This window comes from Thalassophryne amazonica, chromosome 8 (genome assembly GCF_902500255.1).
Source record: "Thalassophryne amazonica chromosome 8, fThaAma1.1, whole genome shotgun sequence".
NCBI classification, from domain to species: domain Eukaryota; kingdom Metazoa; phylum Chordata; class Actinopteri; order Batrachoidiformes; family Batrachoididae; genus Thalassophryne; species Thalassophryne amazonica.
Genome location: NC_047110.1, coordinates 82576701 through 82648789, shown reverse-complemented (window position 1 = coordinate 82648789; position 72089 = coordinate 82576701).

Sequence of the window (72089 nt, the reverse complement as noted above, 5' to 3'; positions counted from 1 at the left end):
CTACACCTCAGACTTCAGGTTCTGGTCACAGTCCTGTCACCTGCACAAGTTTTCAGACAACTCTGCCATTGTGGGCTGCCTTGTCAGTGACCAGGAGGCTGAGTTCAGGAGTGTGGTGGACAGGTTTGTGGAGTGGTGTGGACTCAACCACCTGCAGCTCAATGTATTTAAGTCGAAGGAGCTCGTGGTAGATTTCAGAAGACAGAAGACCCTTCCAAACCCAGTTACCATCACTGGAACGGAGGTGGACATTGTGGGCTACTACATGTACCTGGGTGTCCACATAGACAGCAAAACTGGCCTTGGACTGTAAACACAGAATCTGTAAACAGAGACTCTGTCTACAAGAAGGCTCAGATCTTTCAATGTCTGCAGAAATATGTTGCAGATGTTTTATCATTCGGTGGTCTCCAGCATAGTTTTCAACGCTGTAGTGTGCTGGGGCAGCAGGGTGAAGGCAGCTGACACAAACAGACTCAACAAGCCATCAGGAAAGCTGGCTTTGTCCTGGGGGTTGAGCTGGAATCCATGGTGGAGGTGTCAGAGAGGAGGATGCTGAGGAAGCTGCTCAGCATCCTGGACAACACCTCCTACTCACTGCATGCCAGACTGACGTCCTGTCAGAGCACCTTCAGCCATAGACTGAGACGACCCAGGTACACCACAGGAGGTCTTTCCTGCCTGTGGCAATCAGACTGTATAATTCTTCCCCCTTCTGCAGGATGAATACACAATGAACAGAGTTATGTACAATATTGTCAAACATCTTGTCTTCCCCCGCGACCTGATCCCGGATAAGCAGTTGAAGATGAGTGAGAGTGATCTTGCCTTCCAGTCATTTCACATAAATTTGTTGTACTCAAAAAGAAGAAAAAAAACATTGTTCCCTGTTTACTGTTTCTGCACTCTGACAAGATAATTTCCTTCTGGATAAATTAAGTTTATGTTGTCTTATCTTATCTTTCTGGTGCTATGACCAGGTGATTTTCTTTCTGTAACATCAGTAAGTAGAATGGTATAAATGATGAGTGTGTTCTGATGTAATTAAATTAATCAACTATCCTTTTGCAATATCACATCCTCAGCTGCCACAGTAGTTTGACAAGTGACAAAGTTTTTTAATTCGGGCACACAAAATATTCAAATAGAAAAAATGAACAATTCCACAAACAAACACAGACAAACTAGTGAGTCCGAAAGGGTGTGGGCTGAAGCAAAGCTTATTAGCGCCCACCCCTGCTAGTAGAAGTCCAACAATTCTAATCAGTCATATTTACATAAATATAAATTCACTACTACATGTCGACACGCAGACATACACATCAATATACTGTTCACTTATAATTATATTTATATAGTACCAGATCATAAGAAAGTCAAACAAGGCACTTTACACCATAAGGACAACCTTACCAACCCCCAGAGCAAGCACTAGGCAACTGTGGTGAGGAAAAACTCCCTATAAGGAAGAAACCTCAAGCAGACCAGGCTCTTGGGGTGACCCTCTGCTTGGGCTGTGCCACATATACCTAATACATACGTATATACTTTACAAACAAATATATACATACAATACCCAGTCACTTATATACATATACACCTACCCATATCTATATATCTACATACGCATATACATACACCATATTCCAATATACAATAAGTCCCACTTATAAATTGAACTTCCATAAATCAAATTATATTTGCTTCTTTATGATACTTAGACATAATGTTCTTTTTGAGTAGTTTCTTAAATCTCACTAAGTACTACTCATTCTAACCTCTGTTGAACATTTGTTCCATTTCCTCACCCCAACCACAGACACACAAAAACCCTTTACATTTGTTCTTACTGGTGGTTTCATAAAAATTACACAACCTCTTAAACTATATCTGGATTCCCTCAATCGGAACAGACTCTGGACATGTCTCGGTAAGGCTTGGTTTTTCGCTCGAAATAAAGTTTGAATTGTAATGTAATCGACCAAATCAATGAATTTTAATAAATTTAAAGACACAAATAGAGAATGAGTTGGTTCACGATATTGTTTATTGCAGATGATTCGTATGGCTCGTTTTTGCAAAAGGAATATTGGATTGGTATTTGATTTGTAAGTGTTTCCCCATGACTCAACACAATATGTCATATATGGTACCATCAGAGAATGATATAAAGTAAGTAACCCTTCTTGCGGCAGTAGGTCTTTGGCTTTATACAAAATGGCTATAGTTTTTGACTATTTTGATTTCACATAATTTATATGTGGTTTCCAGCTAAGTTTATTATCAATTATAACACCTAAAAATTTATTCTCTGTTACTAACTAATTTCCTTATGTTTATAGTTACATTTTTTACATTTGGGTGCCTGTTTATTTCCAAATATAATACATTTAGTTTTCCCAAGGTTGAAGTGACAACTTATTAGCGTCAAACCAACCTTAAATTTTTCCAGGTTCTTTCTCCACTATGTCCAGAAGCTGTTCAAGATTTCACCGCTACAGAACACTGTTGTATCATCCGCAAAAAGGACACATCCAGTGAACTCGACACCCAACTTATGATCATTAGATAGATTATAAACAACAAAGGACCAGAACTGAGGCCCTGCGGCACCCCACAATGTGACATCCCTGAGTTCAGAATTTGTATATTGAATTGAACATACTGAAATCTGCCTTGTAAATAACTAGCTATCCATCATATGCAGACCTCTGATTCCATATTCTGCAGTTTACTTAATAGTATTCCATGGTTAATTGTGTCAAACGCTTTCTGTAAATAAAACAAAAACAACCTATTGTGTATTGTTTATTATCAATTGGCGTTGCAAATCTTTCCACAAAGTCCATCAAAGCATGTGATGTAGTTCGAGACCTTCTGAATCCATATTGTTCTTCACAAATGATGTTATGCTTCAGTAAATAATCATTTAATCTTTTAGCAAATATTTTTTCCAAAAGTTTGGAAAATTGTGGCAGGAGTGATATAGGTCTATAATTAGAAAATGTGTGTTTGTCACCAGTTTTAAACAGAGGAATTACTTTGGCTATTTTCATTTGAGAAGGAAATTTACCAGTACTTAGTGACATATTGCAAATATAATTGAACGGTTTTACTATACAATCAATAACTTTTTTTAATAAAGCCATATCCAAATTATTAAAATCAGTCGATTTCTTACTTTTTGAACCATGAACCAGATCAAGTATTTCCCTTTCATGAGTACCACCAATGAACATTGAAACAGATTTGTTAAACGTTGAATTATTTACCCAGAAGTTATTAGTTGATGAGTCAATCTTACTGGCAAGATTTTTACCCACATTAACGAAGTATTCATTAAAGTGTTCAGCAATAGACTCGTCGTTATCAATCGCGATGTAGTTGTTACTCTGAAAAAATGAAGGATAATCTCTAGTTACTCTATTCTTTTTTACTATTTCATTTAATATGTTCCATGTGTTTTTGATGTTATTTCTATTTTTGACAAGTAACTCATTATAATGTTTTTTTTACTGAGTCTCATGATATTGATTAACTTATTCTTATATGTTTTATACTTACTTTCAGCTTCCTTAGTTCGTAGTTTTATGAATTGTTTATATAGTACGTTTTTCTTTTTACATGTCCTCTGAAGTCCCTTAGTTATCCATGGTTTGTTGCTATATTGATTTCTATATATTTTGTCAACAAATGGACAGTGTTTATTATACAAACTGGAAAAAAATGGAAATGAAAGCATCATATGACCTGTCAACATCATCAACAAAAACATCTGACCAATTCTGACTTGATAAATCCTCCCTTAAATTATCAATTGTTTCAGGTGTTACTTTTCTACTCATGAATTTGATATTGCTTCGATACATACAACAACCCTCCAATGCAAAGACTGAGAAAACTGGCAAGTGATCACTGATATCACTGACCAGTAGTCCCCCACTAAGATTACCGGATATAACGTTAGTTAAAATATTGTCAATGAGAGTTGTTGAGTCCATAGTTATTCTGCTAGGATGAATGATGGTTGGAAACAGCCCTAAACAGTACAAGCTGTTTATAAATGAGGTAATTTGTGGATGATTGTGAGGGTTTAAAAAAAAATCTATATTGAAATCTCCACAGACAAATAAATGCTTATTTCTGTTGATTTTGTTGTACATTCTTAAGATAATGTCTTCAAAGGTGTCAATATTTGTCCCAGGAGCTCTGTAAATGCAACTAACAACTATGTTTTTGGAGTTTATAGATGTCATTTCTATGGTAACACATTCCATGATGTTGTCCACTGTAAATGACATGTTGTTAATGAGTTTACACTTATAATCTGACCTTACAAACAATGCAACGCCTCCGCCCCTTCTCGTCTGCCTATTAACCAGGAACAATTCATAACCATCAAGATATACCAGATCTTTATTATCCTCATTTAGCCATGTTTCTGAAATTGCAATAACTGAAAAACGTTTTTTGGATGTTTTCAAACAATCATTAATAGTGGACAGATTACGAGAAAGACTTCTGCTGTTGAAATGTATAATTGAAAAATTTTCATCATTGATTTTATAATTTTTGAATTGTTCTTCTGTAAAATATTTGCACTGTCTCACAATATTCTCACTGAAAAAGGTATCAGGATCATTTTCAGATTCGAAGGGGTGGTTAGCAGAGTTATTATAATTAAATGTATCTAGACAGAGCTCCTGGGCAGAAATAAACGGATCATTATCCTTAGTCATTATGTCTCTCTTGTCTCCGGGTGTAGATGATGTGGATGAGTGGGTTGCTCCAGTCTGCATCATGGTGCTGTGATGTGTTTGAGTCCTCATACCTATTGTTCATATTTGTCCAGCTCCTCGATGTTCCTTATTGCCATGACTTTTGCTTGTTCAGGTGATCCGTTCAGTTTGATGAATATTTTACAGTTTGAAGTCCATGTGTGCTGGATTTTTCCCTGTTTCTTTAAGAAGCGTGCTTTCCTGGCGATGTCGGCATTCCGTTTGGTGAGATGTTCATTGATGAATACGTTTGTCCCTTTCAGTTTTCTTCCTTGTTTTAACAGTGCTGTTTTGTGTTTTCTGTTGATGAATCTCATGATGACGGTTCGTTTATCACCGTCATTTCTCCGGGGCAGAGGGTGGCACGCTTCAATGTTATTTAAATCCATTTCTATACCTTTAGATAGGAGGAAATCAGCAACCTGTTTTTCCACAGAGCTGACCTCCTGTTCACTGGGCTCCCCTCCGCTCTCATCTGTTACCGCCCGTGCGTAGGACCGTGGTTTGATATGAAGACCTGTGATGATGACGTCGTTAATTCTGGTGTACTGCTCCAATTCAGCCACTCTATTTTCCAGCTGAACCAGATGCCGGTCTTTCTCGGCGTTCTGGAGCCGTAATGCCTTCACCTCCTCCACCAGATCCATGATTGATTTCTGTTGCTGCTTCACAACAGAAATCTCCTCTGATAGAAAGTCCAGAGATTTTTTAATATCGTCACCTTCCTCCCCTGTCATAACCTTCTTAGGCCCCATGGTCGGCTTATGAGCAGCTTGTCGATCGCCGATGTTAACAGCCTGCGTTGTTTGTCACCGGGATGGATCTGCACTGCGCTGGTGCCGCGCGGCCTCGGTGTTTCCGCGCTGATGGATCCGCGGTGGCTGCACGAGGCCTCGGGGAAGCGGCACTCGTGACGCGCGGCTTTAATGACGCAGCGCGCGGCCTCAGTGAATTCACCACGTTGGGCGGGCCTCGGACGTTGTTGCTGTCCAGTCGCGGGGCTAAGTTGCCGGTTGAGGTGGTATTCCCACTGTCCGGGTTGGCAAACACCACCTCTGAAAACTCAGGTACAAACTTTTTGCAGCTCGCTCTGACGACACGCAGCTCTGACTGACTGTGACTGACGCAGCTCCGACTGATTGACTGACACAGCTCTGATTGATTCACGTCAGTTACTGTTAATAAATTTAAAGACACAAATAGAAACATATAAAAGCTCAAGTATACATATAATATAATATTGTTAACGTTTAATCATAAATTCTTTTGCAGTATGAACAGTTTTAGAACATAATAAGTCAGGGAATTGTGGATCTTTATTGTATATCATAGACCTTAAATTAGAAATTACTGTTCTTTTGGAATTCAATGTTCAGAATAAAGTAACATTAACATGATTTTACTTTTATTCATTCCTGCTGTGTAGTAATAAGTTATGCCAATTGCAGTTTCTTTAATTTAGTACAAGTGGGATCTTTATGTGTAATGTGAAATGAAGTGTCAAGAATAAAATATCAAAATGTATAAATTTCCCTGTTGTAACTTTCTCTTTTAATTTCCAGCAGATGAGTCTTTTACATAACATTCTATCTCTATGAAAACAATATATGACCTTAGTGGTGGTGTAGAAAAGAAAAAATACAAATGTTGTGTCAGTATCCAAATATTAATGGATGTAAAACTATTTGAAATTTTATGTGGTCCCAAGTAGAAGCAAACATGAAGAAACCATACAAGGACTAAACAACAACTGCATCAGAATAATAATCACAATAATAAAAATAATAATAAACCCCTTATTCATTAAAATTAACATAAAAGTGAAGGATAAAACAGGTCCAAGTATTAGGCCAGTCAACCAAAATCCAACAATGACATAAAGAAAACAAGCATAGTGTGATCAAATTAAAACACTGCTATCATGATAACGTGAAGCGTTCCTTTTTATCAGCCCAACACCTAAAGCAGCAGAACTGAACCCAAACCAACTCAGGTCTCCTTTGGATATGATGTGCAGAACCAGAGGACTTCCATTGAGAATACAATACTATTCAGTGAACAGATGCCATAGCAATTTGTTCTTTTTCACAAAACACTGAAATAACAACAAAAAGATGACACATTTTACAGCAAATGCAGAGTTACTTTGAAGAGTTGCAACATTAATATGAAAAAGGTGAAGCATCATGTTGATTAAAACCAAACATAATCACTTTTCGGCATTATCTTGTGTTCCGATAGCCAGAAGTCGATCATTTAAAAAGCAATCAATTTTCAAGCCCCTTTTCTCTCTCATTTGGTTTTACCTCGGAGGCATCCACAATTTAATCATCTTCACCGTGATGGTAATTACCATTCACATCATCACATAATCCGAAAGACATTAAACAAGCTGCTCTTAATTCCTCATGACAAAGAGCTCGCCTGCATCCACTGACTGCACTCTGTTGCTTTAAATTGCTTTCTAAGCTCAACTGATTGCTGAAGTCCCAAATGAGGTTGGCACAGAAAACTGGCAGACCTTTTACTCTGGCCCTTACAGCTCACATGCAAAAAAATGTAGCATAATTTAATCAGTTGTCATTTTTGACATACAGAAATTTGAATAAAAATGTATTTTTAGAAAACCATAATATTAGAAGTTAGTCTAACGAGGCAAAAATGTCAAAGTCTTTGATAAATGCTGTATAATTTAAATGTGCAAATGTGATGTTTGCAGTAATATTATTTAATTTTTCCTGAAAGTGGTCTGCTGCTCCTGGAAAACGAAAGCTTCACTCAAGTTTATTGTGAAATGGTGGGAAGGGAATTAACTAATGGGTTGCTGAGTAGCAATGATGCAGAGTGTGTATAAGAGATTTTTTTCATTTAATTATTTTCAGAGTCCCTGTTAACTTATTGATCACTTATCTTTCAATGTTATAGTGCTTTGCACTCACAGGTGTCAAGCATTTAGTAGAAAAGGAAGATTAAAGTGGTTTAAGTGGCTTCAAACATACAGTATGATGGAGTCAAAATTATGATCAACGCTTCACTTGCACACTGTGACCCAAATTAAATGACCTGGCACTCAGGTTAGGGAATGTCAGACATTTTGACCATATGGCACATTTCTCTGGGCATAATCCACAAGCAAAACCTCCATAAATGCATAACATGCAAGGTGCATAAGGCCTCATGATGTGATGGGAGCTTCATTTTATGCACTTGTGTGGCACAATTATGAGCTCCATAATGTCATCAGCGAGGCCCCCAAGCCATCGGCTGTGATACCCACACCTGACTGACATAACGTCTGGAACACACTATCGATGGCACATGTGATTTCAGATGCTCAACTTCTCCACATCATTGGTGTTTGATAATGATTTTTATTCCACACTTATACCTTCATGTGACCGTTTTACAGTGCACATTCAATTTGGGCTGTTCTTGTGTGCATGTGTGTGTGTGCCTGCATGTGAACGCATGCACATTTATTTATTTATTTATTTATTTTTACTGACGCTACAGATGAGTCCTCCACCCAACGGCACCCTCTCTTGAATGTTTTATAGTATATAACCATCAACTTTGTCCTATTACGATTATGTTTTATCATCCAGATCTTGAGTCACAGTGCTCCATATGGGATGAGTTGGGAAATGGTTGAAAAGAGCAGTGTAACTGAACAGCGGTGATGTTTTTTTTTTTAAATGATTGAAATGGTGTAAAAAATGTATCCATATTTTTATGGCTGCCAGTTTTTTCTTAGTCATAGAAAGACCAGTAAAAGGTGTTAATTATTTAATGTTGCTCATATGAAGTCAAAATAACATCATATGGACATTTCTGTGTTATTTCTTTGTGTTCTGATCCATGTCCACATCAGAGCACCTGGAGGGTAAGTGGACTTGGAGCTCCTCTGGCTGTTTTATGTTGTGTTTCATTGAGCCTTTGAGTTCTGTATGTTTTCTCTGATAGTTTTTTTGTGTGTGTGTATGTGTGTGTTTGCTGATTGGCTTTGCCTCTCATTAGTTTTACATTAGTGCCGTTATCTCCTGTTAGTTTATGTGTGGGTTTTGTTGTCTTCTCTGTCTGTGTTCCTGGCTGTTCTTCTGTTGTGTCTTATGCACATGTGGGTTTTCATTTCCTCTGCGTTTCCCAGCAACGCTGTGCCCACCCATGCGTAATTCCCCGCTTCCCCATGTGGCTTGTTAGGGAGCTAATTGCTCACAGTTGTGGCACTTTTAAAACGGTGGACTGATGCAGAAGGTGGCAGCAGTATAACAAGAAGGACAATAAGGAAGAAGGAGAAGAAGTAGTACTACTACACAACTATTACTACTACTACTGGTGCACTAAATCAGTAACATGTTGCTGCGCCATTCAAAGGCTCCTGGTTCCAAGTTCTTTCGTGTATGTTATCTGTTTGTGTGTCAACTCCTGTTCCCACAGCCCTCAATGATTTCCTAAAGATAAGTACACTCAACAAAAATATAAATGCAACACTTTTGGTTTTGCTCCCATTTTGTATGAGATGAACTCAAAGATCTAAAACTTTTTCCACATACACAATATCACCATTTCCCTCAAATATTGTTCACATACCAGTCTAAATCTGTGATAGTGAGCACTTCTCCTTTGCTGAGATAATCCATCCCACCTCACAGGTGTGCCATATCAAGATGCTGATTAGACACCATGATTAGTGCACAGGTGTGCCTTAGACTGCCCACAATAAAAGGCCACTCTGAAAGGTGCAGTTTTATCACACAGCACAATGCCACAGATGTCGCAAGATTTGAGGGAGCGTGCAGTTGGCATGCTGACAGCAGGAATGTCAACCAGAGCTGTTGCTCATGTATTGAATGTTCATTTCTCTACCATAAGCCGTCTCCAAAGGCGTTTCAGAGAATTTGGCAGTACATCCAACCAGCCTCACAACCGCAGACCACGTGTAACCACACCAGCCCAGGACCTCCACATCCAGCATGTTCACCTCCAAGATCGTCTGAGACCAGCCACTTGGACAGCTGCTGACACAATCGGTTTGCATAACCAAAGAATTTCTGCACAAACTGTCAGAAACCGTCTCAGGGAAGCTCATCTGCATGCTCGTCGTCCTCATCGGGGTCTCGACCTGACTCCAGTTCTTCGTCATAACCGACTTGAGTGGGCAAATGCTCACATTTGCTGGTGTTTGGCACGTTGGAGAGGTGTTCTTTTCACGGATGAATCCCGGTTCACACTGTTCAGGGCAGATGGCAGACAGCGTGTGTGGCGTCGTGTGGGTGAGCGGTTTTCTGATGTCAATGTTGTGGATCGAGTGGCCCATGGTAGTGGTGGGGTTATGGTATGGGCAGGCGTCTGTTATGGATGAAGAACACAGGTGCATTTTATTGATGGCATTTTGAATGCACAGAGATACTGTGACGAGATCCTGAGGCCCATTGTTGTGCCATACATCCAAGAACATCACCTCATGTTGCAGCAGGATAATGCACGGCCCCATGTTGCAAGGATCTGTACACAATTCTTGGAAGCTGAAAATGTCCCAGTTCTTGCATGGCCGGCATACTCACCGGACATGTCACCCATTGAGCATGTTTGAGATGCTCTGGACCGGCGTATACTACAGCGTGTACCAGTTCCTGCCAATATCCAGCAACTTCGCACAGCCATTGAAGAGGAGTGGACCAACATTCCACAGGCCACAACTGACAACCTGATCAACTCTATGTGAAGGAGATGTGTTGCACTGCATGAGGCAAATGGTGGTCACACCAGATACTGACTGGTATCCCCCCCCAATAAAACAAAACTGCACCTTTCAGAGTGGCCTTTTATTGTGAGCAGTCTAAGGCACACCTGTGCACTAATCATGGTGTCTAATCAGCATCTTGATATGGCACACCTGTGAGGTGGGATGGATTATCTCAGCAAAGGAGAAGTGCTCACTATCACAGATTTAGACTGGTTTGTGAACAATATTTGAGGGATATGGTGATATTGTGTATGTGGAAAAAGTTTTAGATCTTTGAGTTCATCTCATACAAAATGGGAGCAAAACCAAAAGTGTTGCGTTTATATTTTTGTTGAGTGTATTTCCTTCCATGAGTTCCTGTGGATTTAACTGTGAAATATATAGTCAACACTGCCTGTGATTTCCTGATTTCCACTGAGCCTGTTGACTTTGGACTGCTGATTTTGTTTGCTGTTTAGATTTGCCTGGCAGCACCATGTTTATGTAGAATATTTTGGGTTTTGTTCTTGATATCACATTCTCTGTGGTTTCCTTCCCAATTTGTATTTTTGGAGGTCTGTTGTATTGAGTGTAGATTAATGCCCCCTGTGGATTAAACAAGTCTTTTTATGTTAATAAAACCCTATTTACCGATCTTAGTGACTCTGTGTGTGTGTGTGTGCGCGCGCGCGCTTATGTGAAGGGGTCTTGTGTTTTAGTGTCAGTAGCTACTCTGACCCATGACATTTTGTGAAGTGATAAACCTATTTTCTGACTCATTTATGTATTTCAGGTTTATTTACCTAAATTTTTTCCGTGTTTTGTCTATTAATAATAAAAATACAGCTTTATGTAGAATGGCATTTTGTCACACTGACATTTTTGTAGGGTTGTGCATATATAACAAAATTTTTCATAGGGCCTCTATTTCACCAGGGCCACTCATGATGAGCCAGTATACTTCAGTGTTCAAATTCCCAGTGAGTATAGAACAGCAAGGACACAACGCCATTACACCTGACTGCTGTAGTCAGGTAGTGACTACGTTTACATGCAGCCAATAACCCTTTCATAACCGGAATATTAGCAATAACTCTGTTGTGCACGGCCATGTAAACACCCGCAAAAACCCGAATATGCTCATATTCCGGTTTTTAAAAACCCAAATAAGACCCCTGGGTTACTCCTTTTCTAACCCGAATATCAGGTCATATAAACACACATCAGGATATCCCCATAGAAAGGAACATTATTTTGTGTTCTGCACTTGTCCTATCGGCAAGGAATCTTGGTCTTTTGAGTACGGCAACTACTTGTATGTGGCGCGCCACCGGACACCACAGAAGCAGAGATAAACAGTGCATTGTGTTCTGCGTCCTTATCAGGCGGGCCGGTTGCGGCACCGGTCTGCATCACTGCGATTGCTCTGCCTCCAATGCGCTTACTGAGTCTGCGGGCTCAGTAAACGCCACAACGGGCCACTCACACCGGCCCCTCTCTGCTGTGTGGTAGCTGTGCCAACTGTGGCAACAGTTTCAGAGACTACGCTCGCTGTTTTGATGCGGAGACAGCCCGCAAGGATAGGTTTCTTGCGGAAAAAATCCACAGCGCCGCAGGGTCTCGGTATACCGCAGCCGCAGAGCTCCGTGGCCATGACTTGGATTCTTTGCAGGTCCCGCATCTGTACCCCCGGAGGCAGTGAGCGAAGGGACAGCACATGCATTGTGTTCTGTGTGTGTCTATTTCTAATCTTTTCGCCCAGAAGAAAAAAGAAAGTGTTTACACAGGAGAGAAAAGTGAGAAAATGTTAATGCCTGTTTGAGAAAAGTGTATAAAGTGTGTAGTGAGGGGTTTTACACGAAGCAGGATTACATGAAGCAGGATTTGCACGAACGCCAGACCAAATCAAGCACTGGTGGAAGACATGCGTTGCTGTTTAGATGGGGATATTCCAAATGATACCAATGACCATGTATACAGGAATAACTCTGTCTGCTTAAGCATGTAAACGGGTTATTCCTAATGATTCAGAAACCGGAATATTGATCTTAACCCGAATATTAACGGCATGTAAACGTAGTCAGTGACTTCCAACAGGTGGGGATGGATTGAATGGTTGCAGTATGGTGGATGGAGCAAGTGCAGTACCTGACCTAACCCCTGGCACGTAGCCCAATCTGTCAGTGTCAAACCAGACCTACAAATCTGCTTCACTGAATGTTGGTCACAACTGCTACCTCCTTTAGAAAGGACACAGAACAGTGAAGACATGCTCACCTAATCTCTAACAATCCCACTGGACAAATGAAAGTAGAGTCCTCTCGGATTACATACCTCTGCCAACAGTTAACACATATCTCTGTAACTATTGGAGATAGTAAATGTGAGGAGAATTGCACAAAACTGCAAAACTGATTTATCAATTCAGAAATTCATGAAAATTTTAAACATACTCAGTACAGAAGGTGATAAAAAATTAATGGATCCACTCCCTTAACTGGACCCACTCCAAGAAAGAATGGATACCCTTCTTGGCCCATTCTCCACTCTTTCAGTAATTTCAAGAATATTGGTTTATTAGGTTTTAATGTAATCCTGGTAACAGATAAACAGCACCAAAAACATTATGTCCTTGGTGTAGCTTTGTGAAGGTTTCAAAATATCTTTTGCAGACACAGGCAATATCCCAACTCAATTATGTAACCACCAGTTGATGAATAATTAAATCAACAGTTTTTGAAAACTAACACTTGATTTTGAAAACGTAGCTCATGTAATAAATGTGAATACTTTATGAATATTTAAAATCCCTCACATGAATGCACCAGAATATGTAACCAATGTTACTCATAAAAATGATTGCACCTCAGTGGACAACAAAGTATACAGCAATAGGGAAGCTATTTGATATTACATATTAATAATTAGTATTATTAGTATTATTGTTAATATTATTAATGTTAAATGCACCTCATCGGGGTGCAACCATAAAATATGTAAGAAATTGGAATTGTAACCAGTTGTGTAGCTCTGTAGGGGTGCACAATAAATTTGTGATAACATATAAGTTCAGACGATAATTTCCAGAATGTTAATCAGTCTTTGACAGGAAATGATTCTGTGGGTTTGTCAGTTGGTTCCAAGTGACCCAAGGATGAAAGTTTAAGTGTTTGTTCTCAAAATTGCTCTGGTGCCTTCAAAAACATGTGGAAGACTGATGTAAAGACTTTGTATAAATTTAGAAAAAGCTCAAGGCTTGACAACGAGAGCTGCTTTAAAATGCAAATAACCTGGCTCAAGCCTGAAAAGTTATCAAGACAGGTACCTTACTAACAAAAGTTACAAAGTGATGAATCAAAGGGACAATGGCTCAAAAGGTGGAGGTTCTGAGAAAGGAAAGTTGCAGGTGGCTTGAAAGAAGCTGTCCGACAGCCAGTAAACAGGAAAAAAAAAATGTAAACGGGAAAATGGAGAAGAGAAAGAAGAGAGAAATTCCTTTGTTCTGGGCCTTTTAGAGGGAAGAACACCTTGTCATAAGCTCCACCCATTTGGTCATATAGTTTCTACCCACAGAGAAAGCAAAAAAACAAAACAAAAAAAATAAGGACATCCAATATAATGGGCACATTGTTTTTTTTTCTACAAAATATATTACTAACTTTTCTAAATACATCCTAAGCAAGAGATTGATGAAAGGAAAAACAAATTTCACCATGACAATGCATTAAAAATTCAGAAATAATCTTTGACATACATCAACAGTTATGAAAAAAAAACACCACCTGGGACACAAACGTGCGCCTTTCAAAAGTTCTGATTCCCAGTCAGACACTTGTAAATGTGACATGTATATATAAAAAGGGCTTAAAGGCACTACCCTCGAACTACAGACCAGTAAGATTAACAAGCACTGTCTGTAAGATATTAGAGTGTATTATTAGGGAGAGGATAATTAACCACCTTGACACCCACTCTTTAATAAGGGATTCCCAGCATGGCTTTATCAAGGGCAGATCCTGCCTTACCAACCTCCTTGTCTTCCTGGAAGAAATAACTGTACTCGATAGAGGCATGCCAGTGGACACTATTTATCTTGATTTTGCCAAAGCGTTTGATAAGGTCCCACATATTCGTCTCAAGGCAAAAGTTGAAGCACATGGGATAAGTGAACAAGTATCAAAATGATAGAAAAGTGGCTATTAAATAGGACCCAGAGCGTAGTACTACATGGGGAGAAATCAACTAATATAACGGTCCTAAGCGGAGTACCCCAAGGATCGGTCCTGGGACCAGCACTCTTCAAAATATATATCAATGATATCGACGAGAATGTATCATTTCACATAATCAAATTCATAATCAAAATGACACTAAAATTTACTTAGAAATCCCTAGCCCACATCATAGGCAGCAACTTCAAAATGATCTTGACATGTTAATAAAGTGGTCTGAATACTGGCAAATGGTCTTCAATATTGAAAAATGTAAGATAATGCATATGGGAAATAAAAACAACCACTACCAATATTCAATGGAAGGGGTAAATCTAAATTCTACTACTGCAGAGAAAGACCTGGGGATAATCATAACTAGTGACCTGAAACCAACTCAACAATGTATTGCAAGTGTGAATAAAGCCAACCAGATCCTAGGAATGCTCAGATGTAACATATCCAACAAGACGACATACATAATGGGCAAATTGTATAAACAATTTGTTAGGCCACATCTTGAATATGCCATACAAGCTTGGTCCCCTTGGTATAGAAAAGATATAAACCTGTTAGTGAGAGTACATAGAGCAGCAACAAAGATGATTCCTGAGTTGAAGAACCTTGAGTATGAAGCAAGACTAGAAAAACTAGAAAAAAACTGAGGCTGACTACACTAGAAGTACGTAGAACAAGAGGAGACTTAATCGAGACATTTAAAATCATGGGAGGTTTCGAATGTGTTGAATCGGGCAAGTTCTTCTGCAGAGTAGCTAATACCCACGGGACCGGAGGCCACACAATGAAACTGGAAAAGACTCTTGATTTCAGAAAAAATTACTTCAGCCAGCGAGTTATTAACCAATGGAATTCACGTAGTCACAGCAACTTCAGTTAATGGCTTCAAGAAGCAATTGGATAAAGCTCTGCGGAAGGCGAACGGGCGCTAAGAGCCGGAAGGCTTACTAGCCCGACTACTGTGAGGGTTTTCCTCACGGTACAGGTGAATACAGGTGAATACTTTATCACTGAGCTACGGAGCTGTTCTTTGAAAGCTGCGGGAAGCTGCCTCATATCAGGAAGGACATGGAAGTATTACCAAAAAAAAAAGAATTGAAATCCCACACCATAAAAAACACCGCATTTATCAAGCGAGCAATACAAATATGAGCCATCTGTTCCTCTGGTGATGATCCATGGTCACAGACATACAGTCATGAAATGACATGAATGAGAAGCAGTGCGGTCTGATGTCCACATCTACTGGTCAGGTGCATCCAGTTGGCCGCGCATGTGTTCTGCCCGACACGTGTCTTGCGGATGACATTGATGACAGTGATGTGGGTGACATTGCAGTCAGATCGCCCACTGTGTGTTCTGATTTGACAGTCCATTTCAATCTGGGGGGCTGTTGGTGTCCGCTCCATGTGCACGCTCGCTTGCTGCAGCTTGTCACCACCACGGCAATATATGTTTTTATTTATGTCCATATAAATACAGCAATCAGACACATGCGTCTCAGTGGACAGTTGTCAGTCAATGACTGTCCAAACACAGTAGGTGTTGTGTAGCTGGAATATCCAGAATGACAGATCATCACAGCTGCTTCTGTCAGAAGCCACGCCTCCCATGAGTGGCGCGCACACACCCACATGTCAGTGTGTGTGTGTTTGCAAAGTCACACTCTTGGGGAACTTGGACAGATTTCACAGCAGTACGACAGTGGTTACCTGCAGTCTGTTATCATGCCAAGTGTACGACTGGCTACACATTTTCTAAGTGCCATGCAAGGGATGTTAGATGCTCGTGTTAGATGCCTGGAATTTGGCCGGCACCTGCCGCGAGAGGGTGCGATAGGGTTGCACAGTACACAGTTTGTCTTTGTCTTTTGTGTGTGCAAATAGTTGTAGCAACAGGTGTATGAGGCGATGGAGACAGGGATGACATTATACAAGTATAATGTCATAATGTTGTACAGTTTGCACACAATTACTGTGTCATGTGCACTTTGTACAAACTTCGTCCTTACTGTTCTGGTAAGCCAGAAAAGCTGTTTTGATTTTATTTTCCACTCCGTGCGTCCGTCACCTTGCTTTCTGATTGGCTACACATCACATTCAGCAGGCTGTGTGCTTGTTTGGGGTCGGGGGATATCGGGCCAAGACAATCCAACATGTTTAATTATCCCCGATTTGCGAGCAGAGCGCTCCTGACGTCCTTCCGAGCAGATCAGAGCGCTCTTAACACACCACACACAGCAGGAAAAACTGATAAGATTATCTTTAGCGTCATCACGATTGTCGGGGTGTCCTTAAGATTGCCCGAAGGGGAAGATTGGATCCGATATCGGCCTAATTATCCTGCCGTGTGAACCAGGCATAAGTCTCAGGGCCTGTCAAGCTCATAAAAAGAAAACGTATATGGAAAATACGACGTATGCTTTCTAACTCATTTTGAACTTTATAAAATGAATATTCTTCAAAAAATTAGGGCACACAGCCCCGATCACTGCACATTCATTTGCTGTGATATTGAAATATTATGGCAGCACAGTCTCGTTTGAACCACTGCGTGGTATCGCAGGATTTGACCACTCCTGGGGACAGCTTGCCATTGCGCAATACAAACACAACATTACTTCACACGGAAAAATGGTGTACTGTTTTCGGCTGCAATCACTGAAGCAGTCACAAAAAGTGCAGGGTTTTCTTTGGTTCCCAGTGAAGAAGGGAAGCCAAGGCAAATGGGAGAAGTGGTGTCAGTAAGTTCTAGCATACACACCTAGCCAGAGTACCTGCATTCTCTCACCTGCACAACCGCCTCAACATTTTTGAGCGGGTGATAAACAAACCGCAACATATATGTCTGCTTTCCACTGCATTGTCACATTTTCTTTGCATTTTCAATTTTTTTGCCATGTAATTTGCCCAAAACTCAGAGAAAATGCCATGTTTATTGTGTCATATTTTAACCCTTTAGCACCTGTCCTCAAAGGAGACTAAGGTGCCCAATGTTTGTTTTCTGAGTTCATGTCCAAACTCACATCACTCCAGTCTTGTAACAGTAGAGGATCAGAGAAAACACCATGTTCATTGCACGCCTGTGTGGCAGTAATGGGGGAGTCTGTGAGGTGTCTTTGCATGGCCTGTGTCGTATGCATGCATCATCCATGCTTGACGAATCTTCTGTGGAAATGAGGTGCAGCTTCATACTTCATGGTTACGACTGTGATCATGACTGTTTGTGAGAAGATACCAAGCGGACCATGTAAATGTTCTGGTGGAAGCTGAGGGGCTCTTTGGCATCATGCCATGTTCGGCACAATTTCATGACCACACAAGGACCCCTGGACAGATCCTGTCCCTGTGTAAAGGGGACTTTACTCCTCAACTGATCATCTATCAATCACAGAAATACAGTTTCATATTTACGCTTATGGACAATGTACCAGTATATCTTGTAAGAGGAACCAACACAACTAAAAGAACACTCAAAATAATCACACAAAGATCCAATGTTGGGATTGAACCCACAAACCTCTTGATGTGAGTCAGGCAATATCGTACCAAAATTACTTACAGACTGCATAAAAGTTACACGTAGTTGTTTATCATTGTGCAAAAACATTAGATTTGAAGAATGACTGACTAAAGCTATAGAAGCTAGTGTTGAGAGCAATGACTAACAGGGTACCGACCATAGTGAGCAGAAACGTGAAAGGCTAAAGACAGGGATCACTAAACCTGCTCCTTTAGATCTACTGCCCTGCATATTTTCCATGTGTGACTGCTACAACCACAACTGATGAGTCAAGTCTCGTATCTGCTGGTTTATTGATGTAAGACACAATGGTTTGGTCCCTGGTGTAGGACCAAACAAACACACTATTAGGTGTGAAAAGTTATATTTTCCCTGTGTGTGTGTGTATTTGTCTTATTTCTGAGTGCTAGGTTTTTGCAGTATTACACATGTGTGGTATTTAGCTTTTAAATTGGAATTCATTTTCAGATTAAAACACGCAGATATATGAGCACTATCTGGCTACAGGGAATTTGTCACTCCTCAGAGAAATTACAGGACTGAATGTGAATTAATTCCAATTTTGGGGACACAAAATGACACTGTAATTGGATTTATGTTCTTTTTCTTTCTTATCTTATCATTACGTGTTTAAATTATATGTTCACCTTATTTTCAACCTCCTTATAAAAAAGGTCATATCAGGCACTACAGCAAAAGACAAATTACAGACAAGTTTTTTTTTTTTTTTTTAAACAGATATAATGAAAATGTTAAAGGTTTATATTATGCAAACTTAATCTTTAATCTACTGTTTACATTTAATTTTGGGAGGGTTTCATATTTGAGATCCTGTAAAGGTGTACTGTGGCATTTTTCAACCTGGGCTCTATGATTAGGTGGTTTTTGGTTAAAATTTTCACTCTGTACAGCAACAATGATAATCTGTCTAGTACTGAGATGTACAGCTGTGCTCATAAGTTTACATACCCTGGCAGAATTTTGTTTTTGTTTTTTTGGCCATTTTTCAGAGACTATGAATAGTAACACAAAAATGTTTTTTTCCACTCTTGGATGGTTAGTGGTTATGTGAAGCCATTTACTGACAAACAACTGTGTTTACTCCTTTTAAATTATAATGACAACAGAAACTACTCAAATGACCCTGATAAAAAGTTTACATAGCCCTATTCTTAAAACCGTGTATTGCCCCTTTTAACATCAATGACAGCTTGGAGTCTTTTGTGGTAGCTGTGGATGAGGGTCTTTATTTTCTCTGATGGTAAATCAGCTCATTCTTCTTAGCAAAAAGCCTCCAGTTCCTGTACATTCCTGAGCTGTCTTGTATGAACTGCACATTTGAGATTTCCAACAGTGGCTCAATGATATTGAGGTCAGGAGACTAAGATGACCACTCCAGAACCTTTACTTTATTCTGCTGTAGCCAATGACAGGTTGACTTGGCCTTGTGTTTTGGATCGTTGCCATGTTGGAATGTCCAAGTACGTCTCATGTGCAGCTTCTGGGCTGATGAGTGTAAATTTTCCTCCAACATTTTCTCATAAAATGCTGCATTCATCCTGCCATCAATTTTGACCAAGTTTCATGTGCCTTTGTCGCTCACACATTCCCAAAACATCAGCGATCCACCTCTGTGCAAATGGTGGACCCTTCATCATAGGCCTTGTTGACTCCTCTCCAAATATAACATTTATGGTTGTGACCAAAAAGTTCAATTTTGGTCTCATCACACTAAATGACTTTATTCTCTGTGCTATTTGGCATATTGTGAGCTGCATACTTTGTGGCATTTGCATAGTCATGGCTTTCTTCTTGTGACTCAACCATGCAGCCAATTTTTCTTCAAGTGTCTCTTTATTTTGCATCTTGAAAAAGCCACACCACTTTGTTTCAGAGAGTTCTGTATTTCAGCTGAAGTTATTTGTGTGTTTTTCTTTGCATCCCAAACAGTTTTCGTGGCAGTTGTTGCTGAAATTTCTGTTAGTCTACCTGACCGTGGTTTGGTTTTCCTTATTTTCCACTTGGATAGCTTTTTATATTCCTTTCCTGTTTTATGTAGTTTAGTTACCTTTTTCCACAGATCCTTTGACAATTTTGTTTGTTTTCCCCATGACTCAAACCAAAAACATCAGTGCAGCACTGGATGAAAGATGCAATGGTCTGTCAGGAGCCCAGAAACTCACTGACCTTTTATGCACACACACACACACACACACACACACACACACACACACACACACACACACACACACACACACACACACACACACACACACACACACACACACACACACACACACACACACACACACAGAGATTACAGGTGAGGATGTTTTCGACTTCCATGGTGCATGACACAGAAGTCCATATGTGGATGCTCTGGGAGACACACCCACACATTTTATGGAGAGTTAGCCTTCTTTTCTGCATCATATTGACCTTTAAAGTAATACGCCCAAAAATACCTAGTTTCTTGGAATTTTGGATAACTCACCACTGTATCTGTGTGGTATTCTATTGCTGGATTAATGCAAGGTTCAGACTAGCCTCAAATCAGAGACCTCAAATTATACAGGGCCCCACAACTTTATTATATTTTGCATTATGGAGAACAAACATAATACCTATAACCTTATCTGAGAACGTATAATACAGTCACTTGCAATGATAAGGGTGGAATGTTTGCTTGCCTCTACTGGTGGTTGGCTCTCACTGCGGTATTGTATCACTTCCTGTTCCGGAGCACAGCGGTGTTTTTCTGTATCTGTTAGCTGTTTAATCTGCGCAGTTAGATTGATCTAGTTATCTAGATTACGATTTGTTTCCCAGTGTAATCTTCACGTGCCTTAACTAAAGCACTCCTTCTGCTGAATCACCTCTAAATTATTTACACATTATTCACTTTGCGTGTTTTTAGGAATCCGCTAGCTTAGCGCAGCTACTAGCTCTTAGCCGATTTAGCATGGCGGCTTCTCCTGTCTCTCCCGCACTTTTCTGCTCTGGGTGTGAAATGTTTAGTTATTCCTCGGCCTCCTTTAGCAGTAACGGTACTTGTAATAAGTGTAGCTTATTCGTAGCTTTGGAGGCCAGGCTGGGCGAATTGGAGACTCGGCTCCGCACCGTGGAAAATTCTACAGCTAGCCAGGCCCCTGTAGTCGGTGCGGACCAAGGTAGCTTAGCCGCCGTTAGTTTCCCTCTGGCAGATCCCGAGCAGAAAAAAAACAATGTCGGACTCTGTAGTTTTCTCTGGGCCCCTCCCCAATCGGACCGGGAGTGACATGTTTAGCCGCATGTTCTCCTTGAATTGCTGGCTGTCTGAGTGGTGTCCAAAAAATGAGGTGGGCTTCATAGATAATTGGCAAAGCTTCTGGGGAAAACCTGGTCTTGTTAGGAGAGACGGCATCCATCCCACTTTGGATGGAGCAGCTCTCATTTCTAGAAATCTGGCCAATTTTCTTAAATCCTCCAAACCGTGACTATCCAGGGTTGGGACCAGGAAGCAGAGTTGTAGTCTTACACACCTCTCTGCAGCTTCTCTCCCCCTGCCATCCCCTCATTACCCCATCCCCGTAGAGACGGTGCCTGCTCCCAGACTACCAATAACCAGCAAAAACCTATTTAAGCATAAAAATTCAAAAAGAAAAAATAATATAGCACCTTCAACTGCACCACAGACTAAAACAGTTAAATGTGGTCTATTAAACATTAGGTCTCTCTCTTCTAAGTCCCTGTTGGTAAATGATATAATAATTGATCAACATATTGATTTATTCTGCCTTACAGAAACCTGGTTACAGCAGGATGAATATGTTAGTTTAAATGAGTCAACACCCCCAAGTCACACTAACTGTCAGAATGCTCGTAGCACGGGCCGGGGCGGAGGATTAGCAGCAATCTTCCATTCCAGCTTATTAATTAATCAAAAACCCAGACAGAGCTTTAATTCATTTGAAAGCTTGACTCTTAGTCTTGTCCATCCAAATTGGAAGTCCCAAAAACCAGTTTTATTTGTTATTATCTATCGTCCACCTGGTCGTTACTGTGAGTTTCTCTGTGAATTTTCAGACCTTTTGTCTGACTTAGTGCTTAGCTCAGATAAGATAATTATAGTGGGCGATTTTAACATCCACACAGATGCTGAGAATGACAGCCTCAACACTGCATTTAATCTATTATTAGACTCTATTGGCTTTGCTCAAAAAGTAAATGAGTCCACCCACCACTTTAATCATATCTTAGATCTTGTTCTGACTTATGGTATGGAAATAGAAGACTTAACAGTATTCCCTGAAAACTCCCTTCTGTCTGATCATTTCTTAATAACATTTACATTTACTCTGATGGACTACCCAGCAGTGGGGAATAAGTTTCATTACACTAGAAGTCTTTCAGAAAGCGCTGTAACTAGGTTTAAGGATATGATTCCTTCTTTATGTTCTCTAATGCCATATACCAACACAGTGCAGAGTAGCTACCTAAACTCTGTAAGTGAGATAGAGTATCTCGTCAATAGTTTTACATCCTCATTGAAGACAACTTTGGATGCTGTAGCTCCTCTAAAAAAGAGAGCTTTAAATCAGAAGTGCCTGACTCTGTGGTATAACTCACAAACTCGTAGCTTAAAGCAGATAACCCGTAAGTTGGAAAGGAAATGGTGTCTCACTAATTTAGAAGATCTTCACTTAGCCTGGAAAAAGAGTCTGTTGCTCTATAAAAAAAGCCCTCCGTAAAGCTAGGACATCTTTCTACTCATCACTAATTGAAGAAAATAAGAACAACCCCAGGTTTCTTTTCAGCACTGTAGCCAGGCTGACAAAGAGTCAGAGCTCTATTGAGCTGAGTATTCCATTAACTTTAACTAGTAATGACTTCATGACTTTCTTTGCTAACAAAATGTTAACTATTAGAGAAAAAATTACTCATAACCATCCCAAAGACGTATCGTTATCTTTGGCTGCTTTCAGTGATGCCGGTATTTGGTTAGACTCTTTCTCTCCGATTGTTCTGTCTGAGTTATTTTCATTAGTTACTTCATCCAAACCATCAACATGTTTATTAGACCCCATTCCTACCAGGCTGCTCAAGGAAGCCCTACCATTATTTAATGCTTCGATCTTAAATATGATCAATCTATCTTTGTTAGTTGGCTATGTACCACAGGCTTTTAAGGTGGCAGTAATTAAACCATTACTTAAAAAGCCATCACTTGACCCAGCTATCTTAGCTAATTATAGGCCAATCTCCAACCTTCCTTTTCTCTCAAAAATTCTTGAAAGGGTAGTTGTAAAACAGCTAACTGATCATCTGCAGAGGAATGGTCTATTTGAAGAGTTTCAGTCAGGTTTTAGAATTCATCATAGTACAGAAACAGCATTAGTGAAGGTTACAAATGATCTTCTTATGGCCTCGGACAGTGGACTCATCTCTGTGCTTGTTCTGTTAGACCTCAGTGCTGCTTTTGATACTGTTGACCATAAAATTTTATTACAGAGATTAGAGCATGCCATAGGTATTAAAGGCACTGCGCTGCGGTGGTTTGAATCATATTTGTCTAATAGATTACAATTTGTTCATGTAAATGGGGAATCTTCTTCACAGACTAAGGTTAATTATGGAGTTCCACAAGGTTCTGTGCTAGGACCAATTTTATTCACTTTATACATGCTTCCCTTAGGCAGTATTATTAGACGGCATTGCTAAATTTTCATTGTTACGCAGATGATACCCAGCTTTATCTATCCATGAAGCCAGAGGACACACACCAATTAGCTAAACTGCAGGATTGTCTTACAGACATAAAGACATGGGTGACCTCTAATTTCCTGCTTTTAAACTCAGATAAAACTGAAGTTATTGTACTTGGCCCCACAAATCTTAGAAACATGGTGTCTAACCAGATCCTTACTCTGGATGGCATTACCCTGACCTCTAGTAATACTGTGAGAAATGTTGGAGTCATTTTTGATCAGGATATGTCATTCAAAGCGCATATTAAACAAATATGTAGGACTGCTTTTTTGCATTTACGCAATATCTCTAAAATCAGAAAGGTCTCGTCTCAGAGTGATGCTGAAAAACTAATTCATGCATTTATTTCCTCTAGGCTGGACTATTGTAATTCATTATTATCAGGTTGTCCTAAAAGTTCCCTAAAAAGCCTTCAGTTAATTCAAAATGCTGCAGCTAGAGTACTGACGGGGACTAGAAGGAGAGAGCATATCTCACCCATATTGGCCTCTCTTCATTGGCTTCCTGTTAATTCTAGAATAGAATTTAAAATTATTCTTCTTACTTATAAGGTTTTGAATAATCAGGTCCCATCTTATCTTAGGGACCTCGTAGTACCATATCACCCCAATAGAACGCTTCGCTCTCAGACTGCAGGCTTACTTGTAGTTCCTAGGGTTTGTAAGAGTAGAATGGGAGGCAGAGCCTTCAGCTTTCAGGCTCCTCTCCTGTGGAACCAGCTCCAGTTCAGATCAGGGAGACAGACACCCTCTCTACTTTTAAGATTAGGCTTAAAACTTTCCTTTTTGCTAAAGCTTATAGTTAGGGCTGGATCAGGTGACCCTGAACCATCCCTTAGTTATGCTGCTATAGACGTAGACTGCTGGGGGGTTCCCATGATGCACTTTCTTTCTCTTTTTGCTCTGTATGCACCACTCTGCATTTAATCATTAGTGATTGATCTCTGCTCCCCTCCACAGTATGTCTTCGTTTTGACCGTTGGGGTTTTACATAATTATTGTATGGCCTTGCCTTACAATATAAAGCGCCTTGGGGCAACTGTTTGTTGTGATTTGGCGCTATATAAAAAAATTGATTGAATTGATTGATTGATAAGTAACTGTTGCATGATGAAGGAAGCTGTTAATCTAAAATCTACATTATAAAGACAGGTTTTTAAAACATTTAATTTAGTTTTTTTTGTTTTGTTTTTTTTTTTTTACAGCTGATCACAAGGACAGACAGAAAACATCTTTAAAATGCCACTCTTGAATTCATTGCTTTCAGGCCATGAGGATGGAGTGTTCTCATATGGGCAAACAGAGTCACATTTCTATTTGATGTCTCCAAATCCAACTTGGCCAGTACTTTTGTTTTGATCCTGAGATTCTGTTGGACTTTTAGAAGAAAACGTTAGTGAATTCCTGGGTGTTAATTTGAGCCTCCTTCCTTGGTGACATAAAGTCTCTCTGATCACCAGCTTCTCATCATTTTGTACAATAGATTGTGCAGCTGCTCATGGTACTACAGTTGTTTAAAGCTGGAACCTGATGTGGAGATCAACATTTGTGCCCTGGAGCTCTTGGTTGTGATATTGTGATATGAATAACTCTGTATTATGCCCACTCATCATTCAGAAGTTTTTTATATATAATGTAACCGACTTCTGAAATATTCTGCTTAATGCAGGAATTCATCTTGGAGCATGTACACTTACAACATTTATTTGTAATAATCTTTTAGTCAAAGTAAAAATATTCTGATTTTTTTTATTATTATTTGATTAAATGGAATATGTGTAGGTGAGGAAAATTGGGTTAAAATGTTTTTAGCCAAAGGGTCTGTAAATTTATTATATGTCTATCAGCATAAGTGAAACCCAGGGACCAACACTGACTTTAACTAAGCCCCATCTTTTATAATGATTAAGTGTATTTTTTACAATCACAGTATTCACCCTTTTCAGGTTTCAAATCTCGCAAAACCTCGGAGAGGTCGCTGCATTGCGAGATCTCAGTAACACTGAGATCTGCATTGAGACGCTCTGATCGGGATTCACTTTAACCGCTGCACACTGACAACACCATTAACATCGCAACATAAAACTATTTTTATACTGTGAATATATTCTCTGGGTTTATAGACGTTGTTGCGACTGTTTTATGTAAACGTGAGAATCACAGGCTGTCTCTCCGTTGTTCTTTCTCCATTCAGGCTACCACTTCAGAGCTCCATCAGATGCTCCCTCTTGTAAACAAATGAGCCCTGGCGTTGCTCCATCATGGACCCCGCTCGGGAAAATACTCCAAATGCCAGGGTAACAATAAACAAGTGAAGCAGCATGTAATCACTGGCCAATGAATTATTAACAACTGTTAACTAAGAGAAAGTAGAGGAAGAAAAAGATAATATAGTAAAAAGAGGTTAAAAGACATGATGATGAGGAGCAATCTGGCAGGCAGCTGTCCATAATTGTGCCATCTTGGGGAAAAAAAAACAAACCTTCACTTTTTCCACATTTTGTTATGTTACAGCCTTATTCCAAAATGGATGAAATTCATTTTTTCCTCAAAATTTGAGAAAACACCCCATGATCAAAATGTAAAAGTTAGTTTTTTGTTTTTTTTTTGCAAAATTTATTTTAAAAAAAATAAATAAATAAATACAACAAGAAATCACATGTACATAAGTATCCACATCTTTTGCCATGAAGCTCAAAACTGAGCTCAAGTGCATCCTGTTTCCACTGATCATCCTTGAGGTGTCTCTACAGCTTAACTGGAGTCCACCTGGGGTAAATTCAGTTGATTGGACATGATTTGTAAAGACACACACCTGTCCACATATAAGGGCCCACAGTTAACATGTAAGAGCACAAACCAAAGCAACAAAAGCAAAAAAAAAAAAAAACAACAACAATAAAAACAAAAAAGCTGTAACCCACAACTACCCCCCAACACCACCCGCACGAAAATGTATGAATTCTAGAAGCTGTGAGATGCAATCTGGAACTATTCCAGACAATAAACTGCAGTGAGTACAGCATCCATTTTGGTGAGAAAAAAACAACTGTCCTTATTCAAATTCATTCCAGTAGTATTCTGCTCTTACTAGGATGCAGCAGTTTTCTAGTTTGGCAGATAGTTCTGGAGATAATCACTGAAGAAATTAACACATTGAAAATATGGTTTGACCAAAACAAATTGCCATTAAACTTAAATAAAACGGGGATGAAGTGGAAGTGGAAGAGTCACTAGCTGTTCACACGAAACAGTTATTTATTTCTATATTTATGTTCATTGTTAGTTGGTTTTATATTTTCTGTTGTGTTTTAATCAGGTTTTTTTTTGTCTCTTTCTCTAAAATTGTATTGTAGCATTATAAGTTATTACTATTACTGTTGCTATTATTATTATTAATAAAGAAACAAAAATAAATAAAAAAAATTCTTATTTGTAATACATTTGACTCTTTTACGACAACAAACGCTGAGCCATTAATTATTATACAGAAAACAAATGCACACAAACGTGCTGACATGCGAACAGCTTAATGCTAGCTTTAACACTGAAAATGCCATAGGCATGCAAATGCATCGGTCCCGTTTGTAAGTTATAAAATACATCTATCAACTGTTTCAGAAGACCATAACAGGTCAGTTTAAAATAAAAAAGGTAAATATTACTCACAGAGATATGCTCTTTGGGGTTTTAGTGGGGAAAAATGAAAGGGGATAGAGAATCAAAATCATCTTTTTCATGTTTTTGGTGTTAGTTCAGAGTCTCCCCGCTGTGGGGAATACACACGAAGTGCCAGCAAGTTTCAGAACCTCTGTTTCAAGTATTTCTCCTTTTTTGAATTGCCCCTAGAAAACAGGCCAATCCGTTTTTGAGAGAAAACTTACGTCACTTTTTCACCAACAGCCCCCCCACACACACACCCACCCCCTTTCACACACGCCCCTTCGAAATTAATTATTCATAAGGTTGTGCCCACCCATTCGTAACACTCAAAGAGAAGCAATGGCAAGCTACAGGTGTGCTTTCCCAGGCTGTTTTAGCGGACTACGATCTTCCCACGGAAAGCAGTGTACGCGATCACTGGCTTTGATTCATTTTTAACTGCATCCCCAGTACATACAACCGCCGACTATTTCTTTGCTCTGCGCATTTCACGGAAGACTGTTTCACAAACCTTGCACGATTTCGAGCTGGCTTCAGTCGGCATTTAATACTCAGTAGAGGGTCAGTTCCGACTCTGCGACAAAATCAACCACAGCAATCAGTACAGCCTGTAAGTATCACATTTTCTTTTGTTTTAAATTTGTGTTGCGCCATATTCCTGTTGTAAGAATTGCACGTTAGAATGGCACGTTAGCTCTGGTTTGTTCCTCTAAAGGGAATAAGCTAACCCCTTAGCAGCTAGGGATATGTATCAAGAACCGGTTCCTTTTGGGTATCGTTAAGAAATGACTCGATCCACCGACATCAGTAAGCTTTGTGCTTAACGATTATGTTATCGGTCCTTCAGAGTGGGTGGGTGGGTGTTTGTCAGGAAAATGATCATTTCTGTATTGATTACAGACCCTGCAGCGGGTCCGTAAACAACTTTTCTGCAGCGCGTCTTTGCTTTGAACCTTGAACCAATCGAAGCAGTGCTTCGCAGATTGAAGCAATGCTTCGATTGTTCTTTCTTTCTTTTGCTTAATTTTCTCCTGCTAAAACCCTAAAGAGCATACGTCTGTGAGTATTATTTACCTTTTCTATGTTAAACCAACCTGTTATGTTCTTCTGAAACAGTTGATAGATGTATTTTATAACTTAAAAATGGGAGCGATGCTAATGCGTTAGCATGTCTATGGCATTTTCAATGTTAAAAGTTAGTATTGCAGCTGTCATCACGTTCAGGTGCATTTATTTCCAAATTGTAATATTTCTTAAATTTATTTCTGTTTATATATTAATAATCTAATGATTATTATATACAATTTTAGAGAAAGAGGCAAAAAAAAAAACCTGAATAGAAACACAACAGAAAATATAAAAGCAATGAAAATAAATAAATAATGCTTTCTTTTCAGTGAGAGCAAGGGCAGCCAATCAAACAACGGCAACCGATCAGCGCCACCTGCTTGCATTTCATAATGAGGTTGCCAAATAAGCTCCGAAACGATGCCATTAAAGGCAAACGAAGCATTCTAAACCCAGCATAGTAACAAGCTGTTTCAGAGAGCCTTTTAGGAAGGTCCTGAGCCATTACAGACCCAACCATTTTTTTTGGGCTACATATCACATCACAGAACAAGGATTAATGCCCCATTCAACCTCTCTCTATCACCTTTAAGATAAAGCGAAATAAAACAAAGAAACAATGAAACAGTGGGTCAGATCAATGCTTCATTGCTTCAAAGAAGACCAGCGCTGCAGAAACGGTTGATTACAGACCCTGCACGGGTTCTGTAATCAATGTGACATCTTTGTTTTCATCATCATTTTTTGGTTCTTGATACCCAACCCTAGTGGCCTCCATCATACGTAAATGGAAGAAGTTTGTATCCACCAGGACTCTTCCTAGAGCTGGCTACCTGTCTAAACTGAGCATACAAGGAAGAAGGGCATTAGTACAGGGTGGTGACAAAGAACCCGATGGTCACTCTGTCAGAGCTCCAGCATTTATCTGTGGAGAGAGGAGAACCTTCCAGAAGGACAACCATCTCTGCAGCAATCCACCAATCAGGCCTGTATGCAAAAGGTAATTCAAGTTTATTTATATAGCACATTTAAACACAGCTGCAGCTGACCAAAGTGCTTCACAATAATAGCAATACAAAACTGTAAAATATTGAGAAAGGAAAAGAATAAAAATCTAAAATTACAGAACAACATAGCAGAGCAAAGCATATACCACTTAGCCAGTGTTGAAAGCCAGGGAGAAGAGATGGGTTTTCAGTCTGGACTTAAACTGTCCCCACGATTCTGAGGATCTGACAGACAGAGGAAGAGTGTTCCAAAGTCGTGGCGCTGCCACAGAAAAGGCTCTGCATTTAAGCCTGGCTCTAGGAACAGCCAGGAGAAGCTGGTCAGCTAACCTCAGAGCCCTATGTGAAGTGTACGGCTGCAAGAGTTCACTCAAGTACATTGGGCCTATACAGTGCAGACGCTTAAAAACAATCAGCAAAATTTTACATTTAACATGAAAACCGACAGGGAGCCAGTGTAAGTTGCAGAGCACAGGGGTGATGTGCTCATGCTTCTTTGTTTTAGTCAAAAGTCGGGCTGCAGCATTCTGCACACTCTGCAGGCACTGTAGGGAGCGCTGGTCCAGCCCAACGTAGAGAGCATTACAATAATCCAGACGTGACGTTATAAATGCATGGATAGCTCTTTCAAAATCAACTCGAGTAAAATAAGATTTCATTTTAGAAAGAGTCCTCAGCTGAAAAAAGCTGGCCCTGATGACAGAGCTGATGTGCTTATCAAATCTGAACATTGGGTCAACTATCACCACTAGATATTTACAAAAGGCAAAAAGTGGACAGAGGACCAATAACACTGTCTTGTCCTTGTAGAGGGTTGCTTTGCCCCAACACTAAAATCTCAGTTTTATTTTTATTAACTCACTCGATGCCACTGACTCTAAAACGCGTCTCTTCCGATAGTAACACCCTGCACCAAAGATGCGTCATCGAGCCAATTTCTTTTCTTCTCTTTTCTTTTCTTGTGGTATGTTTGTTGTTGACATGGACATAGAACCCAATTTTCTATGGGTCTTGAAAAAACACTCAAATGCTGAAGAAATCCTGGCACTGGGATGTTCTGAACTTTGAAAATGGCTGGCACTCAATGAGTTAAGATTCAGAAAGTTAGTTCTCATCCAGACAGTCCTGTAGTATTTTTACAGCAGCCTGGGTATCACAGGAAGTTACAGGAAGGTAAATCTGAATGTCATCTGCAAAACAATGAAAACAAACTTTGTGCTTTTTAAAAACAGACCCAAGAGGGATCATGTACAAAGCAAAAAGAAGTGGTGCTAAAATTGAGCCCTGGGGTACGCCATATTTAAGAGGAGACACAGAGGAAGAGTACTGTGCTACATTAACAGAAAATCTTCTGTTGGAAAGACAGGACTGAAACCAATTTAGCGCTGAACCCTTAATAACTATATGCGTCTCGAGGCGATTCACAAGGACACTGTGGTCCACTGTGTCAAAGGCTGCAGATAAATGTAAAAGCAGAAGAACAGCAGAACTCCCAGCATCAACAGTTAAAGGGTCATTAAAAACTTTTAAAAGGGCTGTTTCAGTGCTGTGTCTTATTTGAAAACCAGATTGAAACTTCTCCCCTATTTCATTAAAATCCAAAAAAGCCAGCAATTGATCATAGACAGCTTTCTCTAAGACTTTAGACACAAATAATTGGACAACAGATTTGGGTCAAGATTGCTCTTTTTTGAGGAGCAGCTCGACTACAGCATGTTTTAGAGGTGATGGAAAAATAGCCGCTTGATAAAGAAGCATTTACAAGTTCAGCAATGTGTGGACCAATACATTGAAAAACATCTTTAAACAAATGACCTGGAACAATGCCCAAAGTGCAGGAAGAAGACTTAAGCTGATTAACAATTTTAGTCAGCTCACAAATGGATATAGGATTAAAACGGTCAAAAACAGCATGACACAGAAGGATCTGCTGACTCCACCTCAAACACAGGAGATGATCTAAGATCAGAGATTTTATCTCTGAAGTAAGAGAAAAAATCTGCACAAAGGCTGGCCGAGGGCACAGCGATACTCACACAAGGATTAATGAGCGAATTCAGTGTTAAAAAACACCTGAGGTTTATGACAGTTTGAGGACACAAGATCTGACATGAATCTACTTTTAGCGGCTTTAGCTGCTCACTGATAGTCAGTCTGTCCCTCAGTATTTGCAAGGAAATGTGAAGATTATCTTTTTTCCATTGTCGCTCAGCACGCCTACAAGAGCGCCTGAGTACACAAGTGTGCTTGTTTAACCAAGACTGTGCCATGGCCTTTAGGTGCTTCAGCCGTAAAGGGGTCACAGAGTCCAAAGCCTTTGTGCACGCACCATTAAAATGGTAAATGGACTAAATGGACTGCATTTATATAGCGCTTTTCCATCTTCATCAGATGCTCAAAGGGCTTTACAATTATGATTAAAAACCTTGCCCAAGGGCCCTTAGTGATTTTCCAGTCAGGCGGGGATTTGAACCAAGGATCTTCTGGTCTCAAGCCCAACACCTTAACCAATAGACCATCACCTCCCCATTAAAATAAGAAAGAAGTTCATCAGGAGTTGTGTTTTCTAAGTCATTTCCAGAGTGTCCAGAAGAAAGCCACTCCTTAGGAAAAGACCTATGGCAGCCCACCTGGTGTTTGTCAAAAGGCACCTGAAGGACTGTCAGACCATGAGAAACAAAATTCACTAGTCTGATGAGACAACAATTGAACTCTGTTGTGAATACCAGGCAAATCTGGGGAAGGGTACAAAAATATTTCATGTTCAAATTGCAGGATAAATGTAGCACAAATCAGATTCTTTTTTCTTTTTTTTTGCTCATATGTGACTTGAATTTGATTTTTGCACAGTGAACATTTTGAATGGCACAATTCTCCAGAGAAAACCTGGAGTTATGTCAGGAAGGAAATCCAGCGTAAAACCTCTCCCAAATGCCAATGCGGATCTGACTGTATCCACTGTGGTGACCCCAAAACAAATGGGAGCAGCCGAAAGGACGACAACAACGAGTGTGAATGGCACAAGGCACATGGATTCAGATTTATTTTTTTTTTACACAGTTCCTGTTTGGGCCATTTGCATATGTGGTCGTGAATCTGATACAGGTCTGATTTTTATGATGCAGCCTCAGTCTGATCAGTCATATTGGAATTCATACAGCTTTGATGACATTCTTGATTAACATTTGTCATAAATATATGCAGGGGGCAGTCAATGCATACATATCTCAATGTAAATAAATATCTTTTCATGCCCTTCACATCCTGGAATTATGGAAATCAAGTTCAGTTCACAATTACACCACTCCTGAATCCAACCAGGGCATGTGAGCAATTTCTATTCATCACTGACTGAGCTGTTTGCACCCCCACTTCACCGCAGTCAAATTCACCCAGGTTACTGCGCACTTCATAAAGCAAAAATGATCTGCATTGTATTTCACTTTGAGATTATGGTGTAGCCTAGCAGTAAAATAACTGAGGACCTAAATATTTGTACAGCACTGAATCAGTATGCAGCTACAAAAGACAGAGAAGTGAGCATCATGTATCATATACCGGAAACATGAAGTAATTAACACTTTTAAAGTGCAATTTCTATGACTGGGAAAGATGTCACACATGTAAAATACATAATGTAAAATACATTTTTTTTTTTTTTTTTTATTCAGGGCATGCGCACACACATACACACAAAAGCCCTAACTGAATGTGGACTGTAAATATCCCCCCCAAAAAAAAAAACAAAAAAAAAACATAAAATGAGTGTAGTATAATGAGTCAAAAACAAATGATGTGCAGCTGAAAGGCAGCACCACACGAGACTGCTGTTTGCATGTACGCATGGTGGGACCAGGACGTCCCAGTCTGATATGCAATATGGAGAAAGAGAGAGTGGCCACAGTAAAAAGAACATGCACATGACACACACACACACACACACACACACACACACACACACACAAAAATCGGATCGGAGCAGTAGATTGGAATTGAGTATTTAATATTGCAGTCAAAACATACTTGGGGTGGTGGTGAATAAGGCAGCTCAAAAAGAGTCAGGTTGTGTGTGCTGAAACAATAATGTCAACAGAAAACAAGACAAGCTGATGAAGAGTTCATTCTAATTTTGTTTGTAAAATCCGGTTCTTTCATTCTACCCATCCTTTAATCATTATCTGTTCTGTGACATATTCCGTTCCTCTTTGACTGCAAACGTCTTTTCTCTTTCCCTTACCCAGCATCTCTACATTCCTCCTCTCTCCGTCTATTCACCTCCACCCCTCCATCCATGCCCGCTCCTCTGACACCCAACATTACTCTAGCAGCAATGGGCACTGCTGTTGGACTGCTTCCCAGCGTCGGACGTCCTCCAAGGGGAGAGTCAGTGTGTCACAGCAGATTAATGCCTTGCCAACTGCCTGATCAACTCCCACTGGTCTAGAAGCTGAGAGTAGTATGGCGTGGCCCAGATAGGAAGGTGATGCTATCTCCACTCATTGCCACTCAGGCAGTCTGGTGCAGGAAAGTGTGATCTATACATTTAATCTTCCAGTTAGTGTCACAATAGTGCAGTGGGAAGCCATTGTGGAAGAGGCTTTGACAGGCCTGCAAGAAGCCGACAATAGTGAGTAAGAAGTAATCAAGCTAGTGGTTGTTTATGAAGGAAGGAAATGGTGAGGTTGCTGCAGGTTTAACTGCAAATGCAACACTGGGCTGTTAAAGTTAAAATCCATATTAAAGAAAATTATATCCTGTGTTTATTAAGCATCATTCGGTAAATGTAGCACGTGAGAACAACTGTGCTGATATACACAAAGCAATATTGCCAATCCAACAGAAAAAAATAGCGCTGCTCTGTATTTGACAATGTGTAAAATAGACTCATTTTGAAGCGTTTCTTTTAATACACTCAACAAAAATATAAATGCAAAACTTTTGGTTTTGCTCCCATTTTGTATGAGATGAACTCAAAGATCTAAAACTTTTTCCACATACACATTATCACCATTTCCCTCAAATATTGTTCACAAACCAGTCTAAATCTGTGATAGTGAGCACTTCTCCTTTGCTGAGATAATCCATCCCACCTCACAGGTGTGCCATATCAAGATGCTGATTAGACACCATGATTAGTGCACAGGTGTGCCTTAGACTGCCCACAATAAAAGGCCACTCTGAAAGGTGCAGTTTTATCACACAGCACAATGCCACAGATGTCGCAAGATTTGAGGGAGCGTGCAGTTGGCATGCTGACAGCAGGAATGACAACCAGAGCTGTTGCTCGTGTATTGAATGTTCATTTCTCTACCATAAGCCGTCTCCAAAGGCGTTTCAGAGAATTTGGCAGTACATCCAACCAGCCTCACAACTGCAGACCACGTGTAACCACACCAGCCCAGGACCTCCACATCCAGCATGTTCACCTCCAAGATCGTCTGAGACCAGCCACTCGGACAGCTGCTGAAACAATTGGTTTGCATAACCAAAGAATTTCTGCACAAACTGTCAGAAACCGTCTCAGGGAAGCTCATCTGCATGCTCATCGTCCTCATCGGGGTCTCGACCTGCCTCCAGTTCGTCGTCGTAACCGACTTGAGTGGGCAAATGCTCACATTTGCTGGCGTTTGGCACGTTGGAGAGGTGTTCTCTTCACGGATGAATCCCGGTTCACACTGTTCAGGGCAGATGGCAGACAGCGTGTGTGGCGTCGTGTGGGTGAGCAGTTTTCTGATGTCAATGTTGTGGATCGAGTGGCCCATGGTGGCGGTGGGGTTATGGTATGGGCAGGCATCTGTTATGGACGAAGAACACAGGTGCATTTTATTGATGGCATTTTGAATGCACAGAGATACCGTGACGAGATCCTGAGGCCCATTGTTGTGCCATACATCCAAGAACATCACCTCATGTTGCAGCAGGATAATGCACAGCCCCATGTTGCAAGGATCTGTACACAATTCTTGGAAGATGAAAATGTCCCAGTTCTTGCATGGCCGGCATACTCACCGGACATGTCACCTATTGAGCATGTTCGGGATGCTCTGGACCGGCGTATACGACAGCGTGTACCAGTTCCTGCCAATATCCAGAAACTTCGCACAGCCATTGAAGAGGAGTGGACCATTCCACAATTGACAACCTGATCAACTCTATGCGAAGGAGATGTGTTGCACTGCATGAGGCAAATGGTGGTCACACCAGATACTAACTGGTATCCCCCCCCCCCCCCCCCAATAAAACAAAACTGCACCTTTCAGAGTGGCCTTTTATTGTGGGCAGTCTAAGGCACACCTGTGCACTAATCATGGTGTCTAATCAGCATCTTGGTTTGGCACACCTGTGAGGTGGGATGGATTATCTCAGCAAAGGAGAAGTGCTCACTATCACAGATTTAGACTGGTTTGTGAACAATATTTGAGGGAAATGGTGATATTGTGTATGTGGAAAAAGTTTTAGATCTTTGAGTTCATCTCATACAAAATGGGAGCAAAACCAAAAGTGTTGCGTTTATATTTTTGTTGAGTATATGTACCAACAACTCTTAAGAGATTTTCTTGGCGTGCTAAGGTACTACTCCTTGTGGTTGATTCTGCATTGTAAATGACGGCACATAGCAAGCTGGCGGTCAGCCATCTGGCCTTGTTGAGAGTCACTGACTCAAATCGGCTGGATATGTCCCTTACTGTCTGCACGCGTCAATGACGGCCATTAAGTCGGAGTAGTGAGTAAGCGCTGCTTTGTTTACGATTCATATTGCCACAGCTTCTGGTTTTCCTTTTTGAATGATGTGCACAGACTGGCGGCTCCAACTGCAATGAAGAGTTTATGAATGTACACGGCATTTGTGCTAGATGGTGGTCTGAGTTCTGAATTCCTAGTTTTTGAGTAAATGTCTGAATATGTATGTGACTGCTGTCATTTTTATGCCAGACTGCACTGTAAACTAAAATAAAAATACAATGCAGACTGTAAATTTTTGGAGCGAGCAGTGGGTGATTTCATTGCAAGGGGTGAAATTGACTGGAAGGTGCAGTGAAGCCCAGCAATCAGTGAATGTGTGTGTGACGTGGTGCATTCAAAGACTCACCGTTTGCTGACCTCTATGACTCTCCTCTGGAAATACGACCGAAAAAAGCATTCCGCGCACTTCAGCAATAAACAGTTTTCAGATGTTAACAGCTACATTTATCTACAGGGGAAGCTTGTGCATAGACTTTACATAGTGTGGGTGTAAGTGTGCCCAGATGCCCTTGTGTCAATGGGACGTGCACAACAGTACAACATACCCTTTACTTTTGGCTAAATAACTTAGGCAGAAATTGCTCAAAACCCTCCAAAGTTTTGGTGGAATTGATCAGCTTGTGCAGCAAGACATGAAACCCCAAAAAGTGCTCATCCTCAGGGAATAAAGCCCTGACACAGAACTTCTATACAGACCCTACTTGAAAGAACTAGGTACAGTGGTCCCTCGCTATAACGCGGTTCACCTTTCACAGCCTCGCAGTTTCACGGATTTTTTTTAGTCCAATTTTGCATGCTTTGTTTCTTTTTTTTTTTTTTACAGCGCATTGTGTTCTGCGTCCTCATCAAGCAGGCCGGTCGCGGCACCGGGAAGGGAGAGTATGCACATTGTGTTCTTCGTGTCTGTTTATAAGAATCTTCTCACCCAGAAGGAAAAAGAGCACCAACAACTACCCATAACTGTGTTCTTCACTCGGAAAAAGACACCTGCACCGAGGTGTGACTCAGTGGAAAAAGACGCGACAGCGGCACGGCGCCAAGAGAAGAGGCACAATCAGAGGAACTGTGAAATACTGGTCAGTCACTATTAATAATTTCTTATGTGTCCAACTTCGTAGGTTAATCATTAAAATTAAATTTGTTAGTTCTAAAAGCCATCATAATTATTTGTAGGCAAACATTCTATTTTTATTTCTCAAAAAAATATTTGGGCCTGAAAACAGGTTGGTCTTATTTTTCTACTAAGGTTTGAACTTTGAGAGTGTTTACACACGAGAGAAAAGTGAGAAAATGTTAATGCCTGTTTGAGAAAAGTGTATAAAGTGTGTAGTGAGGGGTTTTACAGCCTTAAAATGTCTATAATAATTGTAAAAAATAACGCTGACTACTTCGCGGATTTCGCTTATTGTGGGCTCTTTTTAGAACGTAACTCCCGCGATAAATGAGGGACCACTGTATACATTTTTGCTCAGGTGTTACATGCACAAGTGCATGTTTCACCAATAATTTGTTAAATATATGGTCAAATCAACATTTCTGTCCAGTTCTTGCACATTACCACCAGATATAATGGGTTTATGAATATGGAGAATTAGTATCTGTATGTGGTTAAACCAGTTGTGATATTATCATCTCAGTAGCACTGTCTCTTCAACTGCCTCATTAACTACACAGGGAAGTGACATGGAAAACATGGACATTCTCACATCTAAAAGCTGCCGTGCATTAATAAAAAAATGTGAAGGGGCGGTAGGGGGAGGGGGTCACCCATAATTGTCTCTCTCCTCAAGATGATGATGTCTTTTCAAACTCAATTACACATTAGCAGGACAATTTCTTCCTTTATCTATCACACTTCATCAGCTGGGGCTTGGCTGCATACGCTATCCTCCTCATTAGTAATCACTCCATCACTCACTAATAATGGCCTATCAACACTGTCTCCATGTCCAAAGTTACAGCAGGGGAGAATGAAATATTAATTTATGGTGTTAACACCAGGTCGTGTTTCAGCACTGCAGAATTAGATCAAATTTAGTCAAATGCCATCATAAATCAGATATGAAGATGTAAAAAGTGAAACCAGTTGGAAGGGTTGGGCAGTGCTCAAGACTCAAGTAACAATTATTAACAAGAAACATATTTGCTAGTGCACCGGCTATTGCCTTTTAAATATGAAATTCACAAACAGTGGAATCATAGATCATTAACTTGTGGTTTAATATAAAATCACATGTAACAGTTTGAAGCACTCGATGCATTGAGGTCCCATTTAGCACAACTTATGATGTCTTTTGATATCAAATCCAGAGCAATGTTTGTACAAGTTTTTATATTCCAGAAGAGTGTTTTGAGTTTGCCATCATTAATTTGTAGTGCTGATGAAAAGATTTGCCACTGTCTCCAGCCACACGTTATCTATAATTTAATTCCAGGTTCACTTTTCCATTTTTTTTTCTTTTTGGATATTTTGTCTGGTGTTTATCCAAGTAGTCCTTTGGATAAGGATTCTGGAACCATGTTCAGAAGCGGTTTCAATATATAATAGAGCAGTCTTTAAAACTAGCTATCACTACATTGTGGTAGAGATGAAACATTTTGACACTGTCCCAGCCACATGTACTGATGCATATTTTATTTTTTTGTACTTGTTTTTCCCTACAATTGCAAGCTTGATAGCTGGACAGAGTGACAGATCTGGAGGCAGACAAACTACAGATGAATTTCAACCACATTTGTTTGTAATTTCCAACAATTTTCCAGCATTTTCACACTGTCTGCAACTTAACTGATATTCAGAAGAAGGTAGATATCTCCATGAACCATTCAGCCTGTGGCGGTACATCTGTGCAATACTACATCGACAAAACGAATGTCCTCCTCGGAATGGTGCATCAAAGTCATAATAATGGCATTTATTTATATTGCACTTTCAAAGCAATATAAATACACTCACTGGCCACTTCATTAGGTACACCTGTTCAATTGCCTGTTATAGCCAATCAGCCATTCACATGGCAACAATTCTGTACATTTAGGCATTGAGACATGGTGAAGACAGCTTGTTGAAATTCAAACTGTGCAAGGATTTAAGTGACTGTTTGTGCAAGATGGGCTGGTCTCAGTATTTCAAAAACTGTTGATCTACTGGGATTTTTATATTTATTTATTTGAAATAGGACAATGCATATTAAAGTGTCCCTGCCACGCCATGATGTTTTTACATATTCTTGAAAAATTAAAAGAGCTTTTTCCACGTTTTTTTTGTTTGGTTTTTTTTTACCATAAAATTACACTGAACAAGGATTTAGACGTTTCGGCTGACTGCGTTCACATCAGCACTTGAAAAAACATTGACATTTTTGTGTTTTCCAAATATACATATGCATGTAAACTGAACAGCCTGTTTTTTTGTTCAGACGTCTGTTCAAAGTAGATTAGATGTGATACAATTTATGATTACAGATGTTCTGTATGTGTATTTTAGACAGGAAAGTCTCCATTTAGCAAAAACATTTTTCTACAATATTATGCCTGATAAAATTTGACCACAGATATAGAAGTAAAATTTTCTTTTATTTAGTAATCTTTTTTCCCCATCCCATTTGGGTCTACAGCTTTTCAGATAAAGATTTGCAATCATTTGCTATGAATAAAAAGTTAAGAACTAGCAATCACAAGAAACTGACTTATAAATGTATAATGAATGTTATACATTTATAAGTCATTTATATTTATCATATACATTTATATACATGAATTTCTGTACATTCTGTAGAATGTACAGAAACTTTATTTTCAGTGATTTTACAACAAAGTCCTGAATTTAAGCACGGTGCGCTGCTGAAATAATTTTTTTCATACACAAACACACCGTGCCAGGAATAAATGATCATTTATAAGAAAAGGTGGTGAGTGAACAAACCATTCAGCAGCGTATATCGTCCTCCTCAGCACTGCTGCTGTCAGCTGACAGCTGCAGCTTCATCCTCTGCTGCTGTCAGCTGACAGCTGCAGCTTCATCCTCTTTCTGTCGTGTTCGGCTGGAACATACACGGTTTGGAGCCGCTCATTATTTACACCGTTAATATCTTCATCAGAAACTTCCTCATCTTCTTCAAAAACAATCGATATGTCACTTAAATCTTCGCTATAATTGCACACTATGCCTTCGCTCTCCGTGTCTGCCGTACTGGTAAACAGAGCCACGCTGCGACACATCTACTCGAATGACGTCAAATCCGTCGCACCAAAAAAGTAGGTCAACTCGGAGGCAGTAAATTCAAATTCTCAGATGGGTAACGAAACGTCTAAATCCTTGTTCAGTGTAATTTTATGGTAAAAAAAAACAAAGACAACATGTGGAAAAAGCTTTTTTTATTTTTCATGAATATGTAAAAATGTCATAGCGTGGCAGGAAACCTTTAATGAACATAGTTGCATGTAAATACGCTGGATTATAGCAAGATGCTAATTTCCATCTGTAGCCCCAGTAACACAGAAACAGACTAAGACCATACAACATATCAAAATAAATTAATCATGACAGAAAAACAATTAAAACAGAATACACATACAAATATTTACAATTCAAAGTAACAATAATTGGTAGATAAAAAGTGGCCAACGGGTTTTTATGCACAACCATCACCATCATCCAAAACACAAGGACAAATAAATGAATAAAAAAAAAAATCCACTGAGCATTTCTTATTCAAGGCATATGAGCACAAATCGGACCCACGACAATGTGAAAACAAACAAACAAAAACAACAAAAAAAAAACAAAACAAAAAAAACAAACACACACACACACTTCAGTGGAACTTGAATGCCAACTTCCAACAATGCCAACAATCCAGGAAAGCATTCCATAAGGCCAGTGCATGAACTGAAAATGCTCTATAACCTGTAGTTTGTTCTTAACCTTTGGAACGCACAGCAGGCCAGCCCCCTGTGATCAGCGGGCATGAGCAGGCACATATTGGCTGAACCAAATCAGCAATACAACACAATATCTTATTCATTCATTAATTTCATTCATTCATTTATTTCATTCATTTAAAAGGAAAAAAAAAAACAGAAAAGCAGAAATAAAGGATCTCAATTACCAGAATGAAAAGGAGCAGAGAGAAGAACAAGTCTTATATTTTCTGCCCCTTTTTACAATACAATCTTTCAATATCCAGCGTCATAATTCGACATTATTTAACAGATTGTATTTCTTTAACTTGTCACATACCACTGACTTATTTCATAATCATGACCATTATTTAATAGATTATATCTCTGACAGGTTACATTTTTAAACTTAAAACATTTTAAACATTATTAACAAATTACCTTTTTTACTTCCTTACAGCCCACTGACTTATTTCATAGTTTCATACTTACTTAATACATCTAGATTAATACGTTTTTAAAATAATTTAAGCGACCTTAATTCTTTAATTTCTTTGTTGAGATTGTTCCATAATTTTACACCATTTACTGCAATATTCCGTTCCTTTACTTTGGTTATGTATCTTGGTTTTCTAAAGACTTCTATTCCTTTCAATTTATAACTACTTACTCTTTTCTCAAACATATTTTGAATGTTTGTTGGTAAAGCATTTTTATTAGCTTGGTACATTGTTTGTAATATTTTCAAATCGACCAAATCATGAAATTTAAGTGCCGTGTACTTAATGAACAATAGATTAGATGGATCTCTAAAACCACTGTTGCTAATCACCCTTAAAGCCTTTTCTGCAGAATAAACAAAGGTTGTATATAAGTTGTATATGTTGATCCCCATATTTCTACACAATAAATTAAATATGGGAAAATCAATGAATTGTACAATGTTAATAAACCATAACTATTTAGTGAATATTTTACTTTATGCAAAGCAGCAATGGCTTTCGCTATTTTTCCTTTTATGTAATTTATGTGTGACTTCCATGTAAGATCTTCATCAATCATGACTCCTAAAAATTTTGTTTCTTTTACCCTTTGTATATCCATTCCATCTATTTGTAATGACACTTTTTTTTTGCTGTTATTAAACAATATGAAATTTGTCTTATTAATATTTAGTGACAGTCTGTTTATATCAAACCAATGTTTAACCTTTTCCAGTTCTGTATTTATCACTTGTACTACTTCCTGTATATCTGATCCAGAGTAAAACAGCGTTGTATCATCAGCAAATAAAATGCTACCAAGCACATTAGATACATTCACAAAATCATTGATATACAAAATAAACAGTTTGGGTCCAAGTACCGATCCTTGTGGTACTCCATAAGTAATATTACACAATTCTGATTTGATATTATTTATCTGAACAAACTGTTTTCTGTTTTCTAAGTAGCTTTTTACCCACTGATGTGCAATACCTCTTATTCCATATTGTTGTAACTTGTGAAGCAATCTTGAGTGGTCAATAACATCAAAAGCCTTTTTCAAGTCAATAAAAATACTTACAAAATAATCCTTATTTTCTATTGTTGTTGATATTTTCTCTATTAATTCCATAATTGCCATAGCTGTCGAATGTTTTGTTCTGAATCCATACTGAGCATTATTTAAAATATGATGTTTCTCAATGAATTTATCCAACCTTGTCACAAAAACTTTTTCCATAATTTTAGAAAACTGTGGAAGCAATGATACTGGCCTGTAATTATAGAAATTATGTTTGTCTCCATTTTATATAATGGGACTACCTTGGCAATTTTCATTTCATCTGGAAAAATCCCTGTTGACAGAGACAGATTGCAAATATAAGTGAATGGTTCAATAACAGTTTCTATTATACTTTTTACAGTCATCATGTCTAAATCTTCATGGTCAGTTGATCTTTTGCTTACACAGTTTTTTACAATATTTCTTATTTCATCTTTTTCCACATTGTCCAGGAAAATACTATTGACCGTATTTACAAGTGTATGTGTATCTTCTACTATTGGTTTATTTCCCACCAGACTTGATCCTACATTTGAAAAATAATCATTAAACCCATTTGCCACTTCTTTTATGTCATATATCTCTTTATTTTCTTTGACAAAGTAATTTGGAAAAGTTGCTTTCGCTACATCACTTTCAATCACAGTTTTTATAATTCCCCATGTTGCCCTCATATTATCTTTACTCTTATTTAATTGTTCACTATAATAATTTTTTTTTGTTTCCTAATTATTGTCAATAGTTTATTTTTATATTTTTTGTATCTGTTTTCTGTTTCCTTTGTTTGCATTTTTAAAAAGCACCTGTATAAATAGTTTTTCTTTGCACAAGTATTTTTTATTCCCTTTGTCAGCCATGGTTTATTTACTCTTTTCTTACTCATTTCTATTAATTTACAGTTTTATTATATGATTTCATCAATATTTTCATAAATGACTTATATGCTACATTAACATCACTGACAAACTTCTTCCCAATTTTTATTTTTAAGATCATATTTTAACGCCTCTAAGGCTTTTACTGATTTATCTCTTTTAAAGTTTATAAGTTTTTTTCTTGTACCTATTTTTATATTTAAATATTGAAAAGACTGGTAAATGATCACTAACATCTGTCATCAAGATCCCATTCCTGATAATTTCATCTGTTCTATTTGTAAATATATTGTCGATTACCATTGCACTTTGCGATATAATTCTGGTTGGTTTTGTTATCAAGTGGAATAACCCCAAACTATACATTGAATTCACAAAATCACTTATTCTTTGGCAACTGGAGCTTTCTATGTTAATGTTAAAGTCTCCACATATAAAAAACGTTTCGTTTTTAATTTGATGGAATAACTCTATTATTCTATCTGTAAATTTCACAACACAAGTGTCTGGTGCTCTGTATACACAACTGATTAAAATATTCTTAGATGTTTCATGTACAAGTTGCACTGTTACAATTTCTATGATGTCATCCATAGTTGTCATTTCTTCTACAATTGTACATATCAGATCTGCCTTTATGTACAGAGCAACACCACCACCCCTTTTATCTCTTCTGTTCACAAAATATAGCTCATATCCCTCCATTTGAACATCAGCCATGAGATCATCATTAAGCCAAGATTCAGTGATTGCAACAATACTAAATCTATTTTTAAACTGATTTAAATAATCTTTTCTTTGTGACATTTTACAATACAAGCTTCAACTGTTTATATATATGAGTGACAGGGTATCTTCTGCAATTTTTTCACTATTTAGCTGTTCTACCGTATAATACTCACAACCAATCGTTTTTAAGTCAAATATACTTTCAATATTAGTGTCTATGTCATATATTTTATCATCTGTTTCCATGTTTGATCAGATTTTTTTTGTTGGTCCAATTACCAACAGACATCATATTTGATTGTCTATTCGGGTCTGTATTTTGTAAGGTCCTCCATGTTTTTGATTTGTATACCGTTTGTTCCTTCTTTTACTCTAATCCACACCCTACAATTCCAGACCCATGTAGCAACAATGTTTCTGTTTTCTTAGTAGTCTTGCTTCCCTAGCAATATCTGCATTTTTTTTTTGTTAGATGCTCATTTATATAGACACTCGTTCCTTTCAAATTCTTTGCCTGTCTTAATTAATTTTTATATTTTCTGCTTGTAAATCGTATAACAATGTTAGTTTATTTTTTCTATCTTTAGTTGGAACAGTATAGCAGTCTGATATCGTGTCTTGATGGATGTCAACACCTTTTTGATATAAAAAGTTTGTAACTTGCTGTTTCAATGATTGTCGTTCTTCAGGTGGTGCATCCTCCCCACTGGTTCCACCAGAATCCACCACCCTTGCATATGTCCGATGCCTTGTTTCTAGTCCAGATATTATAACATCATCTTTTCTAGTGAATTGTTCAAGTTCATCTACACGTTGTTCAAGTTTCTTAATGATCTTGTCCTTCTCTTTAACCAGTTTTTGGAGTTCTTTAATCACCGTCAGCTTGTCTAAATTAGACATGTCTTAATATCTGGTTTATTGAGGTCTTTATCTTCTCTATATTTTCCTCAAGTTTCTCCGTTTTCTTGGGTGGTGCCATGTTAACTATCGTGGCTTAGTATGGCCACTTAATTGCAAAAAACAATTCTCACCTGTAACCTCCACCACCACAGGTCCGGTCGCCGCACGCCAACCCTCCCCGTTGCTAACCTCGTTCACAGCCGCTGCTAGCCACGGATGTAGCCGCCATCAGCCTGGAATGTAGCCGTAGGCGGCCTCAGATGTTACCGCCGCCAGCCTCGGTTGCCGCCGCCGCCAGCCCCGGATGTAGCCGCTGCAAGCCTCGGATGTAACCGACGCCTCGGGCCTGGATGTATCTCCGCCACCGATGCCTCGGGCCTGGATGAACCGCCTCCACCGCCAGCCCCGGATGTAGCTGCTGCTAGCCGCGGACGTAGCCGCTGTTAGCCTCGGATGTAGCCGACGCCTCGGGCCTGGATGTATCGCCCCCACCGTTGCCGCTGGCCTGGATAAACCACCTCCGCTTTTCAGCACGAGAAAAGTTGTTTTCAGCTCATCTTTGTTTCACCATGTTAGACGATGCAAGGACGCTGCAAACACAGCCAGCTGCTGTGCTGGCTTTTACAATAAGTGGAAAAGCTTGACGGACGTAAGTTGGCAGGACAGACTTCTTGTGTCCAGAGTCAGCAGGTCAGTAGAGCAAATTAAAAACCGCTGGGAAGCAACGAGCGCTTTCTGCAAGGAGAAGCTAAACGAGCAGAAGTGGCGCGGCTCCAACCGGCTTCACTTATTATGAATTAATTTATAAATAACTGGAGGTCGACCCTCTCCAAGGAGGACACTGGAGTAGAAGTCGGTTTTCCACCGGAGGAAAGTTCACCCGAGATGAATTATCATTCATTATCAGAATTTTAAAATCAAGTCTCAGGTGAACAGAAGCCAACACTGGGCCAATACATTTTTGAATTCTAGTCAAAATTTGAGCATTTTGAATAATCTGCAGACACTCTTGTGCAGTAACCCAGTAACAGTATTTCACATAACAAATTCACCACCTGCAGTAGAGTTTGTCCTCATCACTAATGGTTTGCATGTTTAAATGCATGGGCAAACACCACTGGACTTGCAAAAAACCTGCATCCTCATTTAGTGACAGTGTGCACTGAGGATTGTAGATTTTAAACGTGTAAAATAGTTTTTATTGTCCATTTAGCATGCTTGTCTTCATGCATATGCAGTTTGGAGTTGTCTACCTAAGTAAACATGCAAACAGGTGAGGTTTGCACACACAACATGATCATAGACTAAAAACAAATTTGTCAATTGTGTCTGTAATTTGGCACATTTGAAACCATAGTGCTAACTGAGCCAAAATGCATGGATCCGATTCAAAATCACTCCCCATGAGCTGTTTTGGTATGCATTTCTTTATTTAATCTCCACAGTCTTCTTAAACACAGGAAACACCAAAATTAAACAAATTTATAGTATTGTATTTGTTCAACAAAAGGAAACATCTACTGCCATTTCTCATGCTTGTGTGTACAGCATCCTGTGTGTGTCTGTCCTGTGCACCTCTATTCAGCTCCCACACTTTGTGGTGGATGGGGGCTGACAGCGGTCAGTTACACAGTCTATGTTCAAGACCTTGGACAACTCCATGGACAGTATGGTCAGCAGACACAGACACCTACAGAGTAGAACACACAAATGATTCCCATTTCGTATCACATCCCCTCCAATTATGTAAAGTCAAGAGAACATATTAACACTGGAGTGATCACTCTGTTATGGGAACACACATTTGCAGACTGTTAAACTGAAAGGTTAATGCAAGCAATGCTGAATTTAGACTTGGGCCAAATACTGCACACCTCTCATTATAAACCATTCTCAATTCATATGAAGTTTTTATTTGGTAAATGTCCAATAAATGGCATTGCCTGTTAAAATGTGTGTCTGTGGTTTATTGAATTTGATTTAGTGCTTATGGTCACAAACACACACAAAATCCCCATTTACATACCGTTCTGCTGTTTATGTTACTACCCACTGTCAGTTAGTAAATCAACTGAAAAATGTTCTCCACCCCAACACGCAAAAACTGGGAGAAGTCCACAGAATTTTGCACTCCTTATGAGATGTTAGTAAATCAGGCACGATGCATTTGTTTCATGTATTATGTTACAAGCAACTAGCAACTCTAGATTGGGTAGTGTTTATAAAATAGGTAGCTGACATTTTTCAAGGGTGGTAATAAATGAAGAAAAGCTTGTATAATGAGTTGGAATGGTGTGTGACTGTGTGAATGTTTTTAAAACGTTAGACATCAGTTTTTTGAAGAGGAACTCCACCCTTGTATTTCCTGTTAATTGTGTAATTTTTAATTGTTTCAGTTCTTGTTATCATATACACTATTATTATTAATATGTATACATGTCGCAGACATGAACGAGCGAAGCTGTTCAGCATCTCGCATGTCATTTAGGTCCTTCAGACTTTTTTCCAGTAAATGCTTCTGGAGAGCATTAGCATGGCTAAAAATCTTCAGCTTCACTCGGCCCTCTTAACCCCCCCCCCCCCTTAAGCATTTTCTTTATTTGCATTGCCTGGAAAAGAGTCCTCACCATGTAATTTAGGTCCATCAAAGTTTTTGTTTTTCAGTAAATGCTTCTGAGGTCCGTATGCATGGCTAAAAATGTTCAGCTTCTGGGGGGCTTGGCCCCCAAATTCACCCCTGTTTAACCCCCTGCCACTTTATGCATTTTTTGTATGTTGATGTAAACTCAGATTCTAACTTTTCACACTACTTCACAGTGGGGCCCGTACAATATGGCCAAATTAGCTGAACTCTCACAGGTCTTTTAAAGAAAAACCTCCTCCACACCTCTCCAACAGGAAGCTGTATTTTATATTTTTAATTAAATTTATACCAAGTTGTAGAGATTTGCTATCAGTTTAAGGAAGACAATTTTAGACATTAGAAAATGGCTGTTTACTCACCAATATAACTACGAGTCTGTGCTTCAGACAATATGTTCAAATTCAAAGCTGACTCAAACATTTTTCTTCTTCTTCTACTAAGGTGGATTAGAATTTTTTTGTGGAACACAGCACCAACTACTGTACAGGAGGGCCCTAACAGTCAATGTGTCACTGATTTCAAAATGGCTCTTCAATCAGACATATGGTGTCATGACATGTCAATAATCCGGGTGGCACCTAGGGTGTCTAATCATATTTCAGGGAAGTCCAGTGCAACCTAGAGTGCCTTTATTAGAGAGAGTGGCGACATGATGAGTCAAAAAAAAAAAAAAAAATTGGTCGTGTGACTCATGGTGCGCCATCTTGGGGCAAAAATAGTATTGGCTGTTAATGTGTCTGCATGTAAATCCAGTTATTTTATTTATTTATTTGCTGAAAATGCTGAAGTTGCTGTGCATTTGGATGCACAAATAGTCACAGCAAGGGCTTCAACATGTACAGATTCCGTTCAAAGCCGAACAGAAAAAAGTTTGGGAAAATAAAGTCAGCCATGTGGGCCGACATTATCATCATCAAAGCCCGAGGTAGGTAAATTTATTGTTCAGTCCCATGTACAGTAAAATTCAACTAAACCATCGTCATATAAACCAGATATTTGCAGTCACTGGACAAAAAAAAGTCCCAAAGTTTTTGTATTGTTTTCCATGTAATAAACACTGCATATAACTTATTTTGTACAATGGATTTTTCGCTCACATCAGATAAAATGGCCCATCCGATCGCAATATTAACATTAAAAACTCCAAGCAGTCTGGACGTGCAGACGTACAACTTAAAGTTCAGCTCTGACACTCACCGATTTGTGGAAAGTGGGAGAGGAATCATTTCTGTGATTACAATTCCGACCGTTCAGTTTTTTAAACTGTGTTCAGACTCGGACCCACAGCCTGACGTGCACCTGTTAAATCAAACAAAAGGCTGTGATTTGACACTTCTCTGCTTTTAATCCTTCATCTACCATCATAACAGTTTTTATAGCATGCACGCTGATAAATGGATCAGAAAAGTTCCCATCACATTTACAGCACAAAGTCAGTAAAAGAGGAAAATGTTCAGCTTACCTTTGATTTGGAGGTGCTGATCATAGAAAAGCTTGATGAGGGTCAAATTAGTCCATAATAAAGTATAATCCAGAGACAGAGAACTTTAAAACTGTCACGCACGCCATTGCATGGCACAGAGTTAAAGAGCAGCAGCTGCATAAATCAGGCTTTAAATTATTTAAATCAATCATAAATTGGAAATTTGATAGCTTAACTATTTTTATATTTATTTTGATAGCACCTGTACCTGGATGTGTTGCTGTATGTGGTCAAATTATTTTTTTTTTTAAATGTTGAAAACATTAAAGGTTCATTCAGTAGTTCAGAACAGTTAGATCCAAAAAGGCACCATATTTTGAGTTGACGCCACTCTCCAATCAAGGCACTCTAGTGCAACCCAGCTACACTCATGCCAAGAAGTGTTCAACATTTGACATTACCCGTTTCACTGTGGACTGAAAATTTAGCACTTCCTGTTTCAGCCTCAACCTCCCACTGAATAAGCAAAGTGCACATCTCGAGCCACGCGGTGCATTATGGGTAGGCTAAATTTTTCGACTACCAATCCACAAGCTATGGCGGCGGAAAGCAGCGAGGAGTGCTGTGATTTGGATCATTTCAACCACTGGAAAGTTGATGATTTATAGGGTTTTTGTCAGTTCTGCAGATCGCCTGTTACAACCAGGACTATGTACGGCAATAGAAACGTTAAGAAGAGCTGGCTGTGCTTGCGTGTGCTGCATCTGTACAGAAACTACCGTTAGTGCCGACAAAGGAGGAAGAGAGCGCTGCTGTTGAAAATGACCAGTCCTTGTTGATAGTTGGAGACAAACAAATTTCTGACCCCTTAAAGGCAACTGACGGATGGTTAGATGAAGTCCAGAGTCTGAAACTGTGGATATTGCAGAATATTTGCTAAGCAGGGATGAGAAATTGCGACTCCGCTGGCTTTATAGTGGCTAAAATGACAGTAAGTCTCACATATAACCTCTTTGGTGTCATGTTTGTTTTGATAAGTTGACAGACATACAATGTGTGCATGCATGCAGTTCATTTATAGAACATGTCAATATTACAATATTACGCACCACGTCATTCATGACGCGACATTACAGTCATAAGCCGATGCATGAAAACGGCGGCACAGTTTCAGGATACTGACAAAATAAATGTGTGCAAGAAACACAATTTTAGTCTGTCTTTTACGTCCATCTGGATCTTTCTTTTCTGTGGGGAAATTGTGTAGAATGAACGGAGGTTTACGACCACATTTCTTCTTTCCGTCTTTGTGTGGACTCGGCAGAGGTTTGCAATCGTGTGTTTTCAGCCAACTTTCAAGCCTATAAATTCCGTTTGAGAATTTGAAAACAGCACAATGCGCACCTGTCATTATTGTATGCTTCACTTAAAGCCTTTGAAACAATCCCTGTAAAAGCCTTAACTTTTACAGTCCACTAATGCTACTGTATAAGAAATTCAGTGGGAGCGGTGTGAGTTTGGTAGTTGGAATTTTTTCCCCTGTTTGACCCACGCATGTGCAGATGACTTCGCTTATTCCCACGAGATCTCATTTATTGTCAAACTAGGAAGTGTTCAAATTTGACTTTTATTATTTAAAGAGACAAAACAAAAAGTTACACAGAAACATTACTGTTGTGAAAGTGTAATGACACGGACCCACAACAGGGGGTGTAAATGAACGGACAATAGATGAGCCAAAAATACAACATTTTACTGTTGTGAAGCGTGCACAACGAAATACAGACAAATACAGAATTTGGGCAGAGTCAAATGTACAAAGGTGATGTGTGGGCAGGCTCGAGGATAGAAGACGTCTGTCCAGAGAAGAGCCGGATCCCACACGATTTCCACACCCGGAAAATACTGGAGCCGCCAAGTTCCGAGTCCCCAGGTGGCCACCGTCTCCGGCTGTCGGATCTGGTACTGCTGGCAGGAAGCAGAAACAGTTATGTGTGGGTGTGTGTACACCCAGCAAATACAAGCAGCGACAGTTCCTTAATGGTGGGTAAGATACCTCCACCTCCAAAACAGGAACACAATAACAATACCAGTAGCACCTACTGAACACGGCTGAGGGTTTTACCTCCAAAGGCAAACGATATCTCGGCGATGAGGTGGAGATGTCGTCCGGCTTTTGTGTGTGTGGTTGATGACCAGGAGATTGGTGACAGCTGTCATAGTTGATGAGTGACAGCTGTCACCCCAGCTGTTCCTGAAAGGCAGCAGTGCCCTCTGGTGCCTGAAGCCCGCACTTCAGGCAGGGCGCCCTCTGGTGGTGGTGGGCCAGCAGTACCTCCTCTTCAGCGGCCCACACAACAATTACAGAGGATTAAATACAACAAAAAAAAAAACCAAACAAACAAAAACTTTACAAAGTTAAACACATTTGACATATACTGTTTCACTGTGGGCTCAAAATTTGTCACTTCCTGTTTCAGTCTCAAATTGGCATTAAATTCCCACGTGATTTTCTGTCTTGTCAATACAGGAAGTGCTCAACATTTAACATTTCCTGTTTCACTGTGGGCTCAAAAATTGGCACTTCCTGTTTCAGTCTGAACTTGCCACTGAATTCCCTTGAAATTCCATGAGATCCCATCTACTGTCAATCCAGGAAGTGTTTGACATTTCCTGTTTCACTGTGGACTCAAAATTTGGCACTTCCTGTACCAAGAGCGAGCTTTGCGCCACTGTGCGGTGCTTCACTTGTATTACTATTATCACTTCTAGTTTGTCATTTGAGTTTTAATTGGACCACAATGGAAATAAGCCTTTTTACTTTATTGTGTCATCCATGTATTTTTTAACATTTTAAAATGATTTACTTACATTGAACTTATTAAAAAAAAAAAAAAAAATCACACACACATGCAGTCATGCTTTTAATATAAAGACAATTTACCGCCCCCTGCTAGAATGGCATGTGAGTCCAGAATGTAGTTAACAACGTCCATTGTTCAGTGTTGTTCACCAGTATCTGTAGCTTCAACAAATAATTTGTCCTATCAACGTTCCATTTTGGCGGCGTTCATCCTTGACCCAAAATACATAAACATAACAAACGGCAAATATCAGCTCTCTACAGAGAGCTTTTTGTCTTTTCCACATTCTGACACATAGGTTAAGGCTTCACAAATATAATATTTTATATTCACTCATATAAAGTCAGCAGAAGTAAGTTTATTGAAAGCTAACTGGACTGCTAATAGTTTTCAAAGTTAGCAAAAAGCTAATTTGCTAACAAAAAAAAGTTAGCTTTGTTGATAAGCTGTAATGTGTCCCACCACTGGTTACAATATTACACTTATTGTTGACACAGGCTGGCTGGGATGGACTAACTCCCCTTGTTTTCAGTGTTACCAGTGCAGGGAAAAAATGAACAGATGAAAGAGTAGTTTAACAATGGAGCAAGGAGAGAACACAGCAAAAAATAAAAAAAAATAAAAAAAGAATAAACTGGACCCGAGGCAGCGACTGCATTCTGTGGGCGTCACCATTACCATAAATAGATTCTGACTGCCTGCAGTCAGGGCCAATATATGATCTATAAGGGCTCATTTCTCTCAAATTTACTTTGCCGCCGGTGTGACGGACGCTCGAGCCTTTGAAGAGCCTAAATCAGTTCGCTTTCAGATACCTCTACAGGCGTGGCCACTGTAGCCAGAGGTGCTGCAATGAGTGTCACATCGCCCGCCCTCCTCTTGTCCTCTTTCATTACCCTCACAGATGCTGTGGCAAATGGCTGGCTGGAGGTTACAGACATGAGTCTCCTGTTTTATATTCCTGTCAGGATACCTGAGTATTGGGCGTATTCACTTAGTATAACTGCCACGTGAGAAACATTTCATCAGGCTGGTCTAACGTCAATTATAAACTGAGGTGAGGACTATTACCATTCACTCTCTTGCCCGAAACACACGCATGCACGCTCATAAAGACTCAGTAAATGACCACATCTGCCAAGAAAGCACTTAAGCAAGACTGGCTTGGTGAATTTTGATACGGCTAGATTGGTACTTTGCATATGTATTGGGTTTTGTTCTTAAGGGCCACAACCAATGTCAAATAGACACTTGGGAATCAACAGCTATTACCACATCTCTTGTAAATCTAGTTTATCACATCGCCAGTCTGTCCTTACAGGATAGTCCTGTTTTTGAACAGCATCCTCTACTGTGTTCATTTTATGATGGACAGTAAAACACCACACCAACCTGTTGCTGTGCTTGTTCGACTGAGTCAGTATATTACAGAATTTACAGTCATTGGTGACTTTGCTGTTAAAAGCAGCTTATGTTTAACTTTTCTTTTGTGCACTTGGAATATGAATGAGCCCACTTCAGTAGGTACAACTTGGGAGTATCTATTTAGAATGCCTTTTGTACAGTGGCCAAAATCCCCCCCAAAACAAAATGCAGTAAACACAGAACCAGATGCAAAACACTGCATCAACAAATTCATTAACAAATAGTTCTATCAAAAAATTATCTCACAAATTGAGAAAATGTGGCAAAAACGTGACTGCAAAAATATATAACCTACAGTACCTGCAACAATTTCCTGCAAATTCAAACAAAACATGCAGGAACACGGATACACTTGCAAATACATCCCGACACATCCAGGCTGGACAAACTGATCAGGCAGGTTGGCTCTGTGGTTGGCATAAAGCTGGACTCTCTTGTGACAGTGGCAGAGAACACTGGACAAACTGCTGGACATTATGGGCAATGCCAGTCATCCTCTACACACCATCATCAGCAACCTGAGGAGCCTCTTCAGCCACAGACTGCTCATTCCCAAGTGCAGGACCAACAGAATGAAAAACTCCTTTGTCCCTCAGGCCATTTGACTGTACATCTCCTCACTCAGGGGAGGAGGAGTAACAGGAAGACAGAGGACGGGAATGAGAGGAACAGTAGTAACCGGTAGAGATCAGTATGTCTGGTATTTAAACTGTTCTTACTTTCACTTTTGATGCTCTGTGTGCGTGTGCTGCTATGCAATGCTGCTGGAACCTCAATTTCCCTGAGGGAGTCTTTCTAAGGGATTAATTAAGTTCTATCTACACTCAACAAAAATATAAATACACCACTTTTGGTTTTGCTCCCATTTTGTATGAGATGAACTCAAAGATCTAAAACTTTTTCCACATACACAATATCACCATTTCCCTCAAATATTGTTCACAAACCAGTCTAAATCTGTGATAGTGAGTGTCACGTTAATGAAAAGCGGAAAGGAACTGCTCAATAACTCCTTTTATTGTTGAACTTCTCGGAGGATTCACATAGTATATCCTCTTAGCGTGGCACCGCTAACAACAACCCACGGTCCCGCCGTGATGACGTAATCATCGCGACTGCGGTGGTGTCCATCTAACACACGTATACACACACACACCTCTCCACATCTCCCCCCTTTCGTTGAACAGTGTAAATATATCAGCAAATACAGTGGTTAACAAAACAAGTCCATATTTGACATTGAACCATTTCCAAAATCAAAACTGAAAGTCTCTTTTGGTTTTGAACACAAGACCTCAAAGTCCTTCTAAAATATCAAAGAAAAGTCTTTTCTGAACTTCACTCTCACACTCACACAGAAGGTAATGCAACAGAAGCATAACGTTCAGCAAACATCTCCATTTTTCCTCTAGCAATGAGAATGTCTCTGTCAAAACAAATTAAGAGTTTGTGACTCACCCAAGTGATGTTTGTAACTTGGTCTCTAAACATCTCTGTACCTGAGAGGTAGTTTGATCTCACGACCCCTCAAGGTCATCCTGGTTTCCCCCTGGGAAGGAGGGGGCTGCAGAGTAGTACCTTGTGTAGACCCTGGAGTTGAGCTGCCCGGTAGTGCTGTAACCTCCGAGCCGGTTGGCGCAGGACTGGAATGGGTCACCGGCTGCATCGGGCTCCCACCTGGTGCGTGCGGCTGGTCCGCAGGCGCGATGTTCTCCGGAACCACCTGCAGATGTCTCCTGTTGCGACGCAGCATAGCGCCACCATCCGTCTTGATCAGATAGGAACGCGGTTCTCCTGATGGTCCGATGATCTCTGCTGGGGTATTCCACCCTCTCTCCATCCAACATCACCCTGACTGGTTGACCCAGACATAACTCCGGGAGTGGGCGGGCAGAGTGTCTCCTGTTGTAGAAGTGCCTGTATGCCTTTTTGGCCTTGAAATCGTTTTGTAACACTAGGTCCCATCCCACAGGATCTGACTGTAAGCTTGTCTCTAGCGTCGGCATATTGGTACGAATCTGTCTTCCCAACATTAGTTGAGCTGGACTGACCCCAGTGGCAGTGATGGGTGTCGCTCGGTAGCTCATCAGAGCAAGTGATGGATCTGGCTGCTTGAGAATCCTCTTTGCGGTTTGGACCACTCTCTCAGCTGCCCCGTTTGACTGGGGGTAGTGTGGACTGGAGGTCATATGGGTGAACCCATAAGCTTTAGCAAAGTCTTTGAATTCAACTGAAGCGAACTGCATTGCATTGTCGCTAACAAGCTGCAGTGGTATTCCCCATCTGGCGAAGATACCCTTTAAGCGATTGATGACCTGCAGGCTACTCGTGGAGGGCAGATGTGCCATCTCGATGTAGCGTGAAGAATAGTCTACCACAATCAGACAGCTCTTCCTGTTTAGCTCACACAGGTCTGCGGCAATCCTCTGCCATGGCCCTTCTGGAAGAGGTGTAGTAATAAGGGGTTCGCGTCTCTGCTTTGGCTTGTGTTCTATACAGAACTCACATTGTGTCACTATTCGCTTAATGTCGCCACTGATGCCGGCCACCACACTGACAACTTGGCTCTCGCACGGCATTTTGTTAGCCCCTGATGGCCCCCGTGAATTTGGTTGAGGATGTTAGCCCTCAGTCGTGTTGGGACTACAATTCGGTCCTCGTACAGTACTAGTCCGTTTGACTCTGAAAGGTGGCTCCTAGCGGTGTAGAACCCGGGAGAGGATGGGAACTCGGCCAATTTGCGTGGCCAACCACCTCGGATGCATGTGATAACAGTCTGAAGATCCCGGTCACTATGTTGGCTTCTCGTATCTCGGAGAGTCTGTCCACTGACACCGGTTTGTTCGTCACCACCCCTCTGACATACGCCTCCACCTTCAGGTCCATGTCTGACTCTGCTTCCTGACTTAGAGGGCTTCGAGACAGTGTATCAGCCACGACCATTTGTTTCCCAGGAACATGCACAGCCGTCACATTGAACCTCATTAGTCGCATTAACAGTCTTTGGCACCGCAGTGGTGCTTTGTCCAAATCATACACGTTAATTAGCGGTACGAGTGGTTTGTGGTGTGTCTGGAGGAGGAAGCTCTCCATCCCCTGCACATACCTCGTGAACCGCTCGCAGGCCCACACTTCTGCCAGGCACTCCTTTTCAATTTGTGAGTTGCATTTTCTGTCTCAGTTAAAGTACGTGAGCAGAAGGCGACAGGTCTCAAAGTGCCGCTGTGATCTTGCAGCAGTGTTGCTCCCAAGCCATAGCTGCTGGCATCCGCACTCACAACCGTCTGGCGTCTTGGTTCATAATATGCAAGCGCAGGTGCAGATAGGAGCATAAGCTTTGCTTTTTCCAGTGCCTGTTCCTGGAGCTCGCTCCACACCCCTTTTTCTCTCAAAAATTCTTGAAAGGGTAGTTGTAAAACAGCTAACTGATCATCTGCAGAGGAATGGTCTATTTGAAGAGTTTCAGTCAGGTTTTAGAATTCATCACAGTACAGAAACAGCATTAGTGAAGGTTACAAATGATCTTCTTATGGCCTCGGACAGTGGACTCATCTCTGTGCTTGTTCTGTTAGACCTCAGTGCTGCTTTTGATACTGTGACCATAAATTTTATTACAGAGATTAGAGCATGCCATAGGTATTAAAGGCACTGCGCTGCGGTGGTTGAATCATATTAATCTAATAGATTACAATTTACGGCATTATCTTAGGGACCTCATAGTACCATATCACCCAATAGAGCGCTTCGCTCTCAGACTGCAGGCTTACTTGTAGTTCCTAGGGTTTGTAAGAGTAGAATGGGAGGCGAGCCTTCAGCTTTCAGGCTCCTCTCCTGTGGAACCAGCTCCCAATTCAGATCAGGGAGACAGACACCCTCTCTACTTTTAAGATTAGGCTTAAACTTTCCTTTTTGCTAAAGCTTATAGTTAGGGCTGGATCAGGTGACCCTGAACCATCCCTTAGTTATGCTGCTATAGACTTAGACTGCTGGGGGGTTCCCATGATGCACTGAGTGTTTCTTTCTCTTTTTGCTCTGTATGCACCACTCTGCATTTAATCATTAGTGATTGATCTCTGCTCCCCTCCACAGCATGTCTTTTTCCTGGTTCTCTCCCTCAGCCCCAACCAGTCCCAGCAGAAGACTGCCCCTCCCTGAGCCTGGTTCTGCTGGAGGTTTCTTCCTGTTAAAGGGAGTTTTTCCTTCCCACTGTTGCCAAGTGCTTGCTCACAGGGGTCGTTTTGACCATTGGGGTTTTTACGTAATTATTGTATGGCCTTGCCTTACAATATAAAGCGCCTTGGGGCAACTGTTTGTTGTGATTTGGCGCTATATAAATAAAATTGATTGAAATTGATTGACCCACACGTTCTCCTTCCTGAGCAGCTCATTGAGCGGGTGCAGTTTAGTGGACAGGTCAGGAAGGAACCTCCCCACATAGTTAATAAGCCCCAACAGCTGGCGCAACTCCCCAAAATTGGTCGGTCTGGGCATTTCTGTGATGGCCCTGACCTTGTTTATGTCCGGCCTGATGCCACTTGCGCTAATTATGTGTCCAAAGTAGTGGAGTTCCTCCTTACCAAAGTGACACTTGGCTTTATTTAACTTCAGGCCCGACTGCTTTATAGTGCACAGGACGGACTCTAAGCGTCGGTCATGCTCCTCCTCGCTCAATCCACACACCAAGATGTCGTCCATGACCACAACGACTCCATCATGGTTCTTGAGCAGTTCTGACATCAGCCGCTGGAAGATCTCCGGCGCTGACGAGATACCGAATGGCAGGCGGCGGAAACAAAACCTGCCCATTGGTGTGATGAAGGTAGTCAGTAGCTGGCTACCTGGGTCCAAGGGAATCTGCCAGAAGCCACTAGATGCATCCAGCGTGGAGAACACCTTGGCTCCGGCCAACTTTGGAGTGATGTCGTCGAATGTCGGCAACATGTAGCGCTCCCACTTAACTGCCTTATTTAAGCGCTTAAGGTCGACACACACACTGATGGAGTCTGAATTTTTCTTCGCTACTGGCAGCATGGGCGCGCACCAGTCAGTAGGCTCTGTCACCTCCCTGATGACGCCCATGTTCAGCATCCTTTTTAGTTCAGCCTCCACTTTGGGTAGGAGGGGAAATGGCACACGGCGGGGTGTTGCCGTGGCGTAGGGCTCAGCATCAGCCCTCAATTTAATTTTAACTGGGTCACAGTCCATCAGCCCTATGTCTCCAAACATGTCGCTGAGCACTTTGGTACTAACTGCACCAACACGCACTACGAGGCCCATTTGTTTGGCCACGCATCTCCCCAGTAAGTTTTGTGTGAACAGTCCATGAATGACTGTTATCCAAAATGAGTATTTTTGCCCTTTGTATTGACTGGTGGCTAGGAATTTACCCATACACTTCACTTCCCCTCCCGGGCTGCTGGCATTGGGTCTGGTCCTAACCAGTCGGGGTTTCTGGGGCAGGCTGTGGAACGTGCGCTGAGACATTATGGTAATGTCAGCCCCAGTGTCAATTTTAAATTCCACCGGACTGCCATTCACCGGCAATGTTACATGCCATTCATCGTCTGACCCAGGTTGGTCTATAACTGTGGCATCCTGATCTACAATGGCACCCAGGAAGAACGTATCATCACTACCTGTGGCTTCCGGTGCTGCTGTTGCCACAAGTTCATTCACCATCTTGGTTTTACATGCAACTTGGAAGTGTCCAATTTTGTTGCATTTACGACATCTTTTATTTTTCGCTGGGCATGTTTCATTCCTCGTGTGCTGCCTGTTACATCAAGTGAATGTTTCCTGTACATCATATTTGTTTTTGTTTTGCCCCAGCCATCCACTTTTGTTCTTTTTTGTGTTATGTTGCTGCTCCCCTCGCCTCACTGCATCCACTGAGCATTCAGCCCTCATCGCTGTATTTTGTTGTTTGATTTGTTCATTCTGTCTTGCGATCTGAATGGCTTTTTCAAGCGTCAGGTCCGGTTCCAGCTGTAGCTTTTGAGACACATCACAGTCCAGTATGCCTATGACAATTCTGTCCTGAATGTTCTCATCTTTAGCTTGGCCGAACTCGCAATATTGGGCCAGTTCATACAGGTTTCTTACGAAAGCCTCCACAGTCTCCCCGGGGCGCTGTGTGCATCTGTGGAAGCACGCACGGTCATGAATCACATTGCGTTTCAACACAAAATGTTCATCAAATTTGGCCATTACCACGTCAAAGTCATTCTCCTCTCCCTCACTCCCATATGTGAAGGACTCGTAAATGGGCTCCGCTTTCCTCCCCATTGCATAAAGAAGGGAATTCATTTGTACCACATTAGGCTCTTTATCAAGTTTGGTCGCCACACGGAACCTGCTGTAATGCCACTTCCATGTCGGCTACTCCGCCGGCTTTGTGAAGTCAAACTGCTCCGGTGGTCCAGATTTTGCCATCTCCGTCGGGCGTCCTGTTCGTCAGACTTCTGACACCATGTCACGTTAATGAAACGCGGAAAGGAACTGCTCAATAACTCCTTTTATTGTTGAACTTCTCGGAGGATTCACATAGTATATCCTCTTAGCGTGGCACCGCTAACAACAACCCCCGGTCCCGCCGTGATGACGTAATCATCGCGACTGCTGTGGTGTCCATCTAACACACGTATACACACACACCTCTCCACATTGAGCACTTCTCCTTTGCTGAGATAATCCATCCCACCTCACAGGTGTGCCATATCAAGATGCTGATTAGACACCATGATTAGTGCACAAGTGTGCCTTAGACTGCCCACAATAAAAGGCCACTCTGAAAGGTGCAGTTTTATCACACAGCACAATGCCACAGATGTCGCAAGATTTGAGGGAGCGTGCAATTGGCATGCTGACAGCAGGAATGTCAACCAGAGCTGTTGCTCGTGTATTGAATGTTCATTTCTCTACCATAAGCCGTCTCCATAGGCGTTTCAGAGAATTTGGCAGTACATCCAACCAGCTTCACAACCACAGACCACGTGTAACCACACCAGCCCAGGACCTCCACATCCAGCATGTTCACCTCCAAGATCGTCTGAGACCAGCCACTCGGACAGCTGCTGAAACAATTGGTTTGCATAACCAAAGAATTTCTGCACAAACTGTCAGAAACCGTCTCAGGGAAGCTCATCTGCATGCTCCTCATCCTCATCAGGGTCTCGACCTGACTCCAGTTCGTCGTCGTAACCGACTTGAGTGGGCAAATGCTCACATTCGCTGGCATTTGGCACGTTGGAGAGGTGTTCTCTTCACGGATGAATCCCAGTTCACACTGTCCAGGGCAGATGGCAGACAGCATGTGTGGTGTCGTGTGGGTGAGCGGTTTTCTGATGTCAATGTTGTGGATCGAGTGGCCCATGGTGGCGGTGGGGTTATGGTATGGGCAGGCATCTGTTATGGACGAAGAACACAGGTGCATTTTATTGATGGCATTTTGAATGCACAGAGATACCGTGACGAGATCCTGAGGCCCATTGTTGTGCCATACATCCAAGAACATCACCTCATGTTGCAGCAGGATAATGCACGGCCCCATGTTGCAAGGATCTGTACACAATTCTGGAAGCTGAAAATGTCCAGTTCTTGCATGGCCGGCATACTCACCGGACATGTCACCCATTGAGCATGTTTGAGATGCTCTGGACCGGCGTATACGACAGCGTGTACCAGTTCCTGCCAATATCCAGCAACTTCGTACAGCCATTGAAGAGGAGTGGACCAACATTCCACAGGCCACAATTGACAACCTGATCAACTCTATGCGAAGGAGATGTGTTGCACTGCATGAGGCAAATGGTGGTCACACCAGATACTGACTGGTATCCCCCCCAATAAAACAAAACTGCACCTTTCAGAGTGGCCTTTTATTGTGGACAGTCTAAGGCACACCTGTGCACTAATCATGGTGTCTAATCAGCATCTTGATATGGTACACCTGTGAGGTGGGATGGATTATCTCAGCAAAGGAGAAGTGCTCACTATCACAGATTTAGACTGGTTTGTGAACAATATTTGAGGGAATGGTGATATTGTATATGTGGAAAAAGTTTTAGATCTTTGAGTTCATCTCATACAAAATGGGAGCAAAACCAAAGTGTTGCGTTTATATTTTTGTTGAGTGTAATCTAAATAGCCACAACACAATGGAAGTACTAAAAAACAATAAGGCAGCACAGTCTTGTTTGAACCCCTGCTAAGGCTAGTGACTAAACAATAGCTCTAATTAGAACCTATTGTGCCCTAGTTCTAATTAGAGCTATTGTTTAGTCACTAGCCTTAGCAGTCTGCCTCTCGGTAGGAGGGGTCTGGTTAGGTTTAAAACTCCAGCTTTTGTGACTTCGGATCATTCTTCTCGACAAGAGTCAAGACAGAAGTCAGACCACCAGAGCAAGAATTTTAGCTGAGGAAGCTTCTGTGATTTGAAGCAAAATGTCCTCGTGTCAAGCAACCCAGTCCAGTCGAAGATTCAAGCTTCTCTACTATGGAAACCACCTGGACAACTGAGAGCCTACACAGAAACATCACTTTACACAGAAAAATGGTGTACTGTTTGTTTATGGCTGCAATCACAGAAGCAGTCAAGAAAAGTGCATACGAGGGCTGTCCCTGCATGTACAACTACAATTATTGCGTCATATTTTAACTCTTTAGTGCCCGCCCTCAAACGAGAGTGCACTGCTCAATTACACTGATGGACTGTTACTGTGTGTACAGCATGTGTTCAATGGGGTAAAAGAGTTTTGTTCAGTACTTACGGGATGAACTATGGGAAGTAATAACCCTAGGTGTGTTAAATTTTACATGATGCATAAGCAGCGATGTGTTTTTCAGTATTGAATGTCAAGTCTGGGAGTGTTGCGCAAGTGCAACATCCACCAGACCACCCATGCACAGAACCAGTCCCTCCCCAACTCTTGAAAGTAACCATCAAACTGCTGCATCCATGTGAAATCTGGATGTCAACTTGGCCTCCGGCTGCTGGTGTCCTCAACATGGAGGCACTCACGTGCCAGTTCATATCCATAGAAACATGTTCAAAATATTGGAGCTGATGCCCCTTCACTGCGCAGGTGTAACCCAGGTGTATATAAGAACCAGAATAACCAAGTTTTAAGTTTTAAATAAGTAGTATTTTTACTTTTGACTCAGTTATTCAAAGTGTTAAATTCTGTAGTTCTTATTGCACTTGAAGACACCATCCATTTGTTCATGACCATGTGGGAGGTACCTAATCCTTTGAATAGCCAAATAGCAGCACATAAGTTACGTTCAGCTTATGGTCTGACAGGTGAACTTTGGGTGGGTTTTCTTTTCTTTCCTGTTGACTCTGACGGTACTGCGAGGCAGCTGTTCATTTACAGACGCGGAGAATAAAAAAAGAGAATTCTAAAACAATGTTAATATTTAATGTTGTCTTAAACCAGCTCACATGTTTTCTGTATAGTTGTGCATACCTTCAGGAGTCCAAGCGTCAAGTGGAAAGGAAACAAAATCTATTGGTAAGACAAGCTGTTCCCCGTCTTTTCATCTTGCAAGCAGTTGAGAGCCTTTGACAGCGCTCAGCTTTTGAACATTGCTCAACGGTGAGAATTGGGATTTCTTCCGTTCTGGAGTCATTTGGCTACTAGTACCCTGGACATGCTATAAGACAGGGTTAGCTGTGTGAAGGCCTGCTGGGGTGGACTGAGAGCTAGGATGTACAGTCATGTGTCATGTGATGCAAAGTGTATTTCTGAAGTGATTTATTTTATAGTGCAAAGTGCAGTGAAGGAATTAATTATTTTCATCAATAGTGTGAATTAGTAAATATGAGGAGGTTCATTTTTCGTGCAGCTCTTCATTGCACCAGTAAGCCTACGGCTAGGGTTCCCACCTTTCAGAAATGAAAATAAAGGACGCCCACCAGGGCTCCTCAGGGCCACCACCACCATCCATATTTAATTTTGGGAAAAGCATTTGGTCATACTGTTAATGATAAACTGTGCAGTCATTGAAGTGTGCAATAATAAACATAAACATTAAGAAAAACAGACCAAAAATTTGAATCTTTAAAGTGAGGACATGTTTAAGAGGAAATAAACAATAAAAATACTTGTTTGCCTACATTTTGCCTCGTACCCATTGCCACTAACACTGTCAAGCCAGGGGTTCAATTCTTCCCACTTACGTCTGTACATTTCTAAATGTTTTTTCTTCTTTGGATGTGGTGGACTTTCGAGTGTAAACATGCCAGGCAACCCGTGACAGGACCAGAAAGGTGGGCACACGGAGATGCAGACGTGAAAGTCAGAGGTCTATCCGCTGTACTTCACGTCCGGTCTTGTCGCGAGGACCTGACGCGAGGTACAGAGATGATATTATCTGCTCTTAATATTTCCTGTGTTTTATTTTGTTCATTATTCAGTTTTGATGAGTGTGTGAGGGCATTTCTGAAAATACGGAACAATACAGGACGCAACAATTCATTGTCAAATAAAGTACATTTCTGTCTTTTAAGGGACTGGTGGCAACCCTTCCTATGGCGGGAGTAGGCCTATGAAGAAGTACATGCATATTTCAATACATCTGACTAAAACTAACCCTACTGTGAGATCTAATAGCATTGCACTTTACACCATTTTATTTTTGATGTGCTACAATGATTAAATGAAGGAAAATTATTGTACATCAGAACAAGAATTTGAACTGAATTATAACATTGATGAAATGTTCTACACCTTTTATGGCACCGATATTTTCAATAACAATGGTCAACACAGTTCTTCTTGCATGGAGTTTTTCAACAGATTTTGGGTAATTCGGGGGCGCTGAATCTGAATCTGACGTTATGCTTTCATATCAAAAACCATTTCTTGCATCAAGCATTGAAGCAAAAGCTACAGTTTTGCACACCTCTTTGGCGCCATAAACGATATTACGGCTCTTGTTCACATTTTGTGATCCTGGGGCCTTATGTACAAAGACTTGCGTGGACTTTCTTCTAATAGTTGGCATATGCCAAAACCCTGGCGTAAGCACAAATATATTCAGATGTATGAATTCATGCATGTTTTGTTTGTACATCCCACTGAACATGGAATTAAGTGTTGAACCAAACTCCTCCCAGGCCAAGCCCTATTTAAATATGCAATTTCATGTAAATAGGCCCTTGGAGCAGGGATTCCCCGTGATGTCACATCAGACAACATGAACACAGAAAAGAAATTATACTACAGATGACACGCAGGGATAGTTTATTCAGTACTCTATTAAATGGATTAATTATGAAACTGGATAAATGTTTGTGGGAACAGAACAGTGAGCACAGACTGACATTTAAAAGGTAAGCCGCGCCTCCGTTTACCATTCACAATTTACACACGCGTTTATTGACAAATACAGAGCATAGGAAGCTTGTTAAGAAGCTCTGCAGCTCACCATCGACCAAAAAAAAACAAAACAAACAAAACAAAACAAAACAAAAAACACATTAATAATTAAAATCATACTTTAATGCTCACATCCCCAAATGTGTCCATGCTGGTTTTTGTTTGGAACCATTACACAAATAAAGTATTTAAACACAAGAAACCCAACCCCCTCCCCAATCACGCACCGTGCAGCCTTCAGCACATATGATTTGGACATTGATGGAATGAAAATGTTTCCTATTAACAGAAACAGATTCATCATGTGAGGTCGCCTTTATACAATATGTGTGCAGTCAGTAGCTCCAATTACATTCAGGAAACCGGCTCTTGCTGCAAAATGCGCTGTAATGCCGGAATGGCCCTGATGACATTTGGATGATTACGGCTCGGCAGAAGGTTGACTGGCAGCTCACACTGGAATGCCCCTGATGCCAGGATGTCCAGCGTGGTCAGCACGTGGTCGAGCCCCTGGGTCCTTGCTGTATTGCACTCTGGGCCGACCGCAGTTCTGTGTGCAAACTCCAGTCAAAGTGGCCTTGGTAATGGAAATCAGTTTATGAGCCAATGATCTTCATTTGGAAGTAAATCCTTGCATTCTCCGAATAGATGCTCACGTTGGATTGCACCATTAGCAAGGTCCTCCAACAACGCCACTGTTAGTGCCATTTTACACATCACGTTGCACGTGCTTTTATATCCATCCATATAATGGGGGATTTCCGAGATCCCGTAGACAGCACCTACGCGCAGTCGTGATGATGTCACAACTCTATCCGGTTAGGGAAACGCGATTTCTTTCAATAACAAGAACTGTCAAGAAACTTTTTAGTGTGTGGTTGGAGTTGTGTGGTGGTAGGAATAGCCTTTTGAATGCTTGAATAACACTGTCAGTCACACAAAGAAATCAAATAATAGTGAAAAGATGTTAATTGTGCCCAGAATGTTGGTATTTTGGTCGCTGAACTTTTCCTAGCAATGAAGCCGCGGTCACACAGCACTAACAAAGGACACTGAAGCCAAAACAAAACAATTATTCTGGACTTATGCTGACTTTGAGACATCATTTAATCGTCATCCAGCCTTGTTCCTATGAATCCCGACGACAACTTCAAGTCATCCGTTTTCCGTTTTGCTCTCTGTCTTGATGGTTCCTCATCATTTGCGTAATTCCCAAAGCATCAGAAAGCCCAAGAACCTAGAGACCCAGAGTGCTGAGTTTGATATATGGTGCATCCAGAAAGTATTCTTAGCGCTTCACTTTCCCCACATTTTGTTATGTTACAGCCTTATTCCAAAATTAGGTAAATTAATTTTTCACCTCAAAATTCTGCACACAACACCATAATGGCAACAGGATAAAAGTTCTTTTTTTTTTTTTTTCCAAAATTTACTTTAACAAAAAAAGATCACATGTACAGTATTCACGCCTTTTGCTCAGTACTTTGTTGATGCACCTTTGGCAACAATTACAGCCTTGTGTCTTCTTGAATATGATGCCACATGCTTGGTGTACCTATCTTTGGGCAGTTTTACTCATTCCTCTTTGCAGCACCTCTCAAGCTCCATCGGCTGATGAGAGATTTTGAGGTGACACTGTCGCTTTAAGGACTTCCCACGGTGCGAGACGTCGTGCAGCGCTCTCAGGCGGCGTCATCAGCTTGTTTCAAGCTGAAAACCTCCACATTTCAGGCTCTATTGATCCAGGACGTCGTGAGAGAACAGAGAAGTTTCAGAAGAAGTCGGTTTCAGCATTTTATCCGGATATTCCACTGTTAAAGGAGATTTTTTTAATGAAAGACGTGCGGACGGGTCCGCGCGTCGGCTCGCAGCCGCCGCGACGCTCCGCCACAGGAAAAACACCTCTGTTGGAAGCCTTAAGGACAAGTTGGAACATGTCCAGCTGTTAAACAATTTCTCATATACTCACTCCACTGAAGCCATCAAAAGCCGCCTGGATTTTACAAATGGTTATCAACACGGAGGTGTTTTTCCTGTGCCGCCGCTCCGCGCCGGCTGCGTCCCTACGCGCGGACCCGTCCGCACGTCTTTCATTAAAAAAAATCTCCTTTAACAGTGGAATATCCGGATAAAATGCTGAAACCGACTTCTTCTGAAACTTCTCTGTTCTCTCACGACGTCCTGGATCAATAGAGCCTGAAATGTGGAGGTTTTCAGCTTGAAACAGGCTGATGACGCCGCCTGAGAGCACAGCGCGACGTCTCGCACCGTGGGAAGTCCTTAAAGCGACAGTGTCACCTCAAAATCTCTCATCAGCCGTTAAAATTTCACTGAAAACCAGCTTAATTTTTCAAACCATGTCCACTTCGATGTGTCTCACAGGTTTAGAAAAAATTTTGATCAAACAAAGCGCCAGTCTCTCAGCAACTTCTCAGACAAAGGAATTCCGACGAGGGGCTGGACGACTCCTCCCACAAGGAGTGCTCACAGGCGAATGACGTCACCGACAGGCGTGGAAAAACTCACGCATGCGCACGAGGGTTCATGCATGTCTGACGGAAAAACATATGAATGAAATCCATATAGTTTTTGAAAAAAATAAAAAGGACCTATACTTTATGGACAGCCCTCGTATTTTTAATAAACTTGCAAAAATCTCTTTAAAAAGATCTTTTTTCACATTGTCATTATGAGGTATTATGTGTAGAATTTTGAAGAAAAAAAAATGAATTTCATCCATTTTTGAAGTCTCTAACATAACAAAATGCGGAGTAAGTGAATCACTGAATACTTTCCGGATACATCGTTTATCAAAGGGATGACACTTCAAGCTCCATCATGTAATCCTCATAAGTGCACCACTGCAAATTTGTAGTATTTCCAGCTTTTTCTATGAAACTGCAACAGTAAAAGTGACACCCCCCCCCCATTTTAGAACTTGCTTTTGAGGCATGTTGAACACTCCAACGCACACAGGAATTACTAATGTGTATCTCCCAGACTTGCAGAGCAGGGAGTCTGTTTTGTGAGCCTCACCTTGTACTCCATTATGGGGTCAGGGCCCTGCACCTGCTTCTCAGGGTGTGAAGGAGGACCCTGATGAGACAGTGTTAATGATTTGCCAGATGCAAAGGGCACACTGGGCAGCTGCATACTTTACAGACAAGTAAAGTCTGAGCATCACTATTCATCTTCATATATGTCAAATTTAACACATTCTGCATTCTATTAAGGATTCTTCTTTAGACAAATATGTGTAGTTTCTAACAAAATAATGTTTTCATCAGTTAGCATGAGTAAATACTTCTAAGTCCAGTTCACAGTATAGGGCTTGCATAGGAAAAATGTGGGTAAATTAGTCCATCCCAACTGGATTGTGTAAGCAGTAACTCCAAAACAATAAATTTTATCACTTTGGATGTCACTGAGTTAAAAGAACACACAATGTACATGACGTGATTCGACAATGGTGAAAAATGGTGATAGCCAACCACTGGACACATTGTATGTCATGGGTGTGCAGCACCCCACTGGTCACTCCATTCATATCAGCATTAGATAAGTTATGGTAGCAATCCCAGGAAGAAATCTGATGCCCATTTCATTGGCAAATATTAGACAACAGAAAGGGCAAGTAAAACCAGATTTACAAGATGGATAGACCGTGCACTTGGACCTGGGGATGATAAAACCTTTGTTGGTACTGCAGATTTGTGACAGCAAACTCATAACACTGTTCCAGAATGTTTTAAAACCAACTGTTGCTTGTGGGTTATGAAACATACCACGTATCTAAAATCAGTTAAGCTGGATATGTACACTTCATGTGTTGCTTTTCACGTCATCATTAACAAAAAACAATACGCAACTGAGTGTTCCTTGATTAAGTATGGAGGACACAAACAAAGGCCAAAACTATATATTGTGTGTAAATGTTTAGGCAAACCTTTATAACTGATGAAAAGCTGTGAAATATGTGCTATACTTACAGCTGGCTCTTGGCATAGGCCATCAATGGTGGACACATTTCCGCTAACACGCTAACTGCTAATTATCTAAGCAAACACTTTTGTTAGTGGATTAGCTTTTCAGATAACTTTGAAAACCATCAGCGGACCAATTAGCTTCCAATAAATTTAGTTCTGATAACATATTTTTGCGGACATAGTAAATAAAGCTTAACAGTTAAAAACATTTGTTAAGTCTAAAATCAAAGATTTTAGTGCCTACCTCTTACATGTTTTGTAGCAGATGGACAGCCATGAATGGCAGAGCTCAATCCTCAGCAGGCAGAGAATACCTGACTACCAGAGAGAAAGGAAAAGGGGAAAATAAAGATAATTATTTTAACACCATACAGACCTGCCATCATATTACTAGAGTCATGCACAGGCATACAGTTTTGACTTATGGTTAAAATTTTAAACAAACTAATTCCGGGCAAGTTATTGAAATTAATGTCACGTCTGTCGTTTTACAAAGTCAAAATATCAGGTATATCAGTTTTAAAGTAATGCACTAATTTTGAAGGTTTTAGCGTTTAGACACACATGCCGCAGTGCATTATGGAAAGATTAGTTCCCTGACATCAGTGGTTGGCTGTTCGGTATCATACACACACACACACACACCACAAGTTACTGAAATGTGTGGTGGATTTTACAAATAAATTTGTATGTGTAAATATGTAATTTTTTTCATTTGTAACAAAAAAGCAATTTCAAAACTGAAAATTTTGTTTGTGATTCAGCACTTAGCAAATGTGTGGCTGCTCACACTGCCATCTAATTCAATAACTTGTCCGGAATTAGTTTGTTTAAAATTTTAAACATAAGTCAAAACTGTATGCCTGTGCATGACTCCAGTAATTCACCGGTAGGTCTGTATGGTGTTAATATAGTTTTCCTCCCTCTTCCTGTCCTTTTTCTCTGGTCACCAGGTCTCTTTTGCTGAGATAAGGCTCATCTGAGACAGAACTGTTGGCTCGTTGTTGTGTCAGTAACTTCCTACTAGTGTACTGAAGTCAATACTGAAAGTTATCGAGTTAGCTTTTATCTGTCTATCTATCTGGCATCAAGACAAATGAAACGCATCGACCATTTTGTATATGTTGTTCAAAATGTGCATTTGCGTTTATTGTTAGAACCTTAATTTTGTAAATTCTTTTGTACAAGATCCCAAACTAACTTTATAAAGTGTCAAAATAGTTGTTTATTATAGTTTGCTGTGTGTTTTGAATAAATGTGTGTGAAAATTATTTTCCGCTTTATTTTTTCTTTTGTTATTTCTGATTGTAAACCTTTATTACACTTATAAAACACCACTATAGCATATATATTCCGATAGTACAGGTTGTCCTGAAAGAAAAAAAAGAGAGAGAGAGAGACATACCACTTGCTTGTGGGATGCAGGGTGAGCTTTTAACAGCAATAATAAAACATTTATGCTAGGCGAGGGAACTGTCCAAAAAATGCCCTCGGACCCCAGAGGGTTAAAGTGGTCAAATCAATTTTTTTTTTTTAGTGTCATTGTGAGTTTCAGCGTTTTCTAACAGTGCCTGCATATTGTGGGTGAAAAACAGTCTTACATACATCTGAAGCATTTTGTCAAAAGCCACATTGATAAATCTGCTCTCCACTCTGTTGCTGAATACATGAAACCTCTGATCAAAATCTGTCCAATAAAGGCCTTTTTTGATTAGTCATTTGATTCATTTAAAAAGAAACGTGAGTGTCCTTTCATTCCAGGAAAATCAACACACAGCGTCTTGGTTTGGTTTTGTACACTAACACACTGCTTCACATAAAATTCAAAATAAGTCTGTATAAAGATCATCTGTGTCGCTGTTTGAGGGCACTGAGTCGATAAGAACAGACAGCGAAGTATTTTCTCTGCAGCTGCACACGCACTCTGCAAGCCTCTAGCACACCCCACAGGGCCAAGACCCCTTTCTCCCACAACCCTTATAGGTGCACGTTTGTAGCCATTTTAAAGACATTTTTGGCACATATCAGTAAAATAATAACGATAATCATATTCTAATGCTTTGAAAAATATTTCATCATCATCATACTATTTGTAATATTTTAGAATAAAGTGATTTTGCCTAAAACCCAGGGGCTTCATACACTATAAATACCATAAGTATTATTTAAAAAAATGACTGTGATAGGTAGATGTGAAATCCTAGTGGAGCTGCACGGCACCATAACACCCCCTACGCTGTTGTCATAAGGCAGACAGTAATGGTAGACCGGTGTCGCAGACCGAATGGTCCCCCCTTAAATTTGTTTTTTTCAATCTGCATGTTCCGTATTGATGGATTATGCAGAATTTACTCATTCACTCACAAGTTTGACACCACTAATCCTGCACAACAGTAGCTTCAAAAGCATAGCTTTTAAACCAAGTTTGTGAAATGTCAACAAACAGCTGTAATATCATTTATGGCGCCAAGGAGGTGTGTGAGACTGCAGCTTTTGCTTCAATGCTTGATACGAGAAGTAGCCACAAAGTTAGAAAAATAGCTGTTTCCAGTACTAAGGTTAAGAAATGTTGTCATTTTAAATATGTTTGACTGTAAAAACTTTAGTTTCCTAACAGCAGTGTTTGTTATTGTGTGACAGGTTCAGCAATTTATAGTTTCATGAAGATTTTGTCCTGATTCTTCTTTACGCTAAGGTAGTTAACATGTCTACAACTTTCAAGTGAAGAAAGTGCTGCAATGACCCAGATATTTTCTGTTATATCTGTGATTGCTTCACTTTACCACCTCAAAGACGTAACATCAATATTTTTATCAAAGGAGCATGCCTTGCTTATTTCAGAGTACCACTTGGTGACCAGGACAAAAATTGGGCACCTCACCAAGTTTACGCATCTTGTGTCAAAGCACTGAGATCTGGTGTCGCTGAC